This window comes from Salvelinus namaycush, chromosome 25 (genome assembly GCF_016432855.1).
Source record: "Salvelinus namaycush isolate Seneca chromosome 25, SaNama_1.0, whole genome shotgun sequence".
Classification (NCBI taxonomy): Eukaryota; Metazoa; Chordata; class Actinopteri; order Salmoniformes; family Salmonidae; genus Salvelinus; species Salvelinus namaycush.
The window spans coordinates 7,105,470-7,177,558 of record NC_052331.1 but is presented as its reverse complement, the minus strand read 5'-3'; the positions used below and the strand labels follow the sequence as shown (position 1 = coordinate 7,177,558).

The 72,089-nt window shown below is 43.0% G+C and overlaps 2 protein-coding genes across 5 annotated transcripts in view; both read right to left on the bottom strand.

Moving 5' to 3' along the window:
* Positions 1–17,657: 17,657 nt before the first annotated feature.
* On the bottom strand, positions 17,658–58,609 carry LOC120020166 (transcription factor E2-alpha-like). Of its 4 annotated transcripts, XM_038963650.1 has the most exons (21): positions 58,179–58,602; positions 54,100–54,192; positions 53,100–53,172; positions 47,710–47,783; positions 40,473–40,548; positions 39,654–39,694; positions 39,240–39,369; positions 37,188–37,237; positions 33,143–33,245; positions 32,552–32,691; positions 32,276–32,414; positions 32,034–32,086; positions 29,248–29,326; positions 28,598–28,674; positions 28,236–28,415; positions 27,956–28,043; positions 27,693–27,825; positions 27,308–27,361; positions 26,317–26,558; positions 22,482–22,628; positions 17,658–22,377 (listed from the first exon to the last, which is right to left on the bottom strand). In XM_038963650.1, the coding sequence occupies exons 2-20, from the start codon at positions 54,151–54,153 to the stop codon at positions 22,489–22,491; spliced, it is 1,926 nt and encodes a 641-aa protein (XP_038819578.1). In that variant the 5' UTR covers positions 54,154–54,192; positions 58,179–58,602; the 3' UTR covers positions 17,658–22,377; positions 22,482–22,488. The 4 variants fall into 4 exon arrangements, with proteins under 4 accessions (XP_038819578.1, XP_038819580.1, XP_038819579.1 ...); XM_038963652.1 differs by lacking the exons at positions 26,317–26,558; positions 27,308–27,361 and adding an exon at positions 23,466–23,713 and having other exon boundaries at positions 58,179–58,609; XM_038963651.1 differs by lacking the exons at positions 26,317–26,558; positions 27,308–27,361 and adding an exon at positions 23,466–23,716 and having other exon boundaries at positions 58,179–58,607.
* An 8,311-nt stretch (positions 58,610–66,920) lies between these two features.
* Positions 66,921–72,089, bottom strand: part of LOC120020580 (dual specificity mitogen-activated protein kinase kinase 2-like) — an 8,871-nt gene continuing 3,702 nt past the window's right edge. Inside the window, exons 4-13 of the mRNA XM_038964284.1 lie at positions 70,137–70,193; positions 69,885–69,974; positions 69,634–69,711; positions 69,464–69,515; positions 69,239–69,363; positions 68,943–69,156; positions 68,808–68,860; positions 68,586–68,647; positions 67,377–67,422; positions 66,921–67,247 (exon numbers count right to left, since the gene is read on the bottom strand). Coding sequence (XP_038820212.1) covers positions 67,137–67,247; positions 67,377–67,422; positions 68,586–68,647; positions 68,808–68,860; positions 68,943–69,156; positions 69,239–69,363; positions 69,464–69,515; positions 69,634–69,711; positions 69,885–69,974; positions 70,137–70,193 — 888 coding nt within the window. The 3' untranslated portion in view covers positions 66,921–67,136. The remainder of the gene's footprint in view (positions 67,248–67,376; positions 67,423–68,585; positions 68,648–68,807; positions 68,861–68,942; positions 69,157–69,238; positions 69,364–69,463; positions 69,516–69,633; positions 69,712–69,884; positions 69,975–70,136; positions 70,194–72,089) is intronic.

Genomic DNA, 72,089 nt, shown 5'->3' with positions numbered 1-72,089 from the left:
GCGAATATGCTAATGTTCGCTAGCTAGCGATGGGCTGGTAGTGGCAGTATGGGATTATGGAGAGCGAATTAAATTTCTTCTTCGTCATCTTGCTATGTAGTTATCTAGCTGTGGCCATCTGGATAGTATCAACAACGGCTTTCTACAAAATAACAACAACAGCGGAGCTAGCGAACATTGGAATCTAGACCATGAACTAAACAACACACACAGACATGCATTGCCGTGCAACGCTACTGCTACTGCCACCTTCTGGTTTGGAGTATTTTAACATGGCTACGTGTCTGACGACCTCAAGGTCTGTTCAAATCAAATTGTATTGGTCACATACACATATTTTGCAGATGTTATTACGGGTGTAGCGAAATGCTTGTGTTCCTAGCGCCAACAGTTTAGTACTATCTAACAATTCACAACAATACACAAATCTAAAAGTAAAATAATGGAATTAATGTATAAATATTATGACGAGCAATGTCGGAGTGGCATTGACTAAATACAGTGGAATAGAATACAGTATATACATATGAGATGATTAAAGCAGTATGTAAACATTATTAAAGTGACTAATGTCCCATTATTAAACTGTTGTGTGAAAATAAAGAGACTGACTGCCGACACTATTCAGTGTTGGAGATATTACTCTGCCGATTGTTAGGGAGTTTGTTTCTTATACCGCTCGGAATTTGTGACAAAATATCCAAAGGAACATATTATTAAACAGACTTTCCAAATTCGTCACAATAAAAGTCCCCTACAAGTGATCACTTGCTTCTGTACATATGCCACACGTGCAGGACTTATTTTGACATAAGGTAAAGCAGAGAGCAAGTGATAGGTCAGGCACCTGCAGCAGACCCACGTTTTTAAAGTCCGTTTTAATAACACATTCCTTTGGATATTTTGTCTCTATTTCCCAGAGGTATAAGGAACACGCCATTTGAGACAGGCAGGGGACGTATGTGGTTTCGTCAATACAAATGAACACAACAATGTTTTCCAAGGGACATCAGAACGTCAGGGCTAGATAGCACCCAACCCTAGTTAGGTGCCGACGATGAGCAATACGGTGAACATTCCAGAGGACAAAGCGGTGTTACCATCATACAGGGAGACTACATTATTTCCCATTATCTCATCATTACCATCAATGTTGCGTCTGATCTACCTCAAACAGAGGTAGATCGGTGAACTATGCTCTGCAGACTTGTTAGCTCTCAGACTGATCTAGTGCCATGTCTTTAATCCAGTGGGCTAACAGGTTATTGTTGAGTCACATTGCCAATCTGTGTTCGTTAATAGTAGAGGGCGAATGCGAGCCTGGGCGAATGCTTAGTCATTATGGGAGATCTTTCTAGAGCCACATTGACTTCAGGGCAATCACACATCCTTTTATCTCAGATTAGTGGTTAGTATAAAAGTTTAGTAATCACGATGACAAAATCGATTGCTTCAAACTGACATTCTAGAATTTAGATGACGGTCTTCAGCTAATTCTCCCCAAGCCAGTGACATCACAATTATATCAGATTCAGTGTAGCCTTTGAATAGCCTATAACTCAAACGTTTGCTCCCGCTCTATTGATTTTAAGTTGATATCGACATGAGTGATTAACAAAATAGTGTTGCGTTTACCTTTCCACGTTGGCGACCCACTTGAAACAAAATTCAACAATCCAAAATGTAGCCCTCTGTCTTCCACAGGTTGTCCTACAAGTTGTCCTCTAACCAGTGATATACATAGTATTCCCAGATTCCCAATTTTTCAGTAGTGTTCGTTTGAACAGGACGTGCAACCTGACTCCCTCTTCTTTCTATTGATTTCAACATGAAGTTGAATGATTGAGTGACTGACACTCAACATGAGTGATTGACACTTAAGAGTTGCATTTCTCTTTCTGTTTTGGCGACCCCTAAATCAAAATAGCTGGTTGTCTTCAGCAGAGTGGTATACTAAGAAGCAAGCTCGATTTACTCAGGGTTTTCTAAAGCTAGCCAGCTAGTTAGCTTTACATTCCAGCTCAGTCTTCATCCGTACCATGACGGCGGATATTGTCGTCCGCCTGCGGCTAACTCTAACAGGCTGTAACTGTGGGTGCATGCTCCACATGCAGGGCCGGTCCTGGACGTTCTTCCGCCTTAGGCGAAACAAAAATATTATCAGAAAGAGAAAAGCTCAATTAATAGGGACAGAATAGCAAAGTCATTTAAAAATAAAAAATCTCATCGAATAGTGAGGAATCAATGCATCGGAGTCACGTCTTTCGCGGGCATTTTAGAGCTTGTTGGCATCACCGAGTTAAGCTTCGTTATAGAACACTTGATATAATCTGGATACGTTTTATGTATTTATTTCAAAATATAAAGCAAACAATAGATGTCCCTTTTGCCCTTTTCTCAAAGGGTGTGATACACTCACTCAATTCGAGCCCTGTTTTTAGTCAAACACACCAAGCCGTTCTCAGACATGGAGGTATTTAATCAGTGCATGGGACAATATTGGAGTATTTGGCTATACCGACATCTATGGAGGATAATTGTGTCTGTCAAACAGGGAGTCTCACCACTTATTTATTGGAGGATGAAGAAATAAACTCAAATTATCTATGTAACTCTATGTTTATGCCCATAAACATTTTTGGTGGACGTATGCACATATAGGAGGTCCCTTACCAGGCAGAAGGGAATTTTACCCCTGCATCATCGAGTTACATTGTTGATATCACTATGCAACCTACTATCTAGAGTAGGAAAACGAGTTTCTTATTAATAATATCCCACCTGTTATCACACATGGCACGACCCCATAATTGTTACAATTACAATAAAAATAACACTTTTATATAACATATTTAACATATTTTAATATCCTGTAGAACTGTAAAACAGAGTAAGATCATTTGAGCTTTGGAAAGGAGTGCTTTCATAAATGCATGGCGGGCCTCGTTTGCTGGAGCAGTGTAAAATAAGCTTTATGCCTATGGCCCAGCCTTAACGAATTTTGTTTATTTACATGTCCAACATCAGCATTTATTTATTTCGTCTCCACCTAGAGTGGCCTCTTTCCTCTGCTGTGGTGCTGCGTTGCAGTCAGCGATTTTTGTAGCTCGGTAGCTGTCCATGGTCCTGAAATCAAATCATCTGAGTTTGCTTAGACACCAGCCTAATCTCCAGCTCCTTCCACCTCTGGAAACTATCTAGGTGGTCATGTGACTTCTCATGCGAGCTGAGGAGGTGACACTGATTCTTCCAGTCCCTGGTTCCATCCCTGACCAGCGCAGATCTACACTCGTGTGAAAAAAGTTTGCAGCAAAAACAGAAGGCTGCGTCGTTTTTGCTTAGAATAGACAAGCCTTGGTCTCTCCACTCTCTCCCCGTTCGCCATCCTCCTATTGTAGTGGGCCACCGAAAACTTTCGTTGCCCCTCATCTCTTGTGAAATTCCCCTCCTTATCCTGATGTGGCCCAGCCTGCTCTAACATATCCCGTAAATATCCATTCATATATTTTGGCCACTCACCGGGATCTTCTATGTTTTTTGTCTGGGAGTCGGATTTAGCAGCAGCAGCACCACCACTGTCATCCGGGACGGGGAGCGACGAATCTGAGTCTGGGTTCAAGATAGTAGGGTCTTCGCTGGCATTGTTTGTAGGTGTGGCTAGGCCTGGTGCGACCACCTGTTCTTGTCAGGCCAGAGAGCTGTCATCATCGGTGGAAGTGCATGGCTCGGACTCCTCCGCTTTGCCCTCTTCGCTGCTAGAATCAGCGAACAGGGGCTCGTCGTTCGCGGCGAATGAATGGCCTGTACACGTAAGCGTGTCATTCTCCACACCGGCTGATGGACATTGCTGCACACTTATACATTTCACCAGCGAATCTCTTTGGTTTAAAGATTGTGACTCTTTTCTCATTGTTTAAAAAAAAAAATCACTTCCTGATAGTTTTTGTCTCTTAGACATCGTAGCAAATAGTTTCAAATCTCTATAGATGACTTTTAGCTAAAATTATATCCACTAGTAGTAGCTAGCTAACGTTAACAGGCTAGGTTAGGCTACTGCCTTAATCACTAATCATCGTCGTAACTCACAAACGTAAAAAAAAAACAATAAGAATAATTTATTTGGCAGATTCATTTTGATTAATGTTTCACAATTGGATAATCCCATATAAACACACACATCACCATAGCTACCAAGGACAGTGGGAGTGAACTTCGGGAGAAGTGGGAATGGGGTGGGGGCGGGAACTGTAGCAAAACTATGAGCTGGTGGCTGGGGTGCCGCGGGTGTTGTAGTAGCGGATCAGGGGCGCTAGAGGGCGGCAGCTAATTGTCAAAATGCAGCCTCAAATTCACGTGCCGCCATAGGTGACGACCTAATCTTGCCGAATGGGAGGGCCATCCCTGTGCACATGGCTAGTCGAACTCTTCATTGTGACAATGCCGAAACATTCATCCATGTGCAAATCTGTGCCATATTTTCATTTTTTACCGAAATCAAAACTTGATAAAAAGTTATCTACGGCGCGAAATATGCTTTTACAAGTGCCACCTTTATTTTATTACTTATCGTTAATGCCGTCTTTGGTGTGCTTATCAATGCATGCGCACCTTTCCCCCCAACTCTTATCGATAAAATGATTATCAGAATAATAATTGTATATGTCATGCAAACGTTCTACTGTGCGTGAAGTTTGAAATGCATTCTGTAATTACATGATAATGTGATAGGTACTTTAAAATTATACATTTTTTTACAAAAAAAAACATTGATTAATAAAATATTTATCAGTCTTCTTCCTCAAATGAATGGAAATGAATCTGATTTCATTGGTCCTCAACTGGCAGCTCAGACACTAATAAGTGATGGGCATTCCGGCTCTTTTCGGTGAGCCGGCTCGTTCGGCTCAGCTCACCAAAAAGAGCCGTCTCTTTTGGCTCCCAAACGGCTCTTTAAAAAATATATGTTTTGTATTTTTTCAAGTCACATTTTGCGGTAGTTTGACTATGATTGGTGTTACAACAATTCTAATTAAATTATTAAATGAAATCATACTCTACCTGAACCACAATGTATTTAAAAATGCATTGGTTTGTTATGAAAAAGAATGCTATTAAACATTTGCATTTAAAGTATCACTTTTTAATGTATATAAACAAAGTGCATATATATCTAACCATTCAAAACGAATACAATCTGAACAGCATAATAGAATATTGCACCATATCAAAGAAAAATAAATAACAATTTGCAAAATTGAAGCATCCCACAAATTGAAATAAATGTAAAACAGAAGGATGCTATTACACATGTGCATTTAAAGTCTAACTTTCTAAATGTATATAAACAAAGTGCATGTAATTGTAACAATTAAAAACGAATACAATCTGAACAAAATAATAGAATAATGCACCATATCAAAGAAAAATAAATAACAATGTGCAAAACTGCAGCATCCCACTTAAAACATTAAACTGGTCCCTCTTTTCTGTCACCCCTCTGTCACGTGTCCTGTGGTTACATTTGCTTCTCTCTGGCGGCTGGCTCTGATTCGCTGCAGACCCTTACACAGGAGTAGCATTTTTGAGGTTGTCACATAGCTGAAAATAGAGAACAGCAACTTATTAGTTCAGGTTCATATTTTACATTTACATTTACATTTAAGTCATTTAGCAGACGCTCTTTGTCTACTGATACTACATTCTCATCTACTGCTCATATGCATATATAATTCTGGATTAAATAATGACGTAGTAATAACTGCTTGCTGTACCTCTCTCCACTGATCTCCACAGTGACCTGCTCAAAGGGTTCCAGGACTGCACTCCTCCTCCAACACCTCCCAATCCTCTTGGGTCAGAGCATCAACAGGTGCATTGACAATGGCCAGGGTAGAGACGATGGCATCATTTGACTCAAGAAACCACTTCAACATATAAAATGTTGAATTCCACTCTATAGTGCAGTCTTGTTTAGGACTCAGCTCAGGCATCCCCATCTGGCGTTGTGTAGACTGTAGTTTTTCAGCACCTACTGTGCTCCTGTGGAAATATTCCATAGCTGCTTTCACTTTGTCCACAGTGGGCTTCATCACCTTCAGAGCATCTCTTACAGTCAGGTTGATTGTGTGGGCAAAATATGGATGATGGGTCCATTTTAAATTTTTTATGGCTTTGGTTATGTTAGCTGCATTGTCGCTAACACAACATACCACTTTTCCATCTACTTGCCATTCTCTGGCCACTCTCAACAGTTCCTCTGCCAAGTTCTCGCAGGTGTGTCTGTCGCTGAACTCACAGTTCACATATGCCGGTGTAGGTTGTGCGTAGAACCGGCTTTATATGATATTTTGTTTTGGCAAATTCTACAATGTGCGCTAACATAGTCTACATTATTAAAATGCATCCAAATGCTACTGTGCTTCTGACTCATTTTCCATTTTTCGCAGCTGTCCTTCCTCTCTCTTCTCGGCTGCTAAGTGCGTGACTGTGAGTGAGTTGGCTCGGGCCTCCCTCACGCATCTTTGGTTCATTGGTTGACACTGCGTGTCTGATTGACAGGAACAACAGGAGAGACTGTTAGTCTGAGCAGACAGTCAGAACGAATGTGTGTGCGCTTGAGCATTTAGGCCTATATTATTTTATTTATTTTTTACGTTCTTTGAATTAGTTAATTCTATTCATTTCAATCTTTTGATTATTCATATCTTTATTTTTTATTTTTTTTATAAATAGATTTGGCACTTCTGATATGCGAGCCGGCTCCCAACGTTCACCTACAAGCCGACTCGTTCGCGAACGACCCATCACTATCAGACACGTCATTCAGGATAAATGGAGTTAGCCTTCCCCGGAGCAGGTTAGTTCTGAAGGATTCGTTGCCATAAAAATTTACCTGACTTAAAAGGTGAGCCACATTCACATGACTGGTTATCTCGAACTGAACTCAGAGTTGACCAAAGTTACCTCGCCAACTCCTCAAAGTTGATTCCTAGGATACCAGGTTGTCCTCTAACGAGCGATGTAAACAATATTTATAGTTTCCATGCGTTTTTTGAGTTGTTAGCTTCAACAGCACATACAGTCGTGGCTAAAAGTTGAGAATGACACAAATATTAATTTCCACAGTTTGCTGCTTCAGTGTCTTTAGATATTTTTGTCAGATGTTACTATGGAATACTGAAGTATAATTACAAGCATTTCATACGTGTCAAAGGCTTTTATTGACAATTACATGAAGTTGATGCAAAGAGTCAACATTTGCAGTGTTGACCCTTCTTTTTCAAGACCTCTGCAATCCGCCCTGGCATGCTGTCAATTAACTTCTGGGCCCCATCCTGATTGATGGCAGCCCATTCTTGCATAATCAATGCTTGGAGTTTGTCAGAATTTGTGGGGTTTTGTTTGTCCACCCGCCTCTTGAGGATTGACCACAAGTTCTCAATGGGATTAAGGTCTTGGAAGTTTCCTGGCCATGGACCCAAAATATCGATGTTTTGTTCCCCGAGCCACTTAGTTATCACTTTTGCCTTATGGCAAGGTACTCCATCATGCTGGAAAAGGCATTGTTCGTCACCAAACTGTTCCTGGATGGTTGGGAGAAGTTGCTCTCGGATGTGTTGGTACCATTTTTTATTCATGGCTGTGTTCTTAGGCAAAGTTGTGAGTGAGCCCACTCCCTTGGCTGAGAAGCAACCCCACACATGAATGGTCTCAGGATGCTTTACTGTTGGCATGACACAGGACTGATGGTAGCGCTCACCTTGTCTTCTCCGGACAAGCTTTTTTCCGGAGGCCCCAAACAATCGGAAAGGGCATTCAGAGAAAATGACTTTACCCCAGTCCTCAGCCGTCTAATCCCTTACCTTTTGCAGAATATCAGTCTGTCCCTGATGTTTTTCCTGGAGAGAAGTGGCTTCTTTGCTGCCCTTCTTGACACCAGGCCATCCTCCAAAAGTCTTCGCCTCACTGTGCATGCAGATGCACTCACACCTGCCTGCTGCCATTCCTGAGCAAGCTCTGTACTGGTGGTGCCCCGATCCCGCAGCTGAATCAACTTTAGGAGACGGTTCTGGCGCTTGCTGGACTTTCTTGGGCACCCTGAAGCCTTCTTCACAACAATTGAACCGCTCTCCTTGAAGTTCTTGATGATCCGATAAATGATTGATTTAGGTGCAATCTTACTGGCAGCAATATCCTTGCCTGTGAAGCCCTGTTTGTGCAAAGCAATGATGACAGCACGTGTTTCCTTGCAGGTAACCATGGTTGACAGAGGAAGAACAATGATTCCAAGCACCACCCTCCTTTTGAAGCTTCCAGTCTGTTATTCGAACTCAATCAGCATGACAGAGTGATCTCCAGCCTTGTCCTCAACAACACTCACACCTGTGTTAACAAGATAATCACTGACATGATGTCAGCTGGTCCTTTTGTGGCAGGGCTGAAATGCAGTGGAAATGTTTTTGGGGGATTCAGTTCCTTTGCATGGCAAAGAGGGACTTTACAATTAATTGCAAGTCATCTGATCACTCTTCATAACATTCTGGAGTATATGCAAATTGCCATCATACAAACTGAGGCAGCAGACTTTGTGAAAATTAATATTTGTCATTCTCAAAACTTTTGGCCACGACTCTACAACCTGATTTCAAACGATCACTTAAATAGCAGCCAACCGTTGACGCTGTTGATATCCTATGGTGTGTCATGATACGTTTGATATTTTCTTTCTTCCATTTCCATGATGGCAGCCTCCTGAAATCAACATCCGCCATTCCAAAATATAGATAGAAGCCTTCTACTTATTCTCATCTAACCAACTATGTATAGCAGGGTTCCCCAACTGGTGACCCTGCGGGCCAAATTCTGCAAAAAAAAATTGGCCCCCCCAACAGTGTTGCCTTTTTCTTTTGATGACCCCCGTATCAAAATCCAACACTGAAATGTAGTTGACTGTCTTCTGCAAGTTGTCCTCTAACCAGGTGAGGTAAAAAAATAATCTCCCTTTTCCCATATGTTTTTTTAGTTAAGTTAAATTCGACAGCATGTACAACCAGATTCAATTTACGTTTTGGGAATATAAATAACTTTCAACACTTATTTCCAATGTTATTGTACTTAATCAGGTAAAAAAAAACTGCTGAATGAGTCCAGAAACGTGCTGCGATTGATTGGTTTTGATGATATACCAGAAATCCCAAAATCGGGTTTGCGCTGTCTACACAAACATCCTGCAAAACAGGACAAGCAGACCTCTTGGTAGAGAGCATATTCACTTACTGATTGGCAGCATGCACAATGATACTCACCTTCAACTACACAAAAAATACCTCTAGTCATCCTTGAATTTGCTGCTGACATATGGTACATAATCCAAGATCAGTCTACCAATGCCACCCCTCCAACTGAACCCCACACCTCCAACGTTGGAACCCTGCATTTGGGCGGAAGATTGAATAAGTCAATTTACAATCTTAACCAGAACCTGGGTTTACAGGAGACCTGCAAAAATTATTTCCAGACAAGGCTTTTTTTCCATACAAGGCAGTGATGCAACCAGTCAGGATGCTCTCGATGGTGCAGCTGTAGAACCTTTTGAGGATCTAAGGACCCATGCAAAATCTTTTCAGTCTCCTGAGGGGGAATAGGTTTTGTCATGCCCTCTTCACGACCGTCTTGGTGTGCTTGGACCATGTTAATTTGTTGGTGATGTGGACACCAAGGAACTTGAATCTCTCAACCTGCTCCACTACAGCCCCGTCAATGAGAATGAGTGCGTGCTCGGCCCTCCTTTTCCTGTAGTCCACAATCATCTCCTTTGTCTTGATCACGTTGAGGGAGAGGTTGTTGTCCTGGCACCACACAGCCAGGTCTCTGACATCCTCCTTATAGGCGGTCTCGTCGTTGTTCAGACCTACCACTGTTGTGTCATCGGCAAATTTAATGGTGTTGGAGTCGTGCCTGGCCGTGCAGTCATGAGTGAACAGGGAGTACAGGAGGGGACTGAGCACGCACCCCTGAGGGGCCCCAGTGTTGAGGATCAGCGTGGCGGATGTGTCGCTGCCTACCCTTACCACCTGGGGGCGGCCCGTCAGGAAGGCCAGGATCCAGTTGCAGAGGGAAGTGTTTAGTCTCAGGGTCCTTAGCTTAGTGATGAGCTTTGAGGGCAGTATGGTGTTGAACGCTGAGCTGTAGTCAATTAATAGCATTCTCACATAGGTGTTCCTTTTGTCCAGGTGGGAAAGGGAAGTGTGGAGTGCAATAGAGATTGCCTCATCTGTGGATCTGTTGGGACGGTATTTAAAATTGGAGTAGGTCTAGGGTTTCTGGGATAATGGTGTCGATGTGAGCCATGACCAGCCTTTCAAAGCATTTCATGGCTACAGACTTGAGTGCTACGGGTCGGTAATCATTTAGGCAGGTTACCTTAGTGTTCTTGGACACAGGGACTATGGTGGTCTGCTTGAAACATGTTGGTATTACATACTCAGTCAGGGAGAGGTTGAAAATGTCAGTGACAACACTTGCCAGTTGGTCAGCACATGCTCGGAGTACACGTCCTTGTAATCCGTCTGGCCCAGCGGCCTTGGAAATGTTGACCTGTTTAAATTTCTTACTCACATTGGCTGCGGAGAGCGTGATCACACAGTCGTCTGGAACAGCTGATCCTCTCATGCATGTTTCAGTGTTACTTGCTTCGAAGCGAGCATAGAAGTGATTTAGCTCGTCTGTTAGGCTCGTGTCACTGGGAAGCTCTCGGCTGTGCTTCCCATTGTGGTCTGTAATAGTTTGCAAGCCCTGCCACATCCGACGAGTTTTGGAGCCGGTGTAGTACGATTCGATCTTAGTCCTGTATTGATGCTTTGCCTGTTTGATGGTTCGTCGGAGGGCATAGCGGGATTTCTTATAAGCTTCTGGGTTAGAGTCCCGCTCCTTGTAAGCGGCAGCTCTACCCTTTAGCTCAATGTGAATGTTGCCTGTAATCCATGGCTTCTGGTTGGGGTATGTACAGTTGAAGTCGGAAGTTTACATACACTTAGGTTGGAGTCATTAAAACTCGTTTTTCAACCACTCCACAAATTTCTTGTTGACAAACTATAGTTTTGGCAAGTCAGTTAGGTCATCTACTTTGTGCATGACACAATTTTTCCAACAATTGTTGACAGAGATTATTTCACTTATAATTCACTGTATCACAATTCCAGTGGGTCAGAAGTTTACATACACTAAGTTGACTGTGCCTTTAAACAGCTTAGAAAATAATGTCATGGCTTTAGAAGCTTCTGATAGGGTAATTGACATCATTTGAGTCAATTGGAGGTTTACCTGTGGATGTATTTCAAGTCCTACCTTCAAAGTCAGTGCCTCTTTGCTTGACATCATGGGAAAATCAAAAGAAATCAGCCAAGACCTCAGAAAAAAAATTGTAGACCTCCACAAGTCTGGTTCATCCTTGGGAGCAATTTTCAAACGCCAGAAGGTACCATGTTCATCTGTACAAACAATAGCACGCAAGCATAAACACCATGGGACCACGCAGCTGTCATACTGCTCAGGAAGGAGACGTGTTCTGCCTCCTAGAGATGAACGTACTTTGGTGCGAAAAGTGCAAATCAATCACAGAACAACAGCAAAGGACCTTGTGAAGATGCTGGAGGAAACAGGTACAAAAGTATCTATATCCACAGTAAAATGAGTACTATATCGACATAACCTGAAAGGCCACTCAGCAAGGAAGAAGCCACTGCTCCAAAACGGCCATAAAAAGCCAGACTATGGTTTGTAACTGCACATGGGGACGACTATTGTGCTTTTTGGAGAAATGTCCTCTGGTCTGATGAAACAAAAATATAACTGTTTGGCCATAATGACCATTGTTATGTTTGGAGAAAAAAGGTTGGAGGCTTGCAAGCCGAAGAACACCATCCCAACCATGAAGCACGGGTGTGACAGCATCATGTTGTTGGGTTGCTTTGCTGCAGGAGGGACTGGTACACCTCACAAAATAGATGGCTTCATGAGGTTGGAAAATTATGTGGATATATTGAAGCAACATCTCAAGACATCAGTCAGGAAATTAAGGCTTGGTCGCAAATGGGTCATCCAAATGGACAATGACCCCAAGCATACTTCCAAAGTTGTGGCAAAATGGCTTAAGAACAACAAAGTCAAGGTATTGGAGTGGCCATCACAAAGCCCTGACCTCAAACCCATAGAAAATTTGTGGGAGGATCTGAAAAATCATGTGCGAGCAAGGAGGCCTACAAACCTGACTCAGTTACACCAGCTCTGTCAGGAGGAATAGGCCAACTTATTGTCACCCAACTTATTGTGGGAAGCTTGTGGAAGGCTACCCGAAACGTTTGACCCAAGTTAAACAATTTAAAGTCAACGCTACAAAATACTAATTGAGTGTATGTAAACTTTTGACCCACTGGGAATGTGATGAAAGAAATAAAAGCTGAAATAAATCATTCTCTACTATTATTCTGACATTTCACATTCTTAAAATAAAGTGGTGATCCTAACTGACCTAAGACAGGGAATTTTTACGAGGATTAAATGTCAGGAATTGTTAAAAACTGAGTTTAAATGTATTTGGCTAAGGTGTATGTAAACGTACGACTTCAAATGTAGGTACAGTCACTGTGGGGACAACGTACTCGATGCACTTATTGATAAAGCCATTGTCTGATGTGGTGTACTCCTCAATGCCATCGGAAGAATCCCGGAACATATTCCAGTCTGTGCTAGCAAAACAGTCCTGTAGTTTAGCATCTGCTTCATCTGATCACTTTTTTTATAGACCGAGTCACTGGTGCTTCCTGCTTTAATTTTTGCTTGTAAGCAGGAATCAGGAGGATAAAGTTATGGTCAGATTTGCCAAATGGAGGGCAAGGGAGAGCTTTGCACACGTCTCTGGGTGTGGAGCAAAGGTGGTCTAGAATTTTTTTCCCTCTGGTTGCACAATTAACATACTGATAGAAATTAGGTAAAGCTGATTTAAGTTTCCCTGTAGAGCTCTGAGACAGGATTTTGTTGAAGCATATATCTTGGGAAGGGTACCAAAAAATGTCTGCAGCATTGAAGGTCCCCAAGAACAGTGGCCTCCATCATTCTAAAATGGAAGAGGTTTGGAACCACCAAGGCTCTTCCTAGAGCTGGCCGCCCGGCCAAACTGCGCAATCGGGGGAGAAGGGCCTTGGTCAGGGAGGTGACCATGAACCCGATGGTCCCTCTGACAGAGCTCTAGAGTTTCTCTGTGGAGATGAGAGAAACTTCCAGAAGGACAACCATCTCTGCACCACTCCAGCAATCAGGCCTTTATGGCAGAGTGGCCAGACGGAAGCCACTCCTCAGTAAAAGTCACATGACAGCCCGCTTGGAGTTTGCCAAAAGGCACCTAAAGACTCTCAGGTCTGATGAAACCAAGATTGAACTCTTTGGCCTGAATGCCAAGCGTCACGTCTGGAGGAAACCAGGCACCATGCCTACGGTGAAGCATGGTGGTGGCAGCATCGTGCTGTCAGGATGTTTTTCAGCGGCAGGGACTGGGAGACTAGTCAGGATGGAGGCGAACGGAGCAAAGATGAACGGAGCAAAGTACAGAGAGATCCTTGATGAAAACCTGCTCCAGAGAGCTCAGGACATCAGACCTGGGTGAAGGTTCAACTTCCAACAGGACAACGACCCTCAGCACACAGCCAAGACAATGCAGGAGTGGCTTCGGGACAAGTCTCTGAATGTCCTTGAGTGGCCCAGACAGAGCCCGGACTTGAACCCGATCTAACATGTCTGGAGAGACCTGAAAATAGCTGTGCAGTGACACTCCCCATCCAACCTGACAGAGTTTGAGAGGATCTGCATAGAAGAATGGGAGAAACTCCCCAAATACAGGTGTGTCAAGCTTGTAGCGTCATACCCAAGAAGACTCAAGGATATATTCGCTGCCAAAGGTGCTTCAACAAAGTACTAATACTTATGTAAATGTGATATTTCAGTCTTTTTGCATAGTCATTATGGGGTATTATGTGTAGACTGATGAGGGGAAATAACTAGTTAATACCTTTTAGAATAAGGCTGTAACGTAACAAAATGGGGAAAAAGTAAAGGGGTCTGAATACTTTCCGAAGTGGCCAATATAAAATCAAATCAAACTTTATTTGTCACCTGCGCCGAATACAAGTGTTGACCTTACCATGAAATACTTACTTACAAGCCCTTAACTCTTCTTGAACTGCACTGTTGGTTAAGAAAATATTTACCAAATAAACTAAAGTAAAAAATAATAAAAAGTAACAATAAAATAACAATGAGGCTATATACAGGGGGTTCCGGTACCGAGTCGAATGTGCGGGTGTACAGGTTAGTCAAGGTAATTTGTACATGTAGGTAGCGGTGAAGTGACTATGCATAGACCACAAAGGGCGTTTCTTATGCTCGATGCAACGCTGTGGTATATTGGCCATATACCAAACCTCCGAGGTGCTTTATTGCTACTATAAACTGGTTACCAATGTAATTAGAGCAGTAAAAATAAATGTTTTGGCATACTCGTGGTAAAAGGTCTGATATATCACAGCTGTCAGCCAATCAGCATTCAGAGCTTCAACCACTCTGTTTATAATACAATATTGGTACTTGATGCATTTACAACTTGTCTAAGTGCTATCGTCAACTGATTTTAAGGGCGTTTTTCACCCTTTAAAGTGAACTCTGGGGTAAAAAAAAGCAAAAGAACCCAGTAATCTTTATATTCACACTGCCTTTGCCTTTGAATGAGGACTCAACTCTTTTGCCAGTTCACTTCACCTATTTTGTGGTCCGAGTCATCTTTGCATTCACATTTCTATGTTTAGAAAGAAACTAAATCATTTTCCAACATTCACTCAATGCACTCTGGGTTTGTACCATGTGGAGGACAAGGCATTCTATCAGAATGTGTTATCAGACAGCTAGATATACACTAGATGAACAAAATTGTGGACACCACTTTAAATGAGTGGATTCGGCTATTTCAGCCACACCCGTTGCTGACAGGTGTATAAAATTGAGCACACGGCCATGAACGGTACAAGCTTACAGAACACAAGCTTACAGAACGGTACCGCAGAGTGCTGAAGCCTCTGGAAGCAATGTCAGCACAAGAACTGTTCATTTTGAGCTTCATGAAATGTTTTCCATGGCCGAGCAGCTGCACACAAGATCACTATTGCACATTGCCAAGTGTCGGCTGGAGTGGTGTAAAGCTTGCCGCCTATTGGACTCTGGAGATTTGGAAATTCGTTCTCTGGAGTGATGAATCACGCTTCAACATCTGGCAGTCTGACGGACGAATCTGGGTTTGGCGGATGCCAGGAGAACGCTACCAGCCCAAATGCATAGTGCCAACTGTAAAGTTTGGTGGAGGAGGAATAATGGTCTGGGGCTGTTTTTCATGGTTCAGGCCTAGACCCCTTATTTCCATTGAAGGGAAATCTTAATGCATGACAATACCCCCGTGCACAAAGCGAGGTCCATTCAGAAATGGTTTGTCGTGATCGGTGTGGAAGAACTTGACTGGCCTGCACCGAGCCCAGACCTCAACCCCATCGAACATCTTTGGGATGAATTGGAACACCAACCTCACTAATGCTCCTGTGGCTGAATGGAAGCATGTCCCCACAGCCATGTTCCAACATCTAGTTGGGTGGAGGTTGTCGTAGCAGCAAAGGGGGTAACATATTAATACACATGATTTTGGAATGAGATGTTCGACGAGCAGGAGTCCACATACTTAGATTTTGGAAGCTAATAGATTACATTTAGTTAAATGATGAGACAATAATTGTAATAAGAAGATACCATTTACATGTAAATATTGGTAACGAAAAAAATATCAAAATAATTGCAGATTCAATAATGTTATTGAAACACTATGAAGCTATTTTAGCCTACAGATCACATATTGCAAACAAATAATCTGGCCCACACACATTTTGGATTTCTGTGCATCCTTCACAATAGCAAATCAATATCCCAAAACAGTACTCGTTTTTTCCCCCGAACCTGCACATCGTCTCTCTTTTGTGGCACCAATGTGAGTACTTATGTTACTGGCAGGGGAAACAGTGTTGATGTACTCGTGTGTAGTGGGTGAATAATAACAAGCAAACCCAACTCCGACCACCTCTCCAGATGGTCTCAGTTCGCTTCAGGGCCTCTTTCGAAAGGTCTGAGTTCCTTTGGAGTGAACAACACTGAGTTCAAAAATTGTCTGAAGGGGAAAACCCCCTAAACCAGTGTATTGGCTGTGGATTGACTGCATTGTTTGAATGGAATGATGGCATATTGGCAGTTAATTTGAACTATTTATGGAATCATTCCCCTGAAACTGTCTGGCAAGCTAACAAATATACAGTGCAGATAAGATGTTATGTAAAACAATGAATTTGAATTTATCACAGCACTTGCAAACCATAGTCGACCAACTCCCTGACCTTTATCCCATCATAAAAAGGTTCACGTCCATTCTATTATTCTAATTCCTAACAGTATGGTCGTCACTATCTGGGCAAGTTAGGAAGTCATAAACCCCACCTATTTCTATAATTTATGTTCTTAATATGCCTGATGACTTAATAATTAAGCAATAAGGCCCGAGGGGGTGTGGTATATGGCCAATATACCACCGCTAAGAGCTGTTCTTTAGGCACAATGCAATCCGGAGTGCTAGGACACAGCCCGTAGCTGTGGTATATTGGTCATATATTACAAAACCCAGAGGTGCTTTATTGCTATTATAAACTGGTTACCAACGTAATTAGAACAGTAAAAAGAAATGTTGTCATACCCATGGCATACGGTCTGATATACCACGGCTGTCAGCCAATCAGCATTCAGGGCTCGAACCACCCAGTGTATAATTATTAATAACACCTAATAGGTGTGTTTAACAAGGGAAATGGTTTGCGAATGTTGGCTAACATTCCATTTGCTTTGTGTTAGCCGCAACTGTTTGCTAAATGTTAGCAAACAGTCTGAAGGTAGTGTGCAGCGAGCATTAAGTGTCTGTTTCGTGTCTAAACTGCCGCTGTTGACTAAGTATTTAGCCAAATTTATCATTCTCACTGAGTCTCTCCTCTCATAGCTCTAGAATCATTGGAAATTGAATAAAACTGACATTGTATGGGGTCATTACTCAAAAAAATGCAAAGGACTGGAGAATATCAGAATTAGCCTGTAAATGGGAGGATACTTCCAGATCTGTCTTTAGTTGCCATGGAGTACAGACAGGTATACATTTATAGCCATATAGAATAGCCATAGACCCTCTTCCCATCCAGCACTTTGTCATTATTCAAAACATAAAATGCTTGGAGATGTTTTAAAACACTTGGGGCATTCTCAGCCGCTTCTTTCAGGCTACCTGCAGCACACACCTTCACAGATCTCAAATATTACGAGGCCTGAGGACTGAAAAGGAACAAATGGTTGTATTGATGCTAGGCCAGGCGGCGATTCAACTATATATCTACCTATTCCTTCTAAATCCATGAAGAGGGCGTGAGCGTGCACATCAGGGAGAAGGGTGGAATCACACTGTAGTAGACCTTCGCAGAGAGATAATCATGTTATTTTCAATACACAGTAGCCTACACACATAATAAAAGCAAATAATCTAAGTATGTTTTCAACCCTTTATTACAATGTTTTTTTTTCTCATTTAGGTATACAAGCTCAAAAAGACAGACATTGAAAAAATGTATATTTCTGTTATTAAAAATGGCACATTTATTGCTACATTACTGTTATATACACGACAGTTCTCAATATCTACTTTATATATAAAAAATAGGAAACTGGAGGCACTTTGAGGACAAATGGATTCTGTCCCCAATGTAAGAGAGACAGTGAGTTTTGTAGCAGTGTGTCCATCTGTTGAACAGGGCAGAGATTGGCAGACCATGAGAGGCCCCCTGGCAAAATACTAGTTGTGCATTTTGACAAGGGAAGTTCTAAGGATACTGTACTCAACATTCAGTTAATATTAACAAAAAGGAACACATGTCAGCGATGTTGAGTTTTCAAATCTCATTCGAGTAATAAATCAAAGACAATACGTGTCCTCTGTGAAACAGACAATGGCAGTTGAGGTGGAAATAATACATTACTGATACTAATGCTTAGGGTTTCACCTGGGGGATGGTTATTATGAAAGACAAACTGACAAAGTCAAGAAAATACTGTTACAATTCAGTATCACTCTGCACAGGAAAATACTGTTTAGTTGATAATTAAAACACAACTGGCCAAGTCCTGTATAGGTACACATACAGGATATGTCAATTTCAGATGTTTGATATGATAACAAAAATGAATCTCTGCCCTATTCAGTAGAAAATAAAGTTCAGACTGTTGCAAATAAAAAAATATGGACATCATACTCTACTCCACATGAGTATTGTTTCCAAATCGCCAATGGTTTGTACAGAAGATAAAAGGTCTGGGGACACCCCTATTATATAAACTTATAATAGGGCTCAGTAAATCAAAGCGGACTCAGTTGTTTGCCAAAATCTGAGATGCCATCACGAACTAACAGAAAAGGTGTAAAAAAAAAATTACTTTATAATTTATTTTACTTTGGGAGCTAATAAGAATAATATTCATAGAGATTTACTGAAGCATTGCCCCACTCTTCCCTCCCATGTCAACCTTGTTGATCTGTAAAAGGTTCTCTTGGAAAGCCATACATGCAGAGACAATCACAATTCATCAGTGTTCAGGCACTGGTGAGTAACCACTAACAATGATCCCAAAGTCAAGAGAATGACTAAGGATGCCCTGTTCATTAATTCCTCATACATCTTTTTCTGTTTGTTTTGAAATGTTTAACTAGGACCAACAGACATTAACAATACAGCAACTGTAGACCTCGCAAGCCGAAAGGTATTGATATCAAATCTAACTTGTATGAGACACTACAATTTTGTTCCTTTTTCAATAGTTTTTACTAAATGTTTGCGTGACAAAGCTTGTCAATAGAGCCCCACGGTAGGAGTCATAATACGCATAAAACCTAGCAATCAAACAGGGAAATGGTTCCAATTGTTTTTCCACCATTCATTTTTTCACACAGGGGATTTTGGAAACAGTTAACAAAGGGCTGCTGTGTTTCGTGTAGGCTTACCCTGGCCTGACGTTTCGACAACCATGTAAATCTCTCAGACAAGGGGACTTTAATCAATATATTCGGCTCCATTTACTCTGATTCAAAAATGCAAATGACCATCAAATTAGACCATGCAAAACTACAAATCCCTGCAAGCTCCTGCACACCATCTCAAGCTAACACCTTTGCTAACAGGTATTGTGTCAATTTACAACTTGCACAAGACAGTTCCCAGAATTGTAAATTTAAAGAAATTTAGCCAATTTATAAATTACAACAATTAGCTAACAGATTGTTAATCCAGAGATTACTGCCTTGATTCGGCAGTCTGGTCCAGATCATCATGGCATTTGGAGTTGTTTATGATCCGCCCCCATTTTTATTTGTTTTAAATACAAGCGAATATATTGTTAAATCACCTTGTCCTAAAAAGATTTACTCGGTTATCAAAACGTCACGCCAGGGTAAACCTACATGAGAACACAGCCCTTATTTTAAGTGCGTCTAAGATCCCTGACGGGAAAAATGAATGGTGGAAAAACAATTGGAACCATATCTCTCCTTGGTTTTATGGGTATTATGACTCATACTATGGTACTCTATACTTGGACATTTCCATTTTCCTTTGATAGTGAGTAAGTAGTAATAACTGGTATCAATTACATATACAGACTTTTTGCAGTTTTTTTCCTGAAACAGACATCCTCCAAATTACAGGTACTTCCAAAACAGGTTGGGGATGTTCTAGCCAGATTAGGAGTTGGCATGAACTACTTTTACACCAAAGCAACTGGCACGTCATGCTTTTCCCAATGGTAAAAAAAGAAGAAGAGAAGAGAGATCACTACGTTTGGGAGGGAAGAGAGACACGTAAAGTTTGTTCCTGGTATCTTTAAAATGAGTCGTCCTTACATTTAAACAATGTAAATGAAAAGAAAGTAAGCAATCCAAAAGAAAACTCATACAGCTATCTTACAAAGTAAAAAACAAAACGAAAAAACAAATCACTTCTACAAAAAGGAGGATCCTTACAAACAGGCTTTGTAAATTGTTCAAAACACCCAATGCTTCCTGTAATTTAAGGAACACAAAATTGTCCATCGATGGCAGTTGAATGCATTCAAGGGAAGATATCCATGACATTTCAGAATGCACACCACAAAATAAACCCTCTTGAAGTCCAACAGCCTTTCCTTCTGTACGGGAGAGGCTATACGGATACGCATGGTGCCAAAATGAATGATGCAGCTGAGGGCCGAGTGGAGACGAGTGGCTTCGGTTCAGTCTGTCATCCAGATGAGCCCTCCACAGCTAGCTAGTTTATGCTGGCTAAAACAGCAGCATGGTGCTAGTTAAAAAAATTACAACTTGTAAAAGAAAGTAATGTTTATTTCTATGGGCGAGTAACGACAAACCGGTGCGAATGACGTGGTGCTTGTCGGCGTGAGTTGCTTCCCACTGGGCAGCAGTATAACATATCCTCGGAGGTAGTTAAGGGGCCAATTTGTTCCATCCCACTTGATTTTATTTTGAGTAGGATAGCAGCCTACATGAGAAATAACTTGTACTACTGGTAGTAACCATCTGGATGAGCAATTACTCTGATTAAAACTGAACGATTCTGAACACTCTTCCAAGTCCCAACTTCGGCAGACAAGTTTTAAATTCTTGCTGAATTTTCTAGCCACGAGCATAAACTAGCTAGCTGGGAAGGTCTCTTCAGCGTGACTGACTGAGCTGAATCCGTTCAGCTCCACTTGACTCAGCTGCGCGACATACGCCATCAATTTGGGCACCAAGTGTGTCCATATAGCCTCTCCTCTTCAAACTAACTGTAGTCTACTGAAAACTGACATAGTCCGTCTTACATAGTCTTTTAAGGACGCATGACCTGGACATCTAGGTTTGCCTTGCCAACTGACGACACTTGCTCCACAAACGTGAAGAGGAGAAGGCAATGAAGGCAGGTGGTTGACTGAGTTTGGGGCAGAGTATACTGACCACGCATCCACATGGCCTGGCTGAAAAGAAAACAGAACCAGAGGGGCAAAGACGGGTACGGTAGAGGGAGTGGAGGGGGAGAGGCTTGCTCTGGTTCAGAGCACACACACTTCCTGCATGTTTTAGTCCAATCTCCCCAAGACAGAGTGAGGAAGTCTTGAGATGACCATGCCAGAGTGATCCTGTGGAATAGTAGGTGAACGGGGAGTGGTTTTCAGCTAGTAGCGAGTCATCATGACCTGTCCTGGGTCTCGGTATGTATTGATGAGCTCACCTTCCTCACTGGCAGTCCTTCAACTCCACTCATGGCAGTGACGACAAACAGATGAAGACAAAAAATGGAAGGCTTGTAGGATCCCTGGATCAAAAAAATACACACCATAATAAATCTTCAGACGGGCCTGTGTCTGGGCAGCCCTTACGAGAAGGCATAAACAAAGAAATATGGCCAAAGTTGGCTAGGGTTTCTTTTTTATCATTGTGCTATATAACAGCACTCTGCCTGCCAATTCAATAAGTGTCCATTCGTCACTATGACAGTCCAGTCTTTTCAATTCTGGTGGCTGGATACCTCAAACTCTACCTCTGTGTTTGACATTGAGGGGAAAAAAAGTAAAAATGATGGTGGGGATGACGACGACGATTGTAACTTGCCCAAGCCTTGGCGTTATGCATGTACATCAGGCACATAGTTACTCATACAGGTTAGATTCTGATGTCACCTTTTCTTGTGATGAAAGTAAGACCTACTTTTCAGGTGGGAATGGCAAATGACTATCAAAAGGACACAAAATCCTAGGTTGCTCACATGAGCAATTGATCCAAAAATACTATTTGATCCAAACAAATGTTGCTCCCAACACGTAAAGCAACTTCTTCAAAATGTCTTACAAAAACAAACAACCCGCAAAAAAAATCATTGCGTTTAAATATCCTCTGCCTGTGATCCAGTCTCTCCTTGGAGTTCAGGGTGTTTACTGTAAGTATTCTTCAAAACTCTGTGTGTATTGGTGTGTATGTATTGTGTGTTCATGGTCAGGAATGTGGCCACTGGCGTTTGTCAGTTTTGTGTGTGTGTGTGTGTGTGTCTGTGTGAGAATGCGCTTCTCCACTATATGTGCTAGCATATATAGAGAGCACCTTTGTGGATTGACACACACTGAGATGCATGATAAGAGAATAAGGCCACGTCTTCTAAGAGCTGTACAAATCAAGAGGATCAGGAGCTGGAAGAGAGAAACAGGGATTGTTATATTATGGTAACACACATCATGCCACAATGCATGCGATATGGACAGTTACAGTATGACAGCAGAGAATGACAACTTACCCAGGTGTTACATATGGCTGACAGAGTTGTGTCCATCGCCCCCTAACCCGGGGTGCCCCCCTCCCATCTGCATCTGGGGGTCCACCCCCGAAACCTTCTCTTCCTCCCTCCGCTTCAGACACGCTGCCTTGGGGTTCAGGTTACGCTCTTTAGGAAGAGGCCACACAGGTTAGAATCAGAGGGGTGGAGTGGATCTACAGGTTTTGGCTGAAACTTCAGGTTAACTGAAGGTGAGCACAATCAAGAAGATTGTCAAAGAGATGGAGGCAAGAGGCAAAACCATCAGGTTTCACAGTATAATCTAGTAAACGGAGAAGGTTAGGCGTATAGAAGAACGAGAAATGTTAAAAACAAAAAGGGTTAGGGTTAGACGGGCAAGGAAGGTATGATTAAGGTGTAAATGCTGCGAGATTCTAGTCATGAAAGAAATATTTTTAAAGTATATCATCGGAAAGCATGGAGGACAGTAGACCAAAATGGTGAACGGAAGACACAGCTGGACAGGAAAGAGGAACGACCAGACGGCAGCAGTGGTGAGATCATTAAGTATTTGACAGAGGTGCAGCCCCCATTTTCCCCGCCTCCATCGGCATCTCTTTTTGCTCGCCCCTTTTCCATTATCCAAGAGAATAGAAGGACAGTCAGAGGCAGGTGAGTGCATATAGAGGTGAGACTGCTGGTTGGGTGGTTGAGTGGAGGTAGAGGGCCTATAGGTGAATCATACTGGATCTGGAATTTTTGGTAAGGAAGCCTTCCACAGCTAAAAGGAAGCCCTATGTCGCACCTGCATCTCCAGGCATAGTATGATCTCTTTAGCCGTCATACTAGTCAAGTCCCAGTTGACTGGTTGGAGGCGGACATTACTGGGTTGGTTGGTACAGGAATCCCTACTTTGTACCTGCTTCTCCAAGCCCAGTATTAAGAGCTAATTGGCTGAGTGAAGGTGGTTGGCGGTACTGGATCTATTCGTAAAGAGAGGCCTACCTCGGACCTGCTTCTCCAGACCCATTATGACCTGCGCGGCCTGCTGCAGGATGATGAGTTTGGTTTGGGCCTTGTCGCTGCACACGTGCACCTGCACCATCTTGCCCAGCTCCCTGAACGCCTCGTTAATGTCACGCACGCGCACCCTCTCCCGGACGTTGTTGGCCGAGCGGCGCTCCCGCTCGCGCTTCTCCTTCTCCTCGGCCGTCAGGTTCTCATCGTTCAGCGAGGCCGTGCTGCAGCTGCTGCTGCTGAGGAGGGAGGAGGGTCGTTATGGTACACCCCAACACCTGCCGCTTTTACCCTCCAAGTTGCCCCTAACTACAGCCCTAAGGACAATTTCTGCGGAAAGTTTCATTGGATAGCAAATTGCTGTTCCAGGGTCAGTTAGCTCATCGTTAGATCTGATCCTAGACGAGCATTTAGGGGCAGCCTCTCCCTGGAGTGTGACCTCAGAGGGGCTACAGCATTCCCTGCACACTACTCAATTCACATCCTAGAGCAGACGGCCTGGTTGGCTGAAGGTGACAGCAGTCATTATTTAAGTGCCATATTTGGCCAGGAGGCCAGCAGCAGAAAGCTGTGGAGGTCCGGATGGACAATGTATTCCAGTGAGGAGGATGGGGTCACGGATGGATGATCCCAGTGGAGTGGCGCCAAGGTGCAGGAGAGCGAGAGATCGAGCGGAGGGATGGACCGCCAAGGACATGGTACTAGTAGCCTTTTTTTTTTTTTTTTTAACATGGAGGAATCCTAAGGCCAGAGCACTACTGTTACTGTCAACGAAAGCACCGCGTAGGACCTTGCAAATGACATTCACTTCCGACGAAAGAAAATTGGCATGTAACAACAAAACCGTATTCGCAAAGCAACTTTATTACTTCTCGGCAGACTTTCACTTGGCCAAAATAGATCATTTTAGGGTTCTTTTGTCAAATTGAGCGTTTTGAATGTTGAGCCGTTATGGGTTGACAACTATCAGACCAAATGTTCCAAATGGAATCTGACAAAGCCAAGACTGTGTCTTCTGCTGATCAGGGTCCAGGGTGGGAGTCAGAGGATAATATGAGGCCTTTGGGGGGGGGGCTGTCAGTTAGGAGGTAAGAAGACCAAGGAAGAGAGGGAGAAAGAAGGAGAAAGAGAGCGACACACCCTCTGGCAGGTCTAGATCATACACAAGGCCAGAGAGGAAGCCAGGGGGGAGAGCTTGGGAAACAGGACAACAGAGAGCTGAATGCCACTGGTGCCTCATGTTAAATACATCAGCGGCCATAGATGTATTTATCTGAATGAAAGGAAGCTGAAGTCACTGCTGCCATCTGCAAAAGTAAACGACGAAAAGAGGAAGAGGGAGGGGGTTGAAGAGAGGGAGAGGGAGGGGGTTGAAGAGAGGGAGGGGGTTGAAGAGAGGGAGGGGGTTGAAGAGAGGGAGGGGGTTGAAGAGAGGGAGGGGGTTGAAGAGAGGGAGAGGGAGGGGGTTGAAGAGAGGGAGAGGGAGGGGGTTGAAGAGAGGGAGAGGGTTGAAGAGAGGAAGAGGGAGGGGGTTGAAGAGAGGAAGAGGGAGGTGGTTGAAGAGAGGGAGAGGCGTGGAGATGACCAACGAAATCAGTACATTAAAAAGGTTAACATTTGACAAATAAGGGCATGCAACAAAGACATTGCAATAAGGAAGTGAAGGGTTAAGTTAATACATTGAGGAGGAATGGGATAGGAGCAGAACAGTGAGCCCCTCCATCCAATCACAACCTGTGTCTGCATTTGTATAGCCAATCAGCAAGCAGAATACAGAGAGGGGGGGGTCAATGCATAGAGCCAGACACAGATAACAGTAACACACTTGTAGAAACAGAAGTGGTGAGGTCTTGTTTTTAAAACAACTTGAGGGGTAAATGTCAAATGACAGCTGCCTGAATTTCTTTCTTTTTTTGTGGATAACAGAGGAGACAAGCCCATATAATTTAAACCAAGAGAAATAAAACAATACTAGAATGTAACTTGGGACTGGTGATATATTGCTTATGAGTGTTTTACATTTGGAAAAAATGTAAAACCCCCCCCAGACAAAAAAAACACATCTTCACACTTCAAAATTGGGCCATTAGCCAAAGCTGATGAAACGAATACAGAAGCCATCATCTGGTCCTGAAATCATTTCAACGTGAAGTGTAAGATAACAATGTTGTTAAAAAGAAAATGTGTGTTGCTATGTTCCTAAGGCCTCAGACAAGAAGCACAGTGATTGGACACAGACAGCGATAGAAGCAAATAAAGGAAATCAGAGATGTAATGTTAATATAGTGGAAGGTGAGGCAGAGTCACATGAAGCATATTTTACAGTGGAGACAGCCCAGACAGACAGCCCCATGCCATTTAGAGCAGGCAACACATACTTCACCAGACCAGACATGAGTTCAGTGCTGGCCTGTATGTGTCCACAGCAGCAAGGCCTTATAGGACTGGAGAAGGGCTAGTCCCAAAACAGTCTAAATAGCCTGCTTCCTCATCCCCTTTCCTCCCATCATCACTGATCAACAAACACAACTTGATGGTTGGAAACTAGTCTAAAGGCAGAATCTCAATACTTGAAAGTGGCTTCCCCTCCTAGTCTCCTCTCCTTCATCTGCAATGATCTAAAAACACAGAACAGGTGAAAGCAATATGGACTGACACCTTTCCAAATACATCAATGAAGGAAGAGAGCCACAGAGACCAAACCATTCAAGACTATCGAGACACATCCCAGGGCCTTCAGCCTGAAGAATAGGAGACTAGAAACTCAGAATTTTTACGCGGCCCTACCCTGGTCTTTTCTCCTGTCTAAACCTGGATCCCCCAGTGACAGCACACTGACCTCGGACTTGCTGCTCCAGGTTGAGTATAACATTAACGGCCTGGTGCAGAATGAGCAGTTTGGTCTGGGGTTTCTCATTAGTCAGGTGGAGCTGACACATGCGGCCCAGCTCCTTAAAGCCCTCGTTGATGTCCCGCACGCGCAGACGCTCGCGGGCATTATTCGCCACCCGCCGCTCTTTCTCCCGCTCCACCTTCACCTCCGGCGGCAGATCCTCTTCGTCCTCGTCCTCATCATCACGACTGATGACAAGTCATTGTGGGCCACGGGGGGAAGGTTTGGTTGGAAGGGGGGGATAGAAGACATTACATGGGTATGACTGACATATTTACTAACATGGACAAGACTGTCCAAACAAGTATTGTTTCGTTCACGCTAGATAATTACTCCATTTTATCATTCGGGGAGAGTGCTGTACTACTTTGTGGACTATGATTACAAAAAGTACTTTCTTTAATTAAGTACTTTGGGGCAAACTTGTTGCTAGAAACTTTACAACAAAACAGGACTTTATATAAATCATCAGTTACATATTTCTGACAGAACATAAACAGCTTTCCTTTATAAATGTAGAACATTTTCCTATGGTAAAAGCCAGGTTTACATTCATGAAATAGCTCTGACATGATACCGTCTTATTTAACTGAAATGCAAGGCAACAAATTGAACATTCACATTCATAATACTTACGCCATCAGATATTAAACTCAGGTTATCTGCTTCAGAGATTGTATGCTATACGAATGTGTTATAATTTCAAGATTTTGTACAAACCATTCTCAAGGTACTAACAGCACGGCTCAAAAAAAAAGAGAAAAAGTTTGCTATGCCTGAGAATAAAACATTTTTACGCTGAAATTCTGCCCACAGTCTAAAATGGTTCTGATATAATCCGTTTTTTAAAATTATTCTCAAAATAATTAAATAGCCATCTATATTTATGGCCACACCCCTTTAAGTGTGAGGCTCACGTGATTAGATGCAGACTTACTCTGCTCCCGTGTCTGATAGGGAGGAGGAGAAGGTCTGGAAGGAGAACATCTCTCTGAAAACAACGGTAGACACGAGGGCAAAAATGACAACAGTGCTACGGAGAATCACCTCTTTTTGGGTGCTGGGGCCGTGTTAAGTTGAAATAACGATGGCAAACCTGTACTCCCTGAATACATTTAATCATTTTCAAGCAGCAGATAATTTAAATCATTAAATAAATCATGATAATGTTTAGTGAGTGAGAGTTTACCCCATTTATGACAGTGGCACAGACCCCACATACGCGCGTCTCAAGTTAGGATTTGGCCGAGAGAGACGGACTTCAAATCATATGGATGTGTGTGTTTCTGATATGTTTTATCGCTATCAGAAGGGTTAGTCACCTTGTTCGAGTGCGGGCCTTCGAGTCTTTCTTCTCATCCTCTGACTTGTCAGCCACAGAGGAATTCTCGTCATCCTCCTTGTCCTCCCTTTTGATGTCAGAGCCACTGGATGAGTGTGTGGAGCGAGGGAGGCCTGAGGGAAGATTGGGGGGGGGGGATAAGTCAATGAAAAGCAGATAATTTGAGAAAGAGAGATAGTCACAAACATTGTGTGTCTAATGAAATGATGAGGAAAAGAAAGAGTGAGGGGGGAAAAAACTCACTGGTGAAGCCTTCGGGCTGGCTGCCAGAGGGAGGGCCGTGATGACCATGCACACCCCCACCAGTCGAGTCCTCGTGGTGGTTGGACATCTATAGAGCAGATGAGAAACATGGTATTAGGCAAGTAGACTGTACTACGGACAAGTAGGTGTTACATTGGTATCACATGAAAGAGGATGTACATACTAGTGTGACACTAATCAATGGACATAACACCCTAAACCATTACACCACCCATGTGGCTAGATATGGCCACTATGTATTTATCCCTCCTGTTCTTACCAGGTTGGGCAGTCTGTTGGCCAATCCCAGGCCAGCGTTGTTGAAGGCCTGGGCGAGCCCTCCTATCCCAGCGCTGAGGAGGCTGTGCATGTCAGCCAGCCCCCCTGGACCCCCTTGTCCCCCGGCGTGACGCTGGAGCACATGGATGGCCTCCTCCAAACGATCCTCCATCTTGTTTTGCTGTAGGGGGGAGGGGGAAAGGGCGGGGTTAAGTAAAACTAATGAGTCAACACTGTTAATTTATCGATTTTAATTCATCCAACTTGCTTAGGATCAAGGTGGTATTTTTGATCCTCTAGTGCTGTTACTCATACCAGTGCCACTGCACACATGCATGGAGTTGAACATGATAAGTTACTCACCAGAGCCTGCAGTCCACCCTCGAAGTTTGGAGAGGGTGTGGCCTGTCCCGAGCCCCGAGGCCACTGAGAGGCAGAACCTACAGAGGTAGAGACATTGAGCATCTGGACAACAACCTTACGGGTCTGTGAAAATATAGTCGGCGCTAACGGCAAGAGTGGGTCTGTCCAGCTACCAGGCAAACGGTCCATACGGCTAAAAAGCAGTCAACCCTAAACCCCATTTCAGACGTCACACTCAAAGCACTGTTGTCAAGCAAGAACCTAATCCTATTACTCAGTTCCACTCTAAGCCAATAGATGGAGCCATATTATCATTGTAATCAGTGTCATTTAAGCTTCCTCTGCCTCTGAAAAATATATTTTCTTGTTGTTTTCCATGTGGCTGTAACCTTACACCCCAGGATAGTGCCCCCTAAGGCCTAAAACAGGTGTGATCTCATAGGTCAGTGATTCACTAATGTTTTTGCCCTTTCACTCACCCAAAGACTTAGCGAAATAATGCCTTATTCCGTCGTGAATTAAGACTGGGCTAGGAACTAGCAGTAGGCTCCAACCCACCATTTGGGAAACACAAGGCTAAGTTAGACTAAGGACTAGCTAACCCAGGTGCAATCCTCCTAGCTACAGGTGTATTCTCCCTGCCCACTCACCTGCTATGGCCTGGGGAGAGCCCACTGGAGTAGACGGAGATGATGGGAAGGTGTTGCTGTTGTGATCTGAGGGATAAATCTACACAGAAACAAAAAACATGAAATGGTGGGTGTTTCTCAATATGCATACTACCGAGCTCCACACTCATGTTCCAGGTGCCTTCTTAAGGGACGTTCTTGTGGAGGATGAGAGTGTGGAGAACGCATAAAACAGTACATTTGAGAAGCGCTCGCACTCCCCCTACTGTATTAGCTCACGCTTCACCTCCACAATCACTGAACCTTCTTCCAGCCAGGACAATGGCAACAATAGAGACGAAACAAGATGTACACAAAGCAAACATTTTATTTGATAGTTATCAGCTAGATGTGTAAATTGTTGTTATCTGGCCAGCTAGCTAAACATGGAAAAATGACCTAAAATGAATGTTATGCAAGGTACAGTAGATTTTAACTCTTTGTGGGTAGCTACCTAACACTTCTTTGTGGCTTGCCAGTTAGCACTACAAGCAAAAATGACCTAAAACCAATGTCATCCAAGGTAGATGTAAATTCTTCGTGGATATCTGGCTAACTAACAGTAGTAGCTAGCCAGTTATCACTACAGACTTACTATGGGCTTGCAACCTACAGTGGGTATTGTAGGCAGGTAACCATGCCAAAATTTATACAGCATGTATTTATTAACGTATCAAGTTAAAATATTGTAGTCAGGCAACATATGAGATGTGAATAGGCAACACTTCATTCCAAAGTCGGAGTGTATTTTCTCGCGCGTCAGCTCAAATAATTGATTTCAAGAAAATGTGCGTAATTTTTTATGTGGTTGCTTCATATTTCTTTGCATACTAACCATTGAAGCAGTCACGAAGTACGCATTCAAGAAGTGCCCTCCGTGCTCCGTTTCGAATACTTTGATTTGGACTCATGCTCCAATTTGCATGCTAAGAGCATGGTAGTATGCAATTTGAGAAACACCACTCAATAGTAAGATCTGTGACACAGAGAACTACATAAGACTCAGCATTCTCTTTTATTTGCAGATAGTTTTTTCTAGGGCTGTCCCAAACGAGAAAATATAATCGTCGACCGAAAGTCGGCTGTTCTTTTGACCAAATCGATTGGTCGACATTTTTTAAACGTGTATTTTTCCCATATATAGACACACCCAATGTGTTTTAATAAAATCAACTATATACATTGATCTTGTCTGATGCTTTAAGCTTACGGTTTGATGAAGACAAGTGCCTCAAGAGGGCGCCAGAGATCTAGATAACCAGAAAAAAAAAATATAATAATCTGACCCAACTATTGTCCTCCCGCTCCAGCTGGTTTTCGCAGATTCTGCCATTACTCTCCTGAAGGTGCCAGTAAAAGGCTACACGAGAAGTCGGCAACCTTTTTTCATGTGGATCGCCAATTTATCAAACTATTTCTACCGATCTGCGTGCCCCTTATGATTTTCATTAGCACATTTTCTTGAAACAGTTTAATTTAAATGTATAATAACATCTTCATATCTCAAAATCATTGTCATGGGGTTAATCAAAATTCTATCCAACTCCAAATGAAAAGGATACAAACCTAAAAAGTAACTTCTATTGCCATCTATGTAAAAATAGTCTACATAAAGCCAAATAAAAACATTGCAGCCTGCAGGTAGTAAATATCCTGATAAAAATAAATATCCGATGAATCACAATGTTGCAGACAGACCATGTGTAGCCAAACTTGAAACATTGTATCAACTACTAACTTGAGTTCTGCCCGAAGCATGTGCTAGGGAACGTGCAACGTTGTATAAAATATTCTGGGCCCTCGAGAGTTTCCTGCGCCAGTGAGCTCGGGACAGACAGTTGTAGGCCATTTGCGCAAGGGATAAGAAGCAGTGCTTGACTTGGGCAGGAGTTCACTGGAGCAGAGTACCCGACACCTCAAATTTGTCTTGATTTGTTTAACACTTCTTTGATTACTACATGATTCCATATGTGTTATTTCATAGTTCTAATGTCTTCACTTTTATTCTACAATGGAATGAGTAGGTGCGTCCAAACTTTTGACTGGTACTCTATGTAAATGGGGAATTTATGTACACTAACGATCAAAATGCAAACAATTCACACAATGAAGTTATGAAACAATGAATGTGCATAAATTGGCGGGGGAGACATATTCTGGAGAGAGAAGTGCATTGTGCATATGGTCAATCTGACATCTGCATTGGCCATGCAGCATTTAAGGTGATACGGCCTCAGAAGAAGTTAGGGCATTCATACTTCTAGCGCTTCGTGGAGCAGAGCAGAGCTGTTTTCAAGGAAGTAAGTTTGTGTTTATACAGGATGTACCGCCCCCACCTACCGTCAACCAGTCATGTCAATGAGGAGCTATACAGAGCCCTCTGCATTGTTACAAAATTTGGGAGGCGATGTGGTACAGAGCTGGATTTGGCCTCTGCATGCATCTGGAGGCTCTGCAATTGTGTCACACTGTCCATATGGAGCCCCCGACCACATTTTCGTATCAATCATAAATTGGCTTTTAGTCTAGGCCTCAGCAATGGATTAGTTCACTGAGACGGGCACATATATCACACACACGTTACTGCTCGACTAACACAAATTTAGGTCGACCAACAGACTAACAAAAAAAGAAAATACAAAATAAATAAATCGACCAGTCGACTAATTGGGTTCAGCCCTAGTTTTTTTTCTTGGTCTCGGTGGATCAATCAACATGGCATAATGACTGAAGACTATGGTTGATGTGGTCTGTGCGATTCTACTCACCGATGCCAGGGCTTTGCCGATCTCATCTCCTGAGCTTCCTGTCCCCCGGTTGGCTGTGATGAAACAATAAAGTAGACAGCAAACTATTATAATTGACATTTCCATTTTGAAGAACATATAGAAGTAAAGGGAGAAACAAACAAAGGAAGGGCCAGAAAGTGAGAGAAAGAGAAAAATAGACCGAAACAGGAAGCTATATAGAAAAAGACAGTCTACATAGTGTCAGTGGTAGACAGTCATACCCATGATGCTGTCTGTTCCGTTGATGGGGGAGGTGTGGTTGGAGACTCCATAGCCAGTGGATCCTGAGTGGAAGCTCCCGTTCACCTCGCTGCCGTGCAGGGGGTAGTTCTGGGGCGAGAGAGGCAGCGGCTGGCGTTTCTGCACAAAAACAGGCTTAGAGTCATTCTCTGTGTTTTGGGAGAGAGCGAGATGACAGTGGTGTATACTACCATCTTATGTAACCTTTATTTAAACAGAGAACCTGTTGGTGTATGCGTTTGTGACAGAAGTCTCACCAGTCTGTCCTGGGGGTTGATGGCTGTGAAGGGTGTAGGCTGGCCCAGGTGGGGGGAGTTACCCAGCATGGCTGTAGAGTAGCCCGGCTGCCCCATCGACCCGCCAGAACTCCATGGGTCAGGGGAGGGGTGCAGGCCTTCTGTCAGGGGGAAACCAGGGGAGGGTAGGGATGGGTGTTTGTGTGTGGACAAAAGAGAGGGTGAGCCCCAGAGGGACGAGCAGCATCCAGAGATAAGACAATAAGGGGCCACAACATATGAAGCATGTCACATCCGCCTGATGACTTCATCCTAGTGTACAGATAGACACACAGGGCAGGCGGAGGATCACGTTAGCTCGGGGCTTTGGCTCACTATCACACTGCCAGCAGGTGTTTCCACAGGCAGAAATAGAGAAAATAAGACAGGAATGGGTCATCGCCATAGACATCACTGGTCAGCTAATGCATTATTCAATTGATTAACCTCACCTAAAACGGTGTTTTGTTCCACTTTCTCCATATAGCAGAGTTATCACTAGGGGCCAACCCACTCTGATAAGTATACTGTGTAGTTTTGGCCCCCAGACACGATCTGGTATAAAGTAATGACCTTGCATGTAGAAGGAGCCGGGGTAGGCTACATTTCCAGGCTTGGAGGCAGGATACCCTGCACCGTCTCTGTTATATTCCTCTCCTGAGGCCGATGCATACACCTACAGAACACACACACAGTAGGGAGATGAGTACGTCAAACGGACTATTTTCTAATAATATTTCCCAATTGATTGGAAATAGTAGAGATGGTGTGGTCAAAAAAATGTGTATCGATATCTTGATTAGGATACCCATCCCTCCCTTCATACCCTTATAGCATTTATCAATATAGCATTTATCAATTGTTGTTTTTTCAATTGAGGAGTATGTATTTTTATTTATCAATTCAAATCAACAGCCTCTGACATTTGAGGACACTGGGTCATTGACATATCTCTAGAACTAAGCAGTGTGGCAGGTTTTTTAACAGACTGAAAATAAAGTCCACAGACACACACTCCCAGTCTTAATACGGCAACCTTTTGGCCACATTAAAAGACTACTACAAGAAAATTCTGGCTGCATCTGAAATACATTTTCTCCTTTAGTTTTACGTAATTATTTGGCCTATACACAGTACAGCCCAAACTCTGTACACCTGTATAATCTGCTGGAAAGTATTCACACCCCTTGACTTCACCCACATTTTGTTAGGTTACAGCCTTTTACAAAAAATGTATTCAATTGTTATTTTTCCACAATCCACACACAATACCCCATAATGACAGAGAAAAAACAGGTTTGAAATGTTAGTCAATTTATAAAACATAAGAAAACAGTGAAATATCACATTCACATAAGTATTCAGACACTTTACTCTGTTGAAGCACATTTGGAAGCGATTACAGTCAAGTTTTCTTGGGTTTGACGCTACAAGCTTGGCACACCTGTATTTGGGGAGTGTCTCCCATTCTTCTATGCAGATCCTCTCAAGCTCTGTCAGGTTGGATGGGGAGCGTTGCTGCACAGCTATTTTCAGGTCTCTCCAGAGATGTTCGATCGGGTTCAAGTCCGGGCTCTGTCTGGGCCACTCATGGACATTCAGAGACGTGCCCCGAAGCCACTCCTGCGTTGTCTTGGCTGTGTGCCTAGGGTGGTTGTCCTATTGGAAGGTGAACCGTCGCCCCAGTCTGAGGTCCTGAGCAAGGATCTCTCTATACTTTGCTCCGTTCATCTTTCCCTCAATCCCGACTGACTAGTCGCCCAGTCCCTGCCGCTGAAAAACATCCCCCCAGCATGATGCTGCCACCACCACCACGTTTCACGGTAGGGATAGTGCCAGGTTTCCTCCAGACGTGACACTTGGCATTCAGGCCAACAAGTTCAATCTTGAATCTACTTTCTCATGGTCTGAGAATCTTTAGGTGCCTTTTGGCAACTCCAAGTGGCCTGTCACGTACCTTTTACTGAGGAGTGGCTTCCGTCTGGCCACTCTACCATAAAGGCCTAATTGGTGGAGTGCTGCAGAGATGGTTGTCCTTCTGAAAGGTTCTCCCAACTCCACAGAGGAACTCTGGAGCTCTGTCAGTGACCATCGGGTTCTTGGTCTCCTCCCTGACCAAGGCCCTTCTCCCCCGATTGCTCAGTTTGGACGGGCAGCCAGCTCTAGGAAGAGTCTTGGCGGTTCCAAACTTCTTCCATTTAAGAATGATGGAGGCCACTGTGTTCTTTGGGACCTTCAATGCTGCAAAAGTTTTTGGTACCCTTCCCCAGATCTGTGCCTCGACACAATCCTGTCTCGGAGCTCTACGGACAATTCCTTCGACCTCTGCTCTGACATGCACCGTGGGACCTTATATAGCCTTTCCAAATCATGTCCAATCAATTGAATTTAACACAGGTTGACCAATTAAGTTGTAGAAACATCTCAAGGACGATCAATGGAAACAGGATGCGTTGAGTCTCATAGCAAAGGGCCTGAATATTTATTGAAATAAGGTATCCGTTTTTATTTGTAGTAAATGTGCAAAAACTTCTAAAAACCTGTTTCGCTTTGTCATTATGGGGTATTGTGTGTAGATTGTTGAGGATTTTTTATTTATTTCATCCATTTTAGTTTAAGGCTGTAACGTAACAAAATATGGAAAAGGTCAAGGGGTCTGAATACTTTCCGAAGGCACTGTAGGTTCAATACACTGCCTTGAACTAATGACATGGAGGTTTCCATTAACCCAGCACAAACTCCTTATGATCCAAATACCTGACATCCTCTTAATGCTCTGTTACCAAGACAACAAATGGTTTCTTTAATGGTTGAAAAAAGCCCTCAACTTACTGCTTCTTCTCGGTGATCTCAGGGCCTTACGGCTAGGTTTGCGATATGTGGTGTGTGTGTTACACACATGATCAAGTTAGGTCTGGTTAACACACATGATCCAGTCTCCTCTGTGGCTTGCAGAGCATCAACCATAGGATTGCTAGTAGTCTCTGGCATGTCACTAAAGAGGTGAAGGTCCTGAGGTTGTGCACTAGCAGAGCCCTCAGAATCACCTCTATTCTGGCAGGGGTTAGAGAATCAAACTATGCGCCCGACAACTCAGATCTTACACAGTGAAGTTTTTTCTGTTATTTGATTGAACAGAGAGGAAGAGACGAGGAGAGGAAGAGAGGAGGAGAGGTACAAAAGGGAATGGAGAGATGCACTACTAATTACTGTGCCATCTGCCCATTCCTGGACTGCAGCCAACTCTACGGGCAGCTGGGATAGAGGGATGGGGGAGGGAGAGAACGAGGGGGATGGAGGGGGCGAGAGAGAAACAGAAAGGAGGGTAGGAGAGGAAGTAGAGCACACAAGAGAGAGGGAGAGAAAAAAGATAGGGAGTTGAAGGGAGAGCGACAGAGGGAGAATAGGAAGGAGAACAGGGGAAGAGCAGAAACGGTATAGTGAAGTCAGGTAATGGCCCGGTCTGCATGTCATCCCTTAAGTAATCTGTGGACGAGGGTGCTGGGCTGGAAGGAATGCAAGCACATCTCTAAAATAAATGGCCCTATAAACATGACCCTCTATAAAAACATGTCTAAATAAATGAATGGGTGAATGAGTAGGGCTCGGTTTATTTTTTCACCTCGTCGGCAGTGTAAAGGCACACAGCTGTGCGTCTGGAGGCTCTCTCTCTGCCAGTTAGGCTGCTGCTCTAAACACCAGGGAGAAGCCTGCCATGCCACTGGGACTCTGTGTGTGTGTGTGTGTGTGTGTGTGTGTGTGTGTGTGTGTGTGTGTGTGTGGGGGGGGGCTTAGTCTGGGTATTGGGGTGCACACTCAGTGACGATGAGGGCTGGGAGGCATTTTAAGTATGGGGGATGCAAAAACAATGGGAGCATTCCTGATAATGGGTGGGGAAAAGGTGTGGATATGGTTGGGTAGGTGGGCACATTTTGGGTTTGGCGAGGGCAAAAGGTCTGAGATGGGTGTGTGTTCTTAAGGGGCAAATAGGCAGACTAGGGTATGGCAGTCTGGTAAGAGGGGGGTAATGGTGGGGCTGGAGAGGGGGACAGTTTTACAGGCTTTGGTGTTCCATTTATATTTCAAGGTTGGACATTAGCACAATGGGGGCACCAATTGTTGTCACCTGGTTAGTCAGTATGTTACACCTGTGCTGGCTTGTCATCTTGTTAGTCAGAAGATGTTTCAACTGTGCACAGATGATATTTAAGAGTGGCTGGCCCAGTGCTCCAGTTGTCTTGATAGACGCAAAAGGTTAACACCTTTAGTTGGCTCTCTATTTGATTTCCAGAAAAACATTCCTTTGTCTGATTTCCCTGATTTGTTTTTCCCCCACCTTTTTTGGTTTGCTTCCTGTCTTTAAGTTTGATGTGTTTGTCTTCTTCTTTTGTTTGCCTCTTAGTGGTTAAATTTAGTGAGTGTCTCATGGTGAGTGTCTTTTAGGTCCCAGTTGTTGTTGCTATGCAACTTTCAGTGGACCCCCCTGTGACTGTCATTTAGAGCCCCTCCTAAAACCCCACCTGTTTTGTTTTAATGGTTGTTGTCAGTAACTCTGTTAGTTCCCTCTTCTGTTTGAGCGACTTTTGGTTTTCATGCTGGGGAACGTAACAGTACTTACCGAAGAGGGCAGGCCAGGAGGAACTTTCCTGATCTTTTTTGGCTGGGCATCTGACACACACAATGAAACAGAGTTATGAAAGCAGTTAAGGGCATTCCAAATAATTTTCCATTTGGTAAGCGCTGGGCTGGTAGCTATATCTGTCTTTATGGCACATAACTTCATCAAATGTAATCTAATCTTATACAACCAATATGTTTATGCAGCGGCCTCACACCACCTCTCCTTCCATTGAATCCCCTACAGGTTTAGCAGAAGTGAGATTTCTCAGGTTCTTATTTTAAAGCTAAGTAGGAGAAGTGAAGGTAATCACAGTCGGAAATATGAACCAGAATAAAGAGCAACTCCTCTCCTTTGACAGTAAAAGTGGAGCGGATACGGTCATGAATTCCATGTGATTTTGTACAAAGAGGTAGCAATTAGTCGACAGTATACATGTAGAACTAGGGCTGGGCGATTTGGCCTAAAACGCATCTCTAACTTTTCCACGATATACATCTAGATTTAAAAAAATGTTCTCTAAATAATCTTATTTAGGTAAAATGCACTGCATTTAAAACAGCAATAATCGAATGAATTCAGAACTTGGGTCAATTATACCAAGGCTAAATAAATGCCTTCCACAACCATAAGACCAACTCATAATTTAATTATTTTATCAAAATAGTAGTACCTGCTTTTTCTGTTGTTGCAATAATCACTGATCTGGCTTTCAGGTCGGTCTATAAAAATGACCTTTTTGTAACACATTTAACCAGAACCATGCATAATGCACCCCCACTAATAATGTAGAAAATACCACCGGTCTCAATCTCTCAAGCCAAGCCCACGTGCTAGCGATAAGCCGGCTAATATTCATAATTTAAACGTTTAGTCAACTTGGATCTAGGTATAATTTCACCAGCTCTGAATTCAGCTACAGTTGTAATGAACACAGCCTGATGCCCGTATCCAACTGTTTAAAACGCCATTCTAGCCTTTCCACTTTGTTCAGATGTTGAAATCAAATGGCCTACCTTATTTCTCAGAATGAGAACGAGTTGCCAATTCCTTATACAATTGTCTTATGATTATTGCACATTTATAATACACAGACTAAACGGCTAGTATAACAATCTTGATTTGACTAAAATGCTGCTAGCGATACGTGGTACCGTAATGCGCACAAAAACTAAGCATTCATTTTTCAGAATGTGTTCATTGGTACATCCGTTTTAGTAGTGTCTGCTCTGCTCGAAATTTGAGGAGTTGAAACAAACAGGGGATGGTTGGAAAGGTTAATGTCTCCTCTATTACAGTAAAATATTGTCTCCGTGTGTTGTGGGGTCCATATGACCGATTCTGTTGGACCAAACCTTAAATGAAACCGTTTGTCAGAGAGGAAGAAGTGATCTCTCACCATTGTTGTTGTGAGTGGTAGGGGGAAGGGCTTGGCAGAACGAGACGAAGCGAGAGGTTTCACTCTGGCCAAAATCTGCCCAGAATAAGCCTAATGGGTTTCTATGCGCTTATTTTGAACTTAAGCTTGTCGCCTGCGTTCACCACCTTTGGGACAACATCGACTCCCATTGTTAAGGCGGAGACATGAGCATCTCGTAATTATATACAGATCTCTGGTGTAAATAGGAAGGTGCACAGCACAGATGGAGCGAACAAGACCAAAAAGACAACATGAGAACAAGAGGGCATAAACGCTCACAAAAACGAAAAAATCTATATATTTTTTTAAACCTTGATTCTGCAATACTGGCATTTGGAATATCACGCAAAAACATAAAATCTGAATTAATTTGATATATCACCTAGCCCTATGTAGAACGTCCGAGATTTACAACAAGCATTGCAGTAAGCATTTAAATAGAAGCTTCAATCAACGTTTTTTTTTAAAGACCCTCCAATGTGGCCACCAGGACAATTGGCACTGCGGCACTGCTTTACATTAGTATGTCTATTCTACCCGTTCTAATTCTGTGCACCATCTTCCTTGCATGTATCCATGCTAAGAAATAGTGAGTGTTTTATGGGGTAATATTCAGTGGTTTCTGTCCTTACCCATGCTCTCCTGGGTGGGTCTCCTGCGAGGGTTGAATTGGGAGGGGTAGAACTGGGAGCCAGACTTCAGGCCCGAGGGTGACAGGGCATCAGGACTGGGCATGGGCATCTCACTGGGCATAAAGCCCGGCTACGCAGGAGAGGAATGAGAGAGAAGGAGAGAAGACAAGGTCAGACACACAAATACTGCATGGGAGATTATCCCAATGTGGAGAGAGGAAAGAGGATGAGAAGGTCGACGGGAGGAATGGGAGAGAGGAGAAAACTCAGGGATGAAAAAGAAGATGGGACAAGGTGGGCAGATTCACAAGAACATCAGTCAGAGGAAGAGACGGTAGCTTCAGAGGGGACACGGAGAAAACACATTTGACACATTGGAAGAGAAGCGAGGTCAAGAGAGGAGTGTGATTTTACCTGTGCGCCAAAAGAAGAGTAGGGTCCTCGCTCAGCTTTCCCTATAAAAACAAGAGGGACAATCAGGGCAGGCCATCGTAAAAACCTTTAAAGCCACCTTTTACGCATCTCCAGCACATTAACACCCAATCTGGGGTGTTCCCCTTTCTCCAGTTGGGTGACCCCCTACCCCCCCTATCTGCTGCCTGCCTGCTGTGTGGTGCTGTATATGAAGTGTTGTATTTATGGCTTTGGACAGGCGCAAAACAACAAATTGGACCATACCATCCTACCCAACCCAACCCCCTCATCTCTCCTCTGACAGCTCAGCTGAGATACACGCTATAGGCCACACTAATCCTCTGGCAGAGGTTTGTTTGTGCTTGGGTGCACCTAAACCCCTAACCCCCCTTCCAACACACAGCCTAAACACCCTGTCCCCGTGTATGCTCCTAGTCACCTCCACACACGTGGAATGCCCCTGAAGGAGGTCTCTCATATACAGCGACAGTAGGTGAGGTTCTCGCACACACAGTCTCTGTATCCTCTGAGACACACATACAACTGCATCTCCATTCACTCGTGTGCGTTTCAATTTACTCCCCTAAAGACGTATCATTATGCAGTCACATCTCCTGGTCATTTATTGTAAATACAGGGTGGCTTACTGCAGCTCCGAAAGCCACACAAGACCACAGGGACCTGTTAGTGGGTTTACTTTGTCTTGGTGGGGCCGTCAAATCAGCTGAGCTTAATTAAAGGGATGGGGAGAGAACCTGCTCATGTTCCAAGGTCTAAACCACAGACCAGGTTGGAGGAAATGTATTCAGATTTCCTTACCAACGATCCCCGAGCCGAACAAGGGGGTGGAAGCGAGGCCTTCGTGCTCGTTGTAATGAGCTCCTTCGCCATAACCCTGGAGGGAGAGAGATAAGATGAAGACTTAAAATCAATTGCTGCTTCTTAAAAAAACAGATTCAGTATGCCAATCTTCAACCAAACACACTGCGCATGTGGGCTCCTTGGGCTAATCTATGCTTAGGCGATGTCAACCTTTGTACGATCGTGATTATGTACCCGTAAAACATTGTGACATACGATGCTAATCACCCCTATTGGCCAGCCCCATATATATTTTTCTGAATGACAACAATACAACACCAGTTGGGCTATAGTGCAAAATGCAATGCAACTGAACGAATCATAATGAAAGATAATATTTTTGAAAGCCTGGACAGAAGCTAAGTGGAGGCAATGGCAAATCTTTTCTGATATTCCTTTCTGGTGAAGGAGCAGAACAGGTTTGTGTGTGTCGGTCTGGCGTGTACATGATGGAACAGTCTGATGAGGAACGGGCTGTCTTACCGTAGTGAGCTAGGTTATAGGCCTGCATCATGGGACGGATAAAAGCACTGCCGTCCTTATAACTGGATAATAATGCCTTTATTTGCCGCAAAATAAATTATGTTGTCCGTTCTATACCTCATAAAGCTGTGACTGAGAAGAGCCTATGCTATAGAGTTTCATTTGTTGTTATTTTTGAAAGCCACAACTTTGGGACAACGCCTTCGTATGATAGAATATTTGGGAAATAAACTACTGTTCATAACTAACTTGTCGTAAAGCTTTTAGGATAGGCCTAGTAGGAAGATAGGATATTTGGTTTTCAACCTCGCATTAAGGGATTTTCCTGGTCCGCATGGATAATTTATTTCTTAAGATAGACAGAGGACTAATAATGAGAACAAAACCTCAATAGCCTATAGAAAAATTGAATGACAAGTTTAAGCTTGTGTTTTTAGGCTATTCAAATAACTTGATGGAACTCCGTTACATTCATTGTCTGATCAGGAGAAAGTCGCGCATAAAACAAAGAGTAGCCTTCAATCATATTTATAGCCTATGAAAATGGAGAGAGCGAAGGGAATATAGAAAACAATAATTAAGTGTCGGTTATAAAAAAAAATATATGTAAATACAAAAATGGTTTAGGCTATAGCCTAACGCCCATGCATCCGACAGAGAAACAAGATTGTCTGACTGGAGACTGTGCTGCTTTGGTGACATTCTCCACTCTGGCCTACATTCCTCTCGTGTTCTGTAGGCGAGAACATTCATTGAAATAGGCTATAGCAAATAGGAATAGACAAATTACTCAGAATGTCACTTGTGTGCTGCGCTGCGAGACTGTTTTTTCCCTGAGCGGCGACAGTCAAGTTCAAATAGGTTAAACCACTGTGTCACGTCACGATGTCGTCATCATTGATGATTGCTGTTAATGTGTTGGTGTTGGAGCTGGGAGATAGTCAAATTTATCACGATATGACTTTAGTCTATTTTGCTGGATTAGAAATAGGTAAAAGGAAAAAAATGCTATTTGTTTACATTAGCGGCAGGGACCTAGGCAATTTTTACCCCCTGCCATGTAAGACAACTGAAACGGTAGCCTATGATTCAAAAAGTAAGCTATTTCAGATGACATATCCAGAGAACGCATGATTCATATTTGGATGTGCAACCTGTCAAAATAGGATCCAGAATGATCAGATTTATTTCTGGCTCTTCAGAGAATTTGCCGACATCTTTGTGCATATTGGCCTATAAAGCCACCTGATGGTACTCAAAACATGATTGTTGCTATATAGCCATGTGGGCTAATTTAGTTATCTTAAAAACATCCAACAAAAATTTTTCAGCTCTAGGCATTGGCTACTTGATGCAGGCCTATTCACTGCAAATGGGGCGCTCTGCTACGCGGCGCATCAAAACCATAGAAATAGATACTTCACAGAAAGTTGTGATTTTCCCCTCTATGAGAGGAACTGTAGTCTCACTGAAAACTGTATTTTTCCCTGTCAATTGCATTTTGTGCAATGGTCATATGCTTGTGCTTCTCAGAACGCATCTCTCCCTCTTCCATGCACACATTGGGGTGAGGGAGTGAGAGTGGCTCGCTCACACAGCAGCCGACAGTGAAACAGGCAGATACTTTCATAGGAAGAATCAACATACTGCATTGGCTATTACTGTTGACTAAATAATGGTTTTAGAACAATCTACAGGAACGTAGAGTGTTCAAAGCTGTCATCAAGGCAAAGGGTGGCTACTTTGAGGAATCTCAAATATATTTTGATTTGTTTAACACTTTTTTGGTTACTACATGATTCCATTTGTTTTATTTCATAGTTTTGATGTCTTCACTATTATTCCACAATGTAGGAAATAGTCCAAATAAAGAAAAACCCTTGAATAAGTAGGTACATCCAAACGTTTGACTGGTACTGTATGTACAGTGCCTTGCGAAAGTATTCACCCCCCCTTGGCATTTTTCCTATTTTGTTGCCTTACAACCTGGAATTAAATTAGATTTTTGGGGGGTTTGTATCATTTTATTTACACAACATGCCTTCCACTTTGAAGATGCAAAATATTTTTGTGAAACAAACAAGAAATAAGACACACAAAAAAATGAAAACTTGTGCATAACTATTCACCCCCCCCCCCCCAAGTCAATACATTGTAGAGCCACCTTTTGCAGAAATTACAGCTGCAAGTCTCTTGGGATATGTCTCTATAAGCTTGGCACATCTAGCCAATGGGATTTTTGCCCATTCAAGGAAAAACTGCTCCAGCTCCTTCAAGTTGGATGGGTTCCTGCTGGTGTACAGCAATCTAAGTCATACCACAGATTCTCAATTGGATTGAGATCTGGGATTTGACTAGGCCATCCCAAGACATTTAAATGTTTCCCCTTAAACCATTCAAGTGTTGCTTTAGCAGTATGCTTATGGTCATTGTCCTGCTGGAAGGTGAACCTCATCTCAGTATCAAATCTCTGGAAGACTGAAACAGGTTTCACTCAAGAATTTCCCTGTATTTAGCGCCATCCATCATTCCTTCAATTCTGACCAGTTTCCCAGTCCCTGCCGATGAAAAACATCCCCACAGCATGATGCTGCCACCACCATGCTTCACTGTGGGGATTGTGTTCTTGGGGTGATGAGAGGTGTTGGGGTTTACGCCAGACATAGCATTTTCCTTGATGGCCAAAAAGCTACATTTTAGTCTCATCTGACCAGAGTACAATCTTCCATATGTTTGGGAAGTCTCCCACGTGTTTTAAAAAATATCTTTGAGCAATGGCTTTTTTTGTGGCCACTCTTTTGTAAAGCCCAGCTCTGTGGAGTGTACGGCTTAATGTGGTCCTATGGACAGATACTCCAATCTCCGCTGTGGAGCTTTGCAGCTCCTTCAGGATTATCTTGTGGCTCTTTGTTGCCTCTGATTAATGCCGTCCTTGCCTGTTCCGTGAGTTTTGGTGTACTTCTCCACAACCTTGTCCCTGACCTGTTTGGAGAGCTCCTTGGTCTTCATGGTGCCACTTGCTTAGTGGTGTTGCAGACTCTGGGGCCTTTCAGAACAGGTGTATATATACTGAGATCATGTGACAGCTCATTTGACACTTACAGTGCATCTGTGTGGAATCTATTTAATTATGTGACTTCTGAAGGTAATTGGTTGCACCAGATCTTATTTAGGGGTTTCATCGCAAAGGGGGTGAATTCATATGCACGCACCACTTCTGTTTTTTATTTTGTAGTTTTTTTTAAAATAAGTTATTTTTTCTCATTTCACGAATTGACTATTTTGTTTATGTCCATAACAACAAAATAGGAAAAATGCCAAGGGGGTAAATACTTTTGCAAGGCACTGTATGCAAGCATAAAGAAGCACAAAAAGAAAATATATATATATATATTCCAATGTGATTATGGGTCCCTTGGGAAACACTGACCAACACTTTGGTTAATACCCTGTCATAACTCATACCAGTCTTATTCATTTGTTTTCATGACCACCACCCATTGAATAATTATATCTTTGATTCCAATGGTTCACCCAAGTGTTTTGATCTATAGCGCAAGTAAAATCACAATACTTCTTGCCCCTATCATGCAGTCATCCTAACAACGTGGTAACTTTACTAATATACACAAACATTTGGTGCCACAGAAAGAAAGGAAAGGTGATATCTTCTTAGGAGATATGCTTCAAAAGTAAGTAGGATTCATATAGATCCAATGTAAGCTATATACTATTGAAGTCAGAAGTTAACATACACTTAGGTTGGGGTCATTAAAACTCGTTTTTCAACCACTCCACATATTTCTTGTGGACAAACTATAGTTTTGGCAAGTCGGTTAGGACATCTACTTTGTGCATGACACAAGTCATTTTTCAACAATTGTTGACAAACAAATTCTTTCACTGTATCACAATTGCAGTGTGTCAGAAGTTTACATACACTAAGTTGACTGGGCCTTTAAACAGCTTGGAAAAATCCAGAAAATGATGTCATGGCTTTAGAAGCTTCTAATAGGCCAATTGACAAGAGTGAATTGGAGGTGTACCTGTGGATGTATTTCAAGGCCTACCTTCAAACTCAGTGACTCTTTGCTTGACATCATGGCAAAATATAAAGAAATCAGCCAAGACCTCAGAAAAGAATTGTAGACCTCCACAAGTCTGGTTCATCCTTGGGAGCAATTTTCAAACGCCTGAAGGTACCACGTTCATCTGTACAAACAATAGTACCCAAGCATAAACACCATGGGACCACGCAGCCGTCATACCGCTCAGGAAGGAGACGCGTTCTGTCTCCTAGAGATTAACGTACTTTGGTGCGAAAAGTGCAAATCAATCCCAGAACAGCAGCAAAGGACCTTGTGAAGATGCTGGAGGAAACAGGTACAAAAGTATCTATATCCACAGTAAAACGAGTCCTATATCGACATAACCTGAAAGGCCACTCAGCAAGGAAGAAGCCACTGCTCCAAAACCACCATAAAAAAGCCAAACTACGATTTGCAACTGCACATGGGGACAAAGATTGTAATTTTCTGAGAAATGTCCTCTTGTCTGATGAAACAAAAGTAGAACTGTTTGGCCATAATGGCCATCGTTATGTTTGGAGGAAAAGGGGGGAGTCTTGCAAGCCGAAGAACACCATCCCAACCGTGAACCACGGGGGTGGCAGCATCATGTTGTGGGGGTGCTTTGCTGCAGGAGGGACTGGTGCACTATACAAAATAGATGGCATCATGAGGAAAATTATGTGGATATACTGAAGCAACATCTCAAGACATCAGTCAGGAAGTTAAGGCTTGGTCTCAAATGGGTCTTCCAAATGGACAATGACCCCAAGCATACTTCCAAAGTTGTGGCAAAATGGCTTAAGGACAACAAAGTCAAGGTATTGGAGTGGCCATCACAAAGCCCTGACCTCAAACCTATAGAAAATGTGTGGGTAGAACTGAAAAAGCGTGTGCGAGCAAGGAGGCCTACAAACCTGACTCAGTTACACCAGCTCTGTCAGGAGGAACGGACCAAAATTAACCCAACTTACTGTGGGAAGCTTGTGGAAGGCTGCCCAAAACGTTTGACCCAAGTTAAACAAATTGAGTGTATGTAAACTTCTGACCCACTGGGAATGTGATGAAAGAAATAAAAGCTGAAATAAATAATTATCTACTATTATTCTGCCATTTCACATTCTTAAAATAAAGTGGTGATCCTAACTGACCTAAGACTGGGAATTTTTACTAGGATTAAATGTCAGGATTTGTGAAAAACTGAGTTTAAATGTATTTGGCTAAGGTGCATGTAAACTTCCGACTTCAACTGTATAACGACAAAAGTATTTGGACACCCCTTCAAATTAGTGGATTCGGCTATTTAAGCTACACCCGTTAATGACAGGTGTAGAAAATGTCCATAGACAAACATTGGCAGTAGAATGGCCTTACTTAAGAGCTTAGTGAATTTAAAATGTTGGCAAAGTCATAGAATGCCACCTTTCCAACAAGTCAGTTCATCAAATTTCTTCCCTGCTAGAGCTGCCCCGGTCAACTTAAAGTGCTGTTATTGTGAAGTTGAAACATCTAGGAGCAACAACGGCTCAGCCGGGAAGTGGTAGGCCACACAAGCTCACGGAACAGGACCGCAGATTGCTAAAATGAATAAAAATTGTCTGTCCTCGATTGCAACACTCAATACGGAGTTCCAAACTGCCTCTGGAAGAAACATCAGCACAAGAACTGTATGATGGAAGCTTCATGAAATAGATTTTCATGGCCGAGTAGCCGCACACAAACCTAAGATCACCATGCGCAATGACAAGCCTCGGCTGGAGTGGTGTAAAGCTTGCCGTCATTGGACTCTGGAGCAGTGGAAACATGATCTCTGGAGTGATGAATCATGCTTCACCATCTGGCAGTCCGAAGAACGAATCAGGGTTTGGAGGATACCAGGAGAATGCAACCTGCACCAATGGATAGTGCCAAATGTAAAGTTTGGTGGAGGAGGAATAATGTTTTGCGCTAGGCCCCTTAGTTCCAGTGAAGGGACATCTTAACACTACAGCATACAATGATATTCTAGACGATTCTGTGCTTCCGACTTTGTGGCAACAGTTTAGGGAAGGCCCTTTCCTGCTTCAGCATGACAATGCCCCCATCCACAAAGCGAGGTCCATACAGAAATGGTTTGTCGAGATTGGTTTGGATGGGCTTGACTGTTCTGCACAGAGCCCAGACCTCAACACCACCGAACACCTTTGGGATGAATTGGAACGCTGACTGCGAGCCAGGCCTAATCACCCAACATCAGTGCCCGACCTCACTAATGCTCCTGTGGCTGAATGGAAGCAAGTTCCCGCCGCAATGTTCCAACAATCTAGTGGAAAGCCTCCCCAGAAGAGCGGAGGCTGTTATATCAGCAAAGGGGGGTCCAACTCCATATTAATGCTCATGATTTTGATATGAGATGTTCGACAAGCTGGTGTCCACATAATGTACATGACAAAAAGTATTTTCTGTGCTCTTCAAATTTTATGTGGTGCTCCTAACTTTTTTATGTTAAAAGAGCCAGTGCTACCAATTATTTTTTTAAATTTAGAGCCCTGCTAGTCATATACTATTAGTAATATCCACCGTGTAAGAAAATCATGTCCATGCTGATCAGTGTGTAGCCACTGTAGTGTGTAGTGTACAGTATGAAGTGTGCAGTGTTCCTTTACCCGTCCCTGGTTGAAGGAAGGGCTGTTCTGTTCTCCTGATACCCAGGGGCCAGGACCGCTCCGCTCATCTATACCTAGAAGATGGAACGCACAGGGTTAGACCTGCTCACTCAGAACCATGTAGGACTGGAAAGGGAAAGGAGATAAGGAGAGAGGGAAAGGGACCAAAACTAGTAGTAGACTGGTAGTCTTTCACCCAACTCCAAATAAACCCCTAGTTCCTAGTACCCACCCAGAGCATTTGTAGGTTTGAGAAGTTGGAGATGTGACCAAAATTGAACAAATTCCACCTAGCCAATGCCAATACCTATCTAATCCTTTACGATCTACACCAGGGAGATAGGCGATATAGGCTAGAAGCCAATATGCAATGGAGGGTGACCCAGTTAGGAAGCACTGCTGCTTCCTCACTGGCTAGAAGTGTTCTAAATAACCTTTGGCTGAGTGCGCTGCTACTTCAGCTCCCCGTGACAGCTCTGCCACCACACTGTCACTTAGTGTAGCTATGAGCTGTAGGAAGTTTGAATAATTAACACCCAGTATGAGCCTCCTACAATCATCCTCAACATTTGTCATTCTCCCACTCTCTCCACTTCTGTCCATGGCAACGCAGTAGTTGTTCGTATCCCCATCCCTTCACACCTCCCTTTGCATGACAACGGACGAAGGAGTACACAAATGACAGAAGGGACACACGTCATGCATGTTGTCCCCGGTCAAGGGATTTGCATTGAAGAAGTGGAAGTAGGGAGAGTGATTTTAAAGATTGCCGAAGCAGAAATTCCTGCCCCCCTCCCCTTCTCTCCTCCCCCTCAGTTTCCTCTCTTACCGCTACCCAGCATCTCTGGGGGGAAGCTGAGGCTTAATTGTGTGCTGATTTGCATAACTGTGCATATTAATGAGACTTCGCTCTATGAATATTCATATTTTTGTTTTGTTGTCTAATAACAAAAATGGAAAGGGGCGGAGGGGAGCAGGCTGGAAGCACGACTGGATCAGCCATCAAGGAGAATGATGGGTCCAGAGAGGAAAGAGCTGCTATATCACCGTGACAACTGATCTATAGGAGAGATGGCAGCAGAATCGCAGATGAAGGAGACGAGGGGTTTGTTGCCTCAACCTGACTGTCACGCTCCATGTCCAGCAGTAGAACAGACTCAGAGAGGACATATACACAGAGACATATGGACCAGTCCTTTCCTCTGCTGAAATGACACCAGTGTTTCCCCTAGATATTTCTTAGGTGGATCGCAAAGGCAATAATTAATACGACAGCGCCCACAAATTATGAAATGTGCCGGATATTGTGGACCGATAAATGAGGTTGGAATGATACTGTGAAAATGAGAATGCCCTTTTAGTGTAAGAGCTGTTTGAAAAGAATGGCTGAAATTTCAGTCTTTTGGTGGGATGGAGTTTTAGCCTTACAATGCAGTGAATTGGTTAATAGACCAATAAGTTTTTTTTATAAAAAGAGTTCCAAACCTCTCTGCCAATAACAGCTAATTCTCAGTTTTCCCCTCCCCACTCAGGACTGTCTGGGAGTGGTCTATCAACATTCTTGCTTGAGAAATTGCCCTTTGCTAAGAAGCCCAGTTTGTTTTCAATGAAAATGGTCAAAAAGTAACAATCACAGTGACGTACTTAATTATTAACCAGAAATGATTTGATAGCAATAAAAACGGCTGCAATGGACCATTAAATATCTCCATAACTCTGTCGAGGGCTGCCAACAAACATTATCAGGACATCTTAATCTGGTATCCTGCTACTGAATCAGGCCGGACCTTTATAAGCCACTCGCTCCCCCTCACGTCAACACCGTGAATAGGCGGCTAAAATATGGTCATCTGAAGAATGTGGAAGACTTAGCATAGCCGCTGGGGTAGGAAATGAACATGGCGGGTATCCCTTACTGCTCTTTGGGAAGACTGACAGATGGAAGACAGGGGGATATAGACCTGACCTGACACCATGGAGATCCACAAAGGCACGGGGATAATAGGGAGCTCTGCAGGTAGCTAGGACCTCACACCTCGGGCTATTCATGTGTTCTCCTGAGGAGAGGAAGGGTCTACAGGAAGTATGGAGCGAATGGAGAAGAGGGTGTCTGGAATGCATGGAAGGAAGCGCTCTCCTAGACCTTCTGGGGTAAGTAGTAAGTAGCGTCACAACTCTTATTGCAAGGTATTTTAAAATGGCTGGTGCAGGGATTTGGACTGCATTGAAATGTATGGACGGGGAGCTGTGTTTCAACCGGTGAGAAAAGAGAAAAAGACGAAGAAAGTTTCACACCACACAAATGACTCACATTGAGTGAGGGAGAGGGCAAGTGAGCAACTCTGAAGTAAAACATCATTAAAATTGCTTTCATGCATATTCATTAGGACCACATTTTCCTACTAATTAACAGATCTGCTGATTAGTATAAAGGAGAGAATAAGTGAGACTCGTCTAAGTAGACTCATTTGTTTTCCTCAAAACTTCAAATGGCTTCCTCCTGCAAGTCGTTACCATGACAGCCTGATATAAGACAAATAGAACATCAGAGAAAACCACAGAGCTCTTGTCCACAGAACCCTGGTAGAAGAGAGGACCCAGTACTAAACTCCACATTCTAATTATACGGATTAATTTAACCAAGAATCTTGAAAATAGTTGGTCTACTATGTTACCAAGCCATTGCTGATGACAACAACTCTAAAAAACATGAGGCAGGAACTCCACACCTTAACCTCTGTTATAGGGTTTGCCCCCCAGGGATACTTCTGTGACTGAGTGAGTTAAGAGTGAGTGAGAGAACGTCTCAGCACGATAGCTCAGAGAGCGAGAGGGTTGAGTCAGGCCAGACACATTCACTAGCGAGTCCCCTTTAAACCCGGGTCTCACCACCCCTTCAAGCGAGGCTGGCCTATAATTACCACAGGAAGAGATACTGGAAACGACCAGTCAGCCTGAGTCACACAAGCTACGAGGCTACAGGACCAACACACAGGGAACATGCAGGCACAAACACACTTCACTTTTATAGGATAATGCCCCGGGCACTGATTGGTGTACTGTCTGGTGTCTACCCTTTCTTCCTTCCTTCCTTTCATCCCAGCCCTGTACGACAGAAATGTGAGTCAACCAGACATAATGCATGATGCCTAATAAGTATTAAGGAGTGTGATTATGATTTAGGGAATGTCTACAATGGATACGCAACAGTATAGGATGTGTCTGAAATGATTACTAAGAGCCAGTGTCACGATGCTGGGAGGACAATATTCAACACCAACTTGAAATTACAAATTTGAACATGATTAGGCATGCTACTTCCCATATTATTTTTGAATCATTCAAGTTAGAAGCTAAACATATTCTGGACAATGTATCTTATGTTTAAAGCTCTGTGGTTTGATCAAGTCTGACAGAGTCTGCTTCTATACTGCACAAGGAATCCAATTCATGAGCAAATCTGATCAGGTTACTGAATTACCAAATCCAAATTTCCATTCACACGAAGGAAAGTTCCTAAAGAACGGAAAGTTCATGCAAAATACATACGTTCCTCTTTTGCATTTCAACCCAAGCCAGAGTTTAAAAATACCAGTTCAGAATCTCAGTTTCTGCTTGCCAGTAAATGAAACTTCGTTGGAAGTTAGTTTACACCTCAAGGGTTTTGCACATAGACACCCAAAGTCAGAGAGAACTAGGGATGCATGACAACGACCGTTCCTACGGGTAAAGATCTCCCAAAGACACAGATCTGTGATCAGCTTACCCTTCCCCCAAAAATTGACCATAGATCAATATCTTGGGTCAGGCTAAACTCATCCTAATCCATCACAGCACACGTCAAACCTTTTCCACTCTACAGGGACGAGCACCAAAAAAAATACTAATAAACCACAGCTCAACTAAATCAAATCTAGAAAAAAAGGCAAGGCAGAGCAGATACTCACCAATGCTACCAAGGAGATGGTAGTGCAGAGAGACTAGGAACCTTCCCTTATAGAGCCTCTTCCTCCCCATTGTGAGAGGATGGGTGGGGGCTTCCTGGGTGAAATCATACACTGGGCCACATATGCTGCCTGCCTATCCACTTCTCTCTCTGCGGCCTAGGCCCTTTGTTTTGGCCTCTGATGAGCATTGTGGAGACCTGTGCTGAGGGCTGCCACACAATACCAGGAGCAGCCGTTGGATTGAGAAAAGTAACGGCCTTTTTCTGTAAGTGTGCACCTTTCGTCGCTACAAAAGAAAATGTAAGTGGCCCTCAAGCGTAGAGAAACACCGTAGTTCGGTTTCCACGCTTCACCTACTCCGTCCCTTTCATCTGATTTATGCTACTTCAATATCCTGTTTCTTTTCAGTTACAACCTGAAAATACCTACATCAACGGTTCAGGGATTCGAGGAGGGTGAAAGAAGGTGATTGGAGGAGAAGGGGGGGGGTGAAGGGAAATGATTGGCGGAGAGGAGAGGGTTGAAGAAAAGTGGCTTGAGGCCGAGAGAGAGAGAGAGGATGCAAGTTGGATGTGGAGCATGGTTCTTGTGTTGATCTCGGATGGTTATCAACAAGAGGAGATGGGATCTATTGAGGGTAGTTGGTTGGTTGTTTGGGGGTGAGGAGGAGCAAAGAATACCGTAAATAGTTCCCCCCTCCCCACAGGGTGAGAGATGGGGAATTTGGGGGTGAATAGGGTCATTTCCCATCCCCCCGCCTGTTTTAACACCCTCCGTAGAGTGTGATGGAGAGGCAGCAGCTGAGAAGGTGATGGCGGGGACACCTGGAGGGGGAGGGGAAGACGGAGGCTGCTTCCTTTTCTTTATGAACTTTATTAACAAACAGCTGGAAGGAGAAGACCGGTGGAATCATATCCAATCCTTTGACCCATCAGTGGTAATGAAGGACAGTATGCCATTTTAGCCTATTTGGAGTATTGATACAGCTACTGTGATTTGACCTCACTGACAACACTCCCTACGGGGCAGTGAGAGGATGGACAGTGGGGAGGGGTGGGGGGGTCAGAGGTGGGACAGTGGGAAGGGTTCTCAGAAGACAAATAAGAAATTGTTGTTGAAAGGGTTGTAACAGCCCATCGATGTCATGCTGTTCCTTAAAGACATATATAGGGGACCATTACAAAGCAATAACACCCTTAATGAAACAGCTTCAGATGAGATGCAGGGAAAAGGTGGATGTTGACCATTTTAAATCATATGGTCACATATGAAGACCACGTTGGTCAAAATGTTGTACCATCACCAAGGTGACCTGAAGAAGACCATGTTAACTGAAATACTTAAATGATTGTACCATAATTAGGCTTTAGTCAAAATCTAATTGGGAGCTGTAAGCATTCAGTGGGCATTTATTTTTGTATAAGAACCAAGGGCAGGTCTTACCGGAGCCTCCAAACTGGCTGCTGGCTAGAGTGGTGGGCCTGTTCTTCCCATTTGACACCGGTGGTGCAAACATCTGAAACAGAGACAAACACTGCGTCAAAAACATTAAACCAGAAATGGGACGTACAATTTTTTTTTTTTAAGTCCAGGGGCCATATCCACAAGGCATCTCAGAGTAGGAGCGCTAATCTCGGATCAGTTCATAAAATCTTATTCATTATGAAGTAAAAGTCCAACCTGAAGCAAGAGCAGCACTGTGGATATGGGCCCTAAAGTTCTAAAAAAAAAACAAGCAGAAGTCTCCTTTAGACATCTATGTCTTGAGACAAATGGCGAGCCTGTGGCAACCACTTCACTAAACTAGTCAGTAGTCATCTTCATTAGACTACAGGAACCCAAAGCTGCCCTTAATAGACACCAAAGTACAATAACAACGGTTACATTACACCTAGTTTGGTGCTAGGCGCTAATTTAATCTATCCGATAGAAGGATTTAGTCGTTCTCAGTTACAACAGACTCCCGCAGCTGTCAACAGTGTGAAGCAATCTAAAAAAACATGCCAATGAGTTAGTCATTGACGCGAGTGACTCACAAAAACTGCCCAATGACAACACTGGCTGATTGATACCGTGCTATTCACTTTATGTAACAACCTTTTATACCAAACAATACAACAACAAAAACACTTTATTTTATTATAGTTAAGAGACATTTTAGCAAATGGTCTTTGGCATGTCTATCTTGATGGGTGTGGATTTATACACTCTTGTCTTGACAACAAAAGGTGTGTGTTGAAGTGTTTCTGTGTACATAAAATGTATTATTTTAGATAAATAGTTTATCAGTCTACGTTTTCCCCCTGCCCATCCCATTATAAGAGACTATGTGTATTTGACTACAAACAACTTATTATATACCCGAAGGAGCTGTTCTGGACAAATATATTCTAGTATTGGGAACAGAAATATTGCAGGGCTGTTGACAGCAAAGATGTCTTACCGCACTGAAATCCAGCAGGTCGCTGAGCTCCTTGTCTGTTCCCACTGTAGCCATTCTCTGCTGCTGTTCCTTTGGCCCTCGCAGTCTCAGCAACTGAGGGGGCGAGAGAGAGAACGGATCTTTAGTGGGATAACAGACCAACTGGCAAAGTCTAGAGCTGGGTTGTCAAACTCATTCCATGGACGGCCGAGTGTCTGCTGGTTTTTCCCTTTCAATTTGTATCCAATTAAGATCTACACAAACGGGTGAGGGGAGTTCCTAACTAATCAATGACTTTAATTCATCAAGCAATCGCAAGGGGGGAGCGAAAACCAAGCATTTCCCTACACTCGCATTAACATCTGCTAACCATGTGTATGTGACAAATAAAATTTGATTTGAAAACCCGCAGACACTCCGCCTTAGTGGAATGAGTGACACGTGGTCTAGAGCAGGGGTCTCCAGCAGGTCGATCGCCAGCCACCAGCAGCCCACCTATGAGTAGCTCGCCAAACAATTCTGAAAGTACATGCAATTTTCACGTGTTGCAGTGTAAAAAACAATGTCATAAACAAAATCTACCAAGTATCAGACACTGCAAGCTTCCAGCTAATATCTAATCAACACGACATCGTCATTATTCCACCCCTGGGGGGAAAAAAGCCAATCCTAACAGAATATCTGCCCGTCTGTGTGGTGTGTGCGTTTGTCTGTGTGTAGACCATTGATGCGATAACCGTCTTGTGGGTTGACAGAAATACCTTCCCCAAAACCTTCTCAATTAAACGTTAACTGCAAAGTAGGCTTACCTGGCAGAAGTATATCATGAGTAAGTACATAAATCGGAATATATTATTTGTTAATTTGCATACTTTGCCATGAAATGAGTAGCAGCAGTAAAGAACCACTGCTAGACCGGCACACTAGACGGCACATTCCTCACTCACTAGATGTAATTAAAGGGGAAGTACACTCAAATCTTCCCAAACTAAAAATAAATGGGCTTCTGATGTGATTTAAGCATTGGCATGGACACAGGACATCCATTTTCATTGTTTCTCTATGAACAATAGACATTTTGAGTGGAAAACAAAAAAAATCTAATATCAGGAAAAATAAAATGGAGAATTTTGAGGGGGGAGGAGATATAAAACTGAATTTGTGTGTGGGCCGGGGCTCTCAAAGTAGCTCTCATGCTAGAAAAGGTTGGAGACTCCTGGTCTAAATCTTACTCAATTGATTCCTGTGTCAAGGGTACATTTTCAGCATCATGATTCAAATCCACCAACAAATTGCTTATTCAGACACCAAGATTTCTCTACACAAACCATTAACTTGGTTGCAACCACTTTTTACTGTGTGGTTAGACATCTCTTTGTAATGGATAGGCCACATTACAATTCCCCTTGTAGAACATAAGTTTACATTTGGCAGAGCATGTAGGTGGTCTACGTGATAAGCGACCTTGTCTGAGACCTGAAGACTGAAGGGGCTCCCACGCATAGGCATCTTCAGTGGGCCAACAGTCTTGGGGATACAAAAGTAAATCAGGTTTGATACCCGGTCGGCCATCATGGTGAAAATGTCACGAGCATCGAGTCAGCATGATATCACTTTCCTTCTGTATAGAATGACCAACATTAGAGTTGGCAAAACACACAAAGCACCCTTTACACACACACACACACTTCAAAAGGCCAATAAGGGGGAGGGATGGCACAAATATAGCCTCCTAGTTATTTCCCTGCTACAAGTATCCTGCTCTGTTATTGAGTTAGATGACGCAACTCTTTCCCATTCATTTGGAATTGTGGCCTGCAGATTTGTGCTACATAGCTCAATCTACAAAACAGGTGGTGTGGAATCCCTTAAGGTATGGAAACTACTGGCAAACTTACACTCTGGGATGAACTACTGGCAAACTTACACTCTGGGATGAACTACTGGCAAACTTACACTCTGGGATGAACTACTGGCAAACTTACACTCTGGGATGAACTACTGGCAAACTTACACTCTGGGATGAACTACTGGCAAACTTACACTCTGGGATGAACTACTGGTAATGCTTTAATCCTTGGGTATTAAAGGTTTTGAGTGCCTTTATCAGAGATCTAGTGTCACAAACTCTGGGCTTTCCCCATTCTAGCCCACATCAGTCAGCTATCTGGAGTATGGCCTCTGGTCTACCACAAAACCAATACTCGCCTCTCTCCTCTTTCCTCAGCCCTGGCTGCCTCTGTAACCTAAGAAACCAACCTGCTTCAAGAGTCGTTCTCACCAACAACAATACCAGCCTACACATCAAAGGCCATTACATATGGTATGAAATATCTGAGCTTTACCAGCACAGTAACTCCACGGGTTTATCAAATAAAGGACCTAGTTGTTCTGTTTCACAACATTTCCCCGTTTGTACCAGATGAACATAACTCAGGTCTCAAGTGTTTTCCTCAAACTTCAGCCAGAGTAAGGTTTAGGCTACAAAACCTGTGTCCCAAAATCAAACACGATCATCTAAGTAGGCTAATGAACAGCTCAGGGCATCGACAAGCACTGGGTTCTGGTTGTGTGAAAGGATTTCAGACACGTCAGGAACAAGAGTAGCCTATGTGTGCTGAGCATCAGTGTTGTTGGTGATGGTGAGTGTGTCTTCCCCCGAGGGCAGCATCTGAAACACTACCAGGCAGGCAGCACCCCATGGCCAAGAGCCAACACACAAGAAAGTGCAAAGATAAGAGGGGGCCTCATGCAAAACTCAGTTTGGCAAACTTGTCACTGTGGGAAATGTAATCATGAATAGGCTATATGATAGTTATATAAGCCTTGTAAAAAAAAGTATACTATAACCTACTTAGAATCACATAATCGGGATGTTTTTGAGGGACATGACTAGTTTAAGGAGTACACTAACACATGCATTACTAGTGAAGAGTAGTATGATCTTGTTGGTACAGAAAATCATGCTGCAGCAGACGTTCAACAGTTGCCTGACAGTTCTCTGCATTTCCCATTCGCTGCGGAAATCTGCTTCCTCCCTAAAATCGAAGTTCCATAATGGGCCCCACTGACCCCCCCCCCCCCCCCCCCCCCCCCCCCCCCCCAATACTTAGGCCTTCCCGGACGGCTAATCTAAATTGTTTTTGCGGATTTCGACGGAATCCCCCGAGTGCAGGTTTTACCATAACAACAAAAGCTTTATGTCAACCCATAAATTATTGTTCAGTTCGTGCGTTTGGGATGGGTGAGAAACCGGTTGTGAATTAGCTGTCGAATACACACGACTTCTCCACTTGTCTGTTAGTATAGAACACAAAGAGAGTCAGGCCCTGATAAAGTTAGCGATAACGGCTAGAACAATGGTGTAAGAGTTGCTCTCCTTGCGTATTAAATTAAATGTGCATGATGGAAAAACGATAATAAAATGTGTTGAACCGTGCGTAAAGAATGTACATTGCTTATGTTCATGTTCAAGGGTTCAACGCGAGAGAAGAGGGTGGGGGGAAAGGAATTTACTGCCAAATGCGAAATAAACAGAGTGGAAAATGTTGAGGAACACATAACTGGGAATTGAGATAAATTAGATCGTACGTCTATTATAAAATACATGTAAAATATAAAAACAGCCTATTTGACCCAGAAAATAGAGGCATGCATGCGTGCCTTTCTGGGCGCAACTTTCCTCTACACCACAAAGTTTTCCTCTAAATATTTAACCACATTTCGAACCGTCTAAAACATTTAGTTTGTTATTCCAGAAAATATTGACACAGAAATGCCAGTAGTATCACTACAATGATTTAGCCGTTAGAACTGGCATGTTAGGTTACTTTTAAACTTGACAATGTTGTCCAAAGTGAACAAAGAAGTATTTTCCTACAAGGCTGCAAGTAGCTAGCGTTACTGCCCAACTGCTGCATGCTCGCTCCCATGGCCCAGGCCGGACAAAAATTCAAGACCCCGTTTTCTCCGGCAGTGCTACTCACACAACTCATAATTATTATTATTCGCTAAAGTTGCACAATGCCCCCGCAAAACATATGCCGGTCAATATCATAATATCGTTCACAAATATACAGTGTGTGATGTGGTGTATTTACCTTTCAGTAACCTCTTTAATTATGTAGCATCCAACAGGGGGGGAAAAAGAACGCTTGTAGAGAGAAAAACAAAGTTGGGGATAGATTCCCTCTCTGTGCTCCGGACTGTAAATGAAGAGCGAACGACGATATCGTGTTCTCCCAAACCCTTATTGGTTCGTTATACAGTCCACGTCACGAAAATGAAACAATGTTTCCAAATAGCTTCATAACTCTTGTGATATCTCAATCGATTATTTTAGTTGCTACAATTGTAACCATTTTATCTTCCGAGTAGACATGTTAACAGCCTCCACATTGTCGGTTCCAAAAGAGTATCCCTCCGCGGCTTACGAGGATCGTAAAACACCAGTGGTGTCCGATTTCAAACGCCCTACAACTAAAAACTGCCGTTTTCAATAAACATCCAGTAACACATCGATATGAAGATAAACTAAAATACTGTACAGCATCAGTGTTATTGTCGTTGCATTAAAATGACATATTTTTTAAATCGCAAACCATGAGAACTACGTCAATTTGCGGAGGGAGACTGCGGAAAACCGAATAGTGGCAGACCAGAAACAGTGTGAGATGGAACGATAATACAGCAGACGCACAACCAATGGTATGCCACGAGAATCTGATTGACAGTAAGAAAGTCCAAATATATATCGACATTGTTCGTTGGGCCTGCCTCCAATGTTACCCCATCATGGACCCGCTATGGTCCGTGTTATGGACAGCATTTCATTTTAATAATGTGTTTAACTGCAATAACAGTGCATGATGCAGTTATTGGTAAAGGCTGAACTTGAAAACCATTGCAAAATATGTATCCTCATATTAGGTACATCAACAAGCCATACATATATCCTATTTGCACAGGGCCTATACAATTCAGTCACACATTCTGTAAAAACAACAACAAAACATGAATATAGGCTACTAAGATAATGCGTGAAGGTTAGTAGTATCCTAATCCATTTAGCCTATTACAGACCTAATGTGATCTACCAGCCCACCCTATCTTTCAATAAAAGAGTATTGCAGATTTAAGCACATAGCCAGTATCTGTTAATAATAATCTAGCCTACCAGTATTAACATTTATTTTACACAAAATAATCAGAGGAGGCAGATCAGGGGTCAGGATTTCTGCTTGTGTGTGTGTGTGTTTGTGTTTGTGTGTGTGTGTGTGTGTGTATGTGTGTGTGTGTGTGTGTGTGTGTGTGTGTGTGTGTGTGTGTGTGTGTGTGTGTGTGTGTGTGTGTGTGTGTGTGTGTGTGTGTGTGTACGTGTTTGTGTGTGTGTCACTCCAAAGGCAGCATTGGACAAATGGCTCCACCTCAGTGGTGTGAAAGTGTGGTTAAAGAGGGGGTTTAAAAGTACAGGATGCAGCAGCATTTGCCTTTTATATTGATCCTTTGTGAGAACAGCTTGTGAGCTAAGAAGTTTTCATCTAAGTATGTAACATATTTTTCTGTCTTATATAAGGTTCACCAGGAGAGAATAGTGCACAGTGTTTTTTTCTGCAACCGAATCTGGACCTGAAACAGAGGACTAACCATCCCTGGTGGCCCTAGCGTATGACTCAATATACATTGGGAGGTGAAGAATTAGTGGACAAGACCACAACAAGAATGTATAGCGTGGGGGTAGGGAAGCAACATATGCCATGTGTTATAGAGAGAGGGCAAGGAGTGCATATAACAGGAAAATGTGTTATTACTGTTCTATTACACTGTGATTAGTTAGTATAGACAGACACCTTTTCTCCATTTGGGATGAGGATGATACATTTGTTTGACTGACAACATTCTGATTATTTTATTTGAAGTGCGTCTCATTTCCTATTTCTTAGGTTTTTGGACCCCGTTTGTATCGTAGAGACTTGTGTCACTATAAGCCCACTATGGTAAGCCCACTAATGGTGTTAGCCCTTGGCTTAAATCCAAAATCCCTGTCAACATTATTTGTGTCCATCAATAGTATAATGAAATGGAAGTTTGGATGATTGTAGCGTTCCCTCCACAGGGGCAAGTAGTCTGTTATGAATTGTCTGAATGAACCAAGGCTTCATCAGTTGAGGGGGGTCGGGCACTGAGTAACAGCTGGGTCTGACATGAAGTGTGTATTGTATAAAGGAGTGTGTGTGTGTGTGTCTGTGTGTCTGTGTGTGTGTGTGTGTGTGTGTGTGTGTGTGTGTGTGTGTGTGTGTGTGTGTGTGTGTGTGTGTGTGTGTAAAGGGCAAAAGAGCACCTGGTTTTCCCCAATGGTTTTGTAGAGGGAATGGCAAGTAATACAGACTCTGGCCCTGGTTCTCATGAGACAGGTATTTCAGTGGTAAAATAAACAAGCACAACATGTGTCTGTGGCTCATGTTAGTTTTTGTGTGTTTGTGTTTGTGTGTGTGTGTGTGTGTGTGTGTGTGTGTGTTTATGTGTTTTAAAAGAAAAAAAATATTCAGTGGTACTGAGTTGAGCTACATCTGGCCCAGCCTTCACAAGAATACAGAGCCCACCACATGTGTGGCTTCACAAACCAAGGGTGAGATGTTCACTTCGTTTCCTGACCTGCTCTTTCCTCCCTCACCTCGTTTCTACTGTTCTGCTGTTGTAATGATTTTTTATGCCGATTCGAAGTTGATGTTATTGCTGTCATACATTTGTATCTACGTTGTTTTTTACCCTTCCCTCTCAGCTATGAGCAGTTTATGACAAAAGGTTACCATGTCCTAGATTTACTAGGCTTTTGCACCTGTGGAAAGGTCTTACCACCACTTCTTCTGTAAAAGCGTGAAATTCTGTTTTATGTAAGTATTGCCATCTTTGCACTGTAGCATTGTACGGTGGTGTGGTTTACCTATAGGCCTACGCAAAGTATGAAAAGCTATTTTAAGCGTGGAACCCCATCCTCCTAACCCTAAAGCACCCTCTCCTCCACCCACGCTTTCCTGGGCTCCCTCTCTCTACAGTTGTACAGCTCCCCTTTCTCAGCAGGTAGGCCCCGTGCAGCCACCCACGCATCAGGTACAGTGTGCACAACCTGGGGCTTCCTGTTATGACTATGGTTTCCTGTTTCCTGTAACAAATGCAACAAACTCCCAATAGTGCAGATCTGGGAGCAGCTTGCCATAATTGCTGCCAAAATAAATTATTACAAGAAAAAACACAAAACTGATCTTAGATCAGTGCAGAAGGGCAACTTAATTCTAAAGCAACAAAATTACTTCTGTGGCGATGTTTGGAAAGAGGTGTTGTTGCCATAACATGCAAGCGAACGATAGAGAGATAGAAAGAGATGAAGATGGGTGGGGGTTGAAGGCTATGTAAGGAGAGAGAGTGAGGGGGGGATGAGGGGTGCCAAGGGAGCACTGAAGCAACAATAACAGCAGTGTGTCTGCCCGTGGGTGAAGTTACTGCTTGCCAAAAATATAAAATAACATCCTTCGTGCTCAATGACACATATGCTGCCATTGCAACCCCCCCGTCAGGCTACCTCTTGCTCTTTTTCTCTCCCTCTCTAGCTCAACGGGGGTCAAAAGAATCACCGTTAACCAGCATGCATCTCTCTTGCTCCCCGTAGCGGGTCTGGCTTGCACCATGCTGTGTGTTTGGTGATGATGTACGTTAATCACTGTTTAACAACAACCACACCCTTCACCCTCTGACAGAGACAACATTCTGTCATGACAATGGACAAAAGCATTCCTCTATTTTTCATTTATCCATCTAAGCATTCATGCATAGGCCTATTCACCCTCTAATGATGGACCCCCATTACCCTTTCCTGTTTTCACAGAACGTGATTAGAGGTGCAATATACCTCTCTCTACTCTTCTCTGTCTCTCTTTTCCACTTGCTTTTTCCTCATCTTCCCCTCCCCCTTTCTTGCAGATTGGAATTCATTAGCAATCAAAGAGCTACTGACGAACGCAGGAACTTAATTACCCTCTAATTTGCATATTTGCATATTAATGACTGCAGACTTTGCTGTTTTACTGCCGCAGTGGCTTAGAGCAACCCACCACCCCATCTCCCTCATAGCCCCCCTCCTCTCTACGTTCTAGAATTACCCCACCACACAAACGTGTGCACACACACACAGACTTACATACAAAAACCTGCACACACTCTGCTAGAATCTGAGCTCTTTAAGCTTTAGACTTATCCCCAACACACGCATACACACACGCTCAAGCGTGAGTGTACACACAAAACCTACACAATCAACATCCTTAGCACATAGCTAAGGTGGGCTGTGGGGAATTTGTTGACTCTACTGAAGTGGCCTTTGAAGGGATATGATAGATTAGTGTCTAAAAACAATTGTATGGTCAGGTTTGCTGTTTTCCCTCTTGGTAAACTGGTCCTAGATCTGTGCTTGAGGACAACTTCTACCCTGAGCGCCTCTGAATTGCTATACTTCCCCCTAGTGGTATCATGAGTGTTTTACCACAATGTAGCAAACAGTTGCAAAAATATTGCTACCGAAACAAGAGTTTATTTTACAAATTCAGGTAGGTCCCTCCCCGTTTCATTCCTAGTTAATACACCCCAGGGTACCGGTAGTTCATATCATGCCATGAAAGACAATCCCTTTAGAATTTGCTTTCAATAGTTTTATAGAAAATAAGGAGACTGTGTTCTGTTGTGACAATACATAACATTTATTGACAATTATGACATGAAAACAAAGTTTTTGATGTTTTTGACATGGTACAAAACATCCATAGTTTTAAACCATTGTTGAGAAGAAATACACAAAGAGAAGCAAAGAAAGCAGCGAAAGGCCCTCGACCCCCCCCAGGACACAAACGCACTTATTTTATGGCAGATCCATGCCCTGCTGTATACATGCTTTTATATACACTAAGTGTACAAAACATGAAGAACTCATGCTCTTTCCATGACAGACTGACCAGGTGAATCCAGGTGAAAGCTATGATCCCTTACTGATGTCACTTGTTAAATCCACTTTAAATCAGTGTAGATGACGTTTCAAGTACCTTGGTGTTCACATCACCAATAAACTATCATGGTCCAAACTCACCAAGAAAGTAATGAAGAGAGCACGACAACGCCTTTTCCCCTTCAGGAGACTGAAAAGATTTGGCATATGTCCCCCGATCCTAAAAAAGTTCTACAGCTGCACCATCGAGAGCCTCCTGACCGCTTGCAACACCGCCTGGTATGGCGACTTCTCGGCAACCGACTGTAAGGCGCTATAGAGGGTAGTGCATACAGCCCAGTACATCACTGGGGCCAAGCTTCCTGCCTCCAGGACCTATATACTAATCGATGTCAGAGGAAGGCCCAAAAAATTGTCAAAGACTCCAGTCATCCAAGTCATAGACTGTGCACTCTGCTACCACACGGCAAGCGGTACCGGAGCACCAAGTCTAGGTCCAAAAGTCTCCTTAACAGCTTCAACTCCCAAGCCATAAGACTGCTGAACAATTAATCAAATGGTCACCCGGACTATTTGCATTGACACCCCCCACCTTTGTTTTACACTGCTGCTGCTCACTGTTTATTATCTATGCATAGTCACTTTACCCAACCTACATGTACAAATGACCTCGACTAAGCTGTACCCCCACACATTGACTCGGTACCGGTACCCCCTGTATATAGCCTCATTATTGTTATTTTGTGTTACTTAAAAAAAAAAAAAAAACTTTATTTAGTAAATATTTTCTTAAATCTATTTTCTTAAAACTGAATTGTTGGTTAAGGGCTTGTAAGTAAGCATTTCACGGTAAGGTTGTATTGTTGTATTCAGCGCATGTGACAAATACAATTTGATTGATTTGAAGGGGAGGTGACAGGTTAAAGAAGGATTTTTAAACCTTGAGACATGGATAGTGTATGTGTGGCATTCAGAGTGTGAATGGCAATGACAAAAGATTTGAGAGCCTTTGAACAGGGTATGGTAATAAGTGTCAGATGCATCGGTTTGTGTTAAGAACTGCAACGCTGCTGGGTTTTTCACACTCAACAGTTTTCTATGTGTATCAAGAATGGTCCACCACCCAAAGGACATCTAGCCAACTTGACACAACAGTGGGAAGCACTGGAGTCAACATGGGCCAGCATCCTTGTAGAGACCATGCCGCAACGAATTGATGCTGTTCTGAGTGCAAAAGGTGGGGCAGCTCAATATTAGGAAGGTGTTCTTAATGTTTCGTACATTCAAGTGTATATTACGACAGTGTTTCCCAACTCCAGTCATCGAGTACCCACAACCCTCAATGAATTGAATCAGGTGAGTTTGTCCGGCGTTACAACAAACATGTGTGCTGTTGGGGGTACTTGAGGACAGGTGTTGGGAAACAGTGTATTAGCAGATATAGATATAAATTACTCTGGTTAAGGTGTGTTCATCTCCCAACACAGGTCAGGCATGCATCTCTCCTACAGCCAAAGGGATGGAGGGAGACTGGCCAGGACACAGACACTAGGGCTGCATCTCAATAGTCTAAATGGCATCCTCTTCTAGTATAATTTCCTTTAACGTCACTGATGTGAAAGAACTGGACAGGATGCGACACACCCACAGTTGCATCATCAGTGCAGTATTTCAGTGTCATCCCACATCTCATTGACACAAACACTACGCTCTCATATAATCATCTGCCGAAAGAGAAAAATAAAAACTGATGTACAGTATGCAAATAAGCTTAACATAGCTGAATATCAGAGGAGGCTGGTTGGAGGAGCTATAGGAGGACGGGCTCATTCTATTGGGTGGAATGAAATAAATAGAACAGTCAAACAGAACGAAGTCAAACGTGGTTTCCATATGTTTATTACCGTTCCAATTATTCTATTCCAGACATTACAATGAGCCTGTCCTCCTATAGCTCCCCCCACCAGCCTCCTCTGCTGAATATGCATACAGAGAGATATGTATTGACGTACATTGTATGTCTACACGAGTAACTCCTAATCATGATTGTAACAATACCTATGGCCTGGCAAAAAGACCAGTGTCATACACTGCAGCTGTGGCCCATGATGTTTGGGTTATTGCTTGGAGAGTGATTGATACATGTAATTGAAAAGCAAAAGATGATCTTGGGAAAATAGATGAGGTGCAGATGTGTTTACATGCTCAGGAAGCTGAAATAGGTCTCGCTTAGTTTGTGACGTCAAGTATCCCGAAAGAGTATATTTCTGCATAACCTCTGTTCAAAAGGGTTCTGGTGTTACAGCAACGCAAAACAGTGGCTTCAGAAAGTACCCACCCCTTGCCTTTTTCCACATTGTGTTACAAAGTGGGATTAAAATTGATCTGTCATTCTTTGTCAATGATCTACACAAAACACTGATGTCAAAGTGGAAGAAATGCTTTTTTTTGTTGAGTATTCAACTCCGAGTCAATACAATTGTCACCTTTGGCAGCATTTACAGCTGTGAGTCTTTCTGGGCAAGTCTTAAGAGCTTTGCACAATATTTTCCCATTATAAAAAAAAAAAAGAAAAAAAAAGAAATAGGTTGATCATGAGACAGCTATGAATCTTGCCATAGATTTAAGCTGATTCAAGTCACAACTAGGACACCCAGGAACATGCAATGTCATCTTGGTAAGCAGCTCGTGTAGATTTGGCCGTGTGTTTTAGGTTACTGTCCTGCTGAAAGGTGAATTTGTCTCAGTTTGAAAGCAGACTGAACCAGGTTTTCCTTTAGGATTTGTACCTGCTTAGCTATATTCCGTTTCTTTTTAGCCTTAAAATAATAATCTAGTCCTTGCCAACAAGCATACCCATATACAGCCACCACCATGCTTGAAAATATGGAGAGGTACTCAGTGATGTGGTTTCCCTCAAATAACACTTTGTACTCAACACAAGTACATTTCTTCACCACTTTAGCAATATTACTTCAGTGCCTCACTGCAAATAGGATGCATGTTTGGAATTATTTTAAATTCTGTAAAGGCTTTTCTTTTCACTCATTTATGTTAAGCCATCCTCAGTTATCTTCAATCACCGTTTTAAAAAGCACCATTGGCCTCATGGTGAAATTCCTCTCCAGCAACTGATTTAGGAAGGGCGCCTGTATCTTTGAAGTGACTGGATGTATTGATATACCATCCAAAGTGTAAAAATTCATAACTGCACCATGCTCACCGAGTTATTTAATGTCAGCTTTAATTTTTACCCATCTACCAATAGGTGCCCTTCTTTGCAAACCGTAGGAAAACCTCCCTGGTCTCTGGTTGAAATTCACTGCTCAACTGAGGGACCTTACAGATAATTGTAAAAATCATGGTCCACAGTATAGCAGTGAGTCCATGCACCTTATTAAGCACATTCACACCTGAACTTTAGGCTTGCCATAAATAAAAAATGGATTGAAAACTTCAGTAAAGACTTTTCAGCTTTTAATACATTGAGAAACAATTCCACTGACATTATGGGGTATTTTGATCAGTGACAAATTAGATCAGTGACAAATCTAAACTTAAATTCCATTTTAAATTCAGGCTGTAACAAAATGTGGACCAAGTCCAGGGATGTGAATATTTTCTGAAGGCACTGTAGATACATGTCAAAACCAAAACTTTGTGCCAACTGTGAAGATTGTGAGTTAAGAGTTCAGCGCCTGAGTCTGTATACATCTAAAGCATCTACCTCGGACCAGGTCTATTTTACACCTTAGGTCTGCTCGTCCAGGGTAATGAAGCTCCCTGATGCCACACTGTTGATACTGCAGACTACAACAGCCAGACCGCTTTGACGGTCTGATAGGGGAATCTGACAGAGTGAGGGGTTGCCCTAACCACACCATTGAAGCAATGTTAAGGTTGTAACTTTGGGCTTGTTTCTGACAGAGGAGAGTGACTGACAAGGGCCAGTTCATACCAGGATCACCTGAGAGGAAAGGTGGCTGACAAGGAAAGTGTTTTTGTATACATGTGGTTGTAGAGGCTGCTTGTGTATCCACAGGCCACTGCATATGTGTGTGTGTGTCTAGTCTGCAGTGCTTGGGGGAGTGCTGGGTTGGTTCAGCCCAATGGTTTTACAGAGCCAGCCAGCAAAGTCCACCTCCTCTACCTCAGCGCGCTTGATAAACGTGTGGCTCTGAAACAAAGGGATACATGGCTCAGTACAAAACTACATCTGTGGCATCAGCATGCATAGTAAAATATCTAACCAGTCCAATTCTGGTTATTATAAGTCAGGCAGTTGATAAGAAAGCACAAAACTCACCATCAGCATATCCAGGTCAGCCCGGTCTGTTGGGTTCTTGATGAGACTGAAGATGCACAAGAAAGTCACAGTAGTCATAGATCTAACAAAGCAGTGAGATCTAATGACTTTAATGCTGAGGACCACTTTGGAAACAAGTGTTTGACTTTACTCGTACCCATATACACCGGTTGAAAATTGCAGATTTGGGCCCTGATGTGCGCCTAAAATTGGAACAGTGCCTGTACAGGAACATGCTATAAATGACAGAACTCAGGCTCTGCACTTCAGTGCTGTAGAGGTTTGGCTGACAGCCTTTAAGGAGTCACCCCCATCTAATTGGGCAACTTTTGAACAATGTTCTGTTGTCCGAGTGAGGGAAATGCTGTAAATTAAGACCGTATTTTGAAAGATGAGACGTTGAGGATTACTATCTTTGATGTCACGCAAGCAGGCCAAACACCCAAGTCCAAATGTGCACTTGCCATTTATTCCTGTATCAAACTCATGTCATACAGTATCAACGTTGACCGGCACCATCTTTGATATACAGTGGTAAGATGACGTGTCATACCCTGGGTGGTTCTGAACAGTATGAGCCTGTTCGTCTATTGTAAAGAAAACTCGCTGTGGAACACACACGCATGACTCATGCGCACCAAAGTTACCATTGGTTTCTCTGAATTGCCTTGCGGAAGCACAAAACTGTATTTTATAACTTATATATAACTAGCTGTGAACACTTGAGGTTTGTGGCCACTTGGAGACACAAGTTAGTCCTCTTTCAAACCCTTGCAAAAATTTTTTAAATAAAATATTCATACATGTTGCATCTACCCCACATATTCTTGTCATATTACTGAATTTATCCAGAGTATTTTCAGACTTTGTTATCAGCAAATCTGCCAAAAAGTACAATAAAATGTAAGATGCACAAAATCAAGTGTAGTGTTTGGATTCAGTCTTGTCAGGTGAACCGTTGTCCTCAACTTACCTAATAACGGGCCGATACTCTCCACTGTTCCCTTTCAATTGCTACCATGCTTATGCATTTCATATTTCTGAAACAAACATTTCAATTACACCCCATCCCGATAGGCCAATTCCCTCGAGTGTAAAGGGTTAAGCGTCATCCTCTGGGAATTTATTGTATATCTTGTTGTATACGTTTTTACCCAAATAAATCAAGACATTGTATTCTTTAAATCATGCAGACCGAGGGAGACTTACCATCTAGTCACAAAGTCACGGAAATCAGAAGTGAATACTCCATGGGGCAGTTCAGGGGGAGGCTGGAACAAGATAATCAGAATATAAAACGCCCATCTATACACTATGCCTTGGATATAGATTTGGTCATAGAGTTGGTCATATCTTAGTACCAAACAGCCTAATACAATAATTTGTATTATTCTATGGCAATGAGGGGGTGGTATCCTCAGCAGTGCTCACCTCGTTGACAATGTAGTCCAGCAGCTCAAAGATGGCCATCACAGGACCATGGCCTGCAAGACAGTGAAACATTACTGAGATCAATTGTACAAATAAGTTCATTCTAACCATCTGGAGGAGATACTCTGTTCTCACTGCTGGCAGGTCTGCCCCCGGGGGGTTTGGGTGAGGTGCTGCTGTGCATGACTCCCTCGGCCCCATCCATGATGGGCCGGCCGAAGATGGTCTCCAGCTCCTTGGCGTCAGGAGGGGGGATGGGGTACCGGCCGATAGACAGCTCCACCAGAGACAGGCCCATACTCCACAGGTCAGACTGAACAGAGTAGTGGGTGCCCTGCAATCGCTCCGGCTGTTGGTTAGAGACAAATAAATGGATTACACAGAGAGACAGAGACAGAGACAGAGACACAGAGACAGACAGGTGTACACACCGACATGTAGGAGCGTGTTCCCACAAAGGAGTTGGCCATGGAGTCTATGAGCTGTCCACTCACACCAAAGTCACACAACTTTATCTCCCCACGAGAGTTCACCAGGATGTTAGAGGGCTTCACATCTGGGGGAGGGATGGGATGTCAGTGAGTGTGGGCAACTACATACAAGACAGACAAAGGCAGATCTGTAAATCAAACTGCATAACATAAATCAACGTGTACCTCTGTGCATGATCTGGTGTTTTTCTCGTATATAGGCTAACCCTCTGAGAACCTGTGAGGATAAAATGTTTTGGGGTAAGTCTCTTAAAATAAAATAAAAATGGCACTGGAAAGCTAGCCATCTGACTGGCACCATCTTTAGGCTATGTAGCTGGTTTTCTGGTACTCACCGCAATGCTGACTTTCCCTAGGATCTCCTCAGGGATCCTCTTGGCCTCCTTCAGCACCTGGTCCAGGGAGCCCCCATCCTGTAGGGAGAGAGGAGAGCCACTCACAACCACCACACTGCCATACGTCAACAGTAGGGCAAGGTCTGAGTCTACCTGCATTACATTTGCAACTTACCCATCTCCCCCAAAATATTTCCCTTGCTCTTGAAAGGCACTCAACCCCGACTCCATCCCCCCCCCCCCATTCTCACCATGTGTTCCATGCAGATGCTGATTTCTCCGTCGCTGTAGAAGGCCCCGTAGAAACTAACGATGTAGGGCGAGTTTAACTCATGTAGCAACTGAGGGAGACAGAGCCGGGGGGGGGGGGGGGTTACCAACAGGGGAATAGCCTTAGCTCAAATTTGACAATTATTGATATCCCTAACAGTGAATAAAACATTTCACATTGTGGAGTACTACATTTTTGTACATTTGAAGTTAAATCACAACAAAAGCAGCACCTGTAGCTCTCTGACGATCTTGTTTCTGATGGCTGGCTTGATCTCCAGATGGATCAGCTAAGGACAGGGAGGAGGGATGAATACAACACACAAAATCTAAACAGCTTTGTCACATCACTAGTAGCCATTAGTAGGCTATGCTGGTTTTGAATCAAAATGGCTGTCTAATTGTTTTATTGTAACAGTGTTGCTTCAGTCCCTCTCCTTGGCCCAACCTGGGCTTGAACCAGTCACCCAAGCAGCATCATTACCCATCCCTCCACATAAGCCACAGCCCTTGCAGGGGAAGGGAAACTACTACTTAAGTCCCAGAGCGAGCATGAAACACTAACTAGCCAGCCATTTCACACTGATTACACTAGCATGAGAGATGTCCAGTCTGAGAAATAATTAAAATATCCAACCCCTATACTCTAAATACACAAGGATCAGACAGGTGTAAGCAATATGATAAGCTACAGGCAATTCCATGGAGACTCACTCACTTTAAAACATATTTCAAACAAAAGCCATTGATTTCAGTTGAACAAAACCATAAACATTATGCACAAGGACTACTATAACATACACATGTACTGGAAAAGCTGTACACATGCAAAGTTTGGTAACAGAATTACTGTAAAAGACACTGTCAAAGGTTAAACTGAGTTAGCTTTTACAGTAGTTCTGTTAACCTGATGAGGATAGAGGGTGCTATTTACACTTGGGGAAAATCGTGCCCAATTTAAACGGCCTCGTACTCTATTCTTGCTCGTACAATATGCATATTATTATTACTATTGGATAGAAAACACTCTAGTTTCTAAAACCGTTTGAATTTTGTCTGTGAGTAAAACAGAACTCATTTGGCAGCACACTTTCTGACCAGGAAGTGGAAAGTTTGAAAATGATGCTCTGTTCAAGGGGCATAAATGGGCATGATACGTATGAGTATACATGCACGTCATACACCTTCCCCTAGATGTCAAGAGGAAGTGAAAGAAGAAAGGAAGTGTTTCTTGGTCTGAGGTGGAATAAATCATCTTGGCACGACGAGTCATCCATTTTTTTTTCTGGAGAGCGTGAACATGGACCTGGAATTGCCTTCTGAAAAGCCGTCGTTATAGGCGAATACTATCTCCGGCTTTGATTTTATTTGATACATGTCACAATATCATCGTAAAGTATGTTCTCAATATAGTTAATAGAATATTGAATTTTTTTCGGGACGTTAGGCGTGTTGCGTTCTGTGTTTGTTGACGATGGGGAGCTTCGCGCCACTTGGCCAGTGTGCTTGCTAAATCAAGAGGGAAAAACTATGTTCTAAATCCAAACAACGACTGTTCTGGACAAAGAACCCCTTGTCCAACATTCTGATGGAAGATCACCAAAAGTAGGACCCATTTTGTGATGCTATTTCATATATGTGTCGAACTGTGTACTAGTAGTTTTGCGCCCAGGTTTTGGCCACTCTCCTCGCTATAACATAAGCCTTATGTCGTAATGAAGATATTTTTAGAATTCTAACACTGCGATTGCATTAAGAACTAGTGTTACTATCATTTCCTATACAACATGTATTTTTTTGTAATGTTTATGAATTGCTATTTGGTCAGAATAGGTGAGAGTCTAATAGAAATATCCGCACATTCTGGGAAATAGAAGCTACGTTAGCATAATGGATAACCACTGATTTCAGCTCTAAATATGCACATTTTTGAACAAAACATAAGTGTATGTATAACCTGATGTTATAGGACTGTCATCTGAGGAAGGTTTATGAAGGTTAGTGAAAATTAATATCTTTTGCTGGTTTATTCGCTAACGCTAACGTGCCTATTGCTATCGCTAACGTGCCTTGATGAATGAATGCGGAAGTGTGGTAGGCTATTGTAGTAAGCTAATATAATGCTATATTGTGTTTGCTGTAAAACACTTAAAAAAATCTGAAATATTGGCTGGATTCACAAGATG

Bases quoted from the DNA above. Each gene is read 5' to 3' on its own strand.
- LOC120020166 (XM_038963650.1), bottom strand. From the start codon at position 54,153: ATGGCTACAGTGGGAACAGACAAGGAGCTCAGCGACCTGCTGGATTTC. The intron at 47,784-53,099 runs GTAAGACCTGCC...TCCATCTTCTAG, and splicing joins CAGCCAGTTTGGAGGCTCCG to GTATAGATGAGCGGAGCGGT. The intron at 28,044-28,235 runs GTAAGAACAGGA...TCTGCTCTATAG, and splicing joins CCAACAGACTGCCCAACCTG to ATGTCCAACCACCACGAGGA.